The sequence below is a fragment of the Phodopus roborovskii genome, unplaced genomic scaffold, assembly GCF_943737965.1.
Source record: "Phodopus roborovskii unplaced genomic scaffold, PHOROB, whole genome shotgun sequence".
Classification (NCBI taxonomy): Eukaryota; Metazoa; Chordata; class Mammalia; order Rodentia; family Cricetidae; genus Phodopus; species Phodopus roborovskii.
The window spans coordinates 8,596,174-8,668,262 of NW_026126567.1; positions in this window are offsets into that span (position 1 = coordinate 8,596,174).

A 72,089-nucleotide genomic window follows, 5' to 3' on the forward strand; every position below is an offset into this window, starting at 1 on the left:
CTGTCAGTGGCAATGCCTTTTGTCTGGAGGCTATGCTGAGATTCCTCTGCATTCCTGACCCATAGGTGGTGCAAAATTAAGTCACTTAGTTTGGCTGCATTTTCAGTGCTTTAACGCAGGACCCAACACAGGCCATCCTCCCTCCCGTTTGCCTCTTTCCCCCCTTCTTCCTCCCAACCTTTGTTTTCCATCAAGCTTTCTCTCATTCTCCTTACTTTTCAAATCCCACTGCCTCCATGCTACATGGTTGCATTGAGTGCCTGCTTCATATTGGATAGCAGAAAGCTTTGGAAACTCAGCAGACACAGTCCAATTGTCAACGAATGACTTATGTCTTACTAGTACCAACATAACAAGTCATACAGTGGTGCTTTGGAAATTGTATGGGACTGAAGGAAGTAGAAGAGTAAAGGGCAAAGGTCTTGTTCTTTCAGGAGATAGGGTAGCTTTTCAGGGACTGAGGGGGAAATGAATGCAATGAGGGCTTGGGAGTGGGTTTCAAACGTGTAAAAAATCACTAGGCTGAGGAAGAGACCGTACATCTCAGGAGATAAACATTAATTTATTTTTGCTGTCAAATGGGTCATTAACATAGAAATTAAGAATACCAATTTACAACAATAAGCCAGTTATGAATGGTAAAGAGGATGGGAGTGTAAAAGAAACTTAGTGTTAAGGAACTCACAGAAACTTCTGTGAGCCTTGGTTTCTTCATCCATCAAACACAGCATGACTTTTGCAGAGATAGTATAGGAAATCACCTTCTAAGTATCTATCACATGCTAGGTGCACAGAGTCGCCCTTGTTTTAGACCACAATCATTTCTGAGCCCTTGGGTCTCAGATTTTCTCTGTTCACCCCCAGTCATACAGTGCAAAAATATTCATGTGCTTTGTGAGGTAAGATGATAAAACACTGAGACAGTGTTTTTCCCTGTTAGGTGTTGAATTGAGTGTTTGCTCCTTAATGGTTACTAGTTGGATAATTAGGCAGAAAGGCTCTTCATTTTGATGTAGAGGAAAAAATGGCCAGAAGATGGAAGGTAAATAAATGTCCATTTTGAGAAGTCCTGAAACCACAGGTTATACAGCACTTCTATGGCTGAGTAGAGCGGCCCTGGATTCTATGGTATTTTCTTGAGTCCAGGATGCTCATATTGAAAGCATTTCCTCTGGATAGTGATGTCCCTGAGGGAAGTGAGTTCCAGGTCAGCAAATCCCTTTATTGGAATTCACTGAAGTTGATTTGAATTCTATTGTGACTGTCTAGTCCTTTGAATTTCTCAGAGGGGCAAATGCTAGCATCTATTAGGTTTTCTATATGAGACACCTAACTGTGAAGAAGAGTATGTGTACATGTCTCATCTTTACCTCAGATGCAGTTCTCAACTCTTCTTTTCAAGTATTTGCATCTGAATTTTCCAGATCTGTCTTCCCTATCTCCTCTCTGATTAATATTTTAGGTTTTTTTTTTTTTTTTGGTGGGGGGGAGGAGGGATTGGAGCCTTTCAGCTTTATTGAAAAGGAATCTAAAAATGCCATGCATTTCCTAATTTCTTGTGATAAAGTTTTTCTTAGATTGTGTTACTTACCTCTTGTGGTGAGGTGGGCCTATGGGAACTCTCAGCTGAGAATCACATACAAATTTTTGGGACATTGTGGAATGGCATTTATCATCCTGCTCATTACCCATCTTGATTCAGCTGGACGGGTAGCTAGCACAAAGAATTGTTAATGGGAAATGGGGTCATAACTCCTCAGTACTGTGGCAAAGAATTCAAATCAAGAGCTCATAGCCATTTCAAGAGAGAGGCACTATTAATGATAGTTTTGTACAATCTCTTCATTATAAACATAATAAAATGGACACAGAGGAAACTGGACAACCTTGCTCAAAGACTTATATGTAAGACAGTAAAGAGGATACAATTCTACTTTGCAGTGTTCAGTTTATTTAATAATATGATTTGGTAGAAATAATTTATTTTTAAAGAATCAGTCATCTGTCTCTGTGGGTATAGGAGCTTGCAGTAGAGTCTGATGATCTGAGTTTGATTCCATGAACCGCCTGCACATGTGTGCTATTGCTTTTACACACACACACACACACACACACACACACACACACACACACACACATTTAAAAAAGAAACAGATTTTCAGCTAGAAAAATATAAATTTTGAATCCAAGTTTCATTCCCTTTCATTAACTTTGTTAATGTGACCTTGTCTGCAAGGTGTTGCATAGATTGTAGATAATTTATGTGAAATATCTCACACATTATAGACCCTCAATAAAAATGAGTTCAGCCATTGACCAAAGGAACAATGTCAATTGAAGAACTCTGTGAGCTATGCAATACAAAGCTGATAGGAGAGGAATGCTAATCTATTTGGTTAATTGATTATCAGTTATGTTTGTAAGGCTTGTAAATGCTCGTGTGTATTATTACTTACCAAGTAGAAAAGAGTTTGTTGCTTGGTTGCTTGACTATCTCTTTTCTTTTCATTTTAAATTTTATGTGTTTGGATGTTTCACCTATATATGTGTGTGAACCAAAGGCATGCATTACCTGTGGAGGTCAGAAGAACATGTCAGATCACCTGGAACTAGAGTTATAGGCTGTTAAGAGAATTGAATATGGGTCCTCTGAAAGAGCAGCCAGTGCCCTTAATTTCCAAGCCATCTCTTCAGCCCTTATAGTCTTGTAAATTTTTATTTACAAAAATTGATTGATGAGCTAGTGAATGGGTGACAATTGCTTCTAAGCCTGGTGACCTTAGCTTAATTCCCAGAACTCATGTGGAAGGAGATAATCAACTCCTCCAAGTTATACACACACATACCACAGAGTAAACAAGTAAATAAATATATGTAAAAAAATTAAATCAACCAATTTTCAGAAGTGGGATCCTGAAACTTCAATAAGCACCTATGCCTTCTGTTTCTTGAAACAGGAAATGAGACTACAGTCACAAGTCTTTGGGGAAGGGCCCCTGCTTAGGCCCCAAGATCAACCACAATTTTCTCTATAGATATCTTATTATTCTACCACCATAGAGAATGACAGGGAACAAAGTTCCTGTTGATCTGTAACCTATTTAAATAAGACTCAGTCTTTGAATAAGACCTTCTTGTTCAGGAAGCCATTTACTGTTTACAGGCTTGAGTTTGGGTTCTTAACATTATCTCATGCAGAAGAGAAGGGAAAGATGATGCTTTCCTTACTTCACAAATAAGCAAATTTACCACTAGGCATCAGAATCCTCAGAGCAGTCTGCTGACCTTCTAAGTACTCATCAGTGTTGAGTATTGCACTATCATGAGTGAGCCTAAATTTTTTAAGGTGTCTATAACCCCTCTTGCCCATATCACTAGTGTCTCTACTTCACCTTCTCCAGGGCAGCTACAATAACCTTCACCTATCAATACAGCTGGGCTACTGTTGGGATGAAAAGTATTAATATATATGTTAAGATGTTTATTAGCACAGTTAGCAGGCACTAAGCACCGTCTTGTATTATTATTTTTTATAGTCTCTCTTAGAGCATTTTTTTGACTATTCCTTTCCTGAGTAACTCTTATACACCCTTATACAAATCCTTATGCATCTCCATTTCCCCTCAGACAATCCTCGTTTTGTATTCTATGCTTGTATGTTTTTACAATGTTTATCATTGGAACACTCATGTTTGCTGTCTACTGTCTTTCTGTCACCCTCTCTGGATCCTACTAATGGATCTATGCTGCTCAGATGTCTTCTTCATCTTCTTACCCTTGTGACTCATTCCACAGATCATAAGAAATGCGGAACAGAATCTATGCTTTACATTAGAAATCCTTCCTTCAATAACTCCGTTGCAAAAGTGAGCAAGGGAAAAGAATCTATTTTGTCCTCTTTCAATGCCCTACACCTTATCTAGTACAAGGCTTTAAGATACTAGGTACTCACTTGATCATTCTGGTTTTGATGTCCTAAATTCCCTTTCTATTAGAGCAACCCTCAAGATTCAGGAACCCCTCCTTGGACATCTTTGTTCTCAGACAGGTGGCAGTCATAAGCTAGATACCTTGGTGTGTCTGGGTAAGAGGAAGCAGATGCCCCCATTTCACTCTCTGCTGATAGGTAGTGAGTTCACAAGGTCTCCGCTGCCTTCACTGGGAGGAAGGCTATGATGGAGGCTTCTGCTCACAGAGCCCCATAACTTACTTCTCTATCTGCCTAGTATACTTCCCCTCTCTGAAGGAGATTGATTAGCCATGAAGCCAGCTTCTACCTGAGCTCCCTGATTTGGGTTCAGTCATGGTATTTGGGGACTAACAGGAGACAACACAACTGATTTAGAACATATGTGGATTTCTCAGGAAATCCTCTGTAGAAGTCATCAATAATAATAATTAAGAAGCTCTCTGCTTTCAGGCTGACATAAATGTGATTACATGAATGAGTTCAGCATTAAACACGAATGTACTTCCTGTTGGGGATCCCAAAACAATCTGTAAGCCATCCATCTCATTATTCCTTGTAAAAGATGTCAGGAATAATAAAATGCTTCAAACAGATTTGCAAAACATTTGGACTTCAGGACATACAAAGAGTAAATGCATATTTACATATTTTTATGTCCCTAAAATCAATCAAGAGAAACCAGAAATGGCCAAAGGATCAAAAACATTGAAGGAAACATTAACCTGTAGTCTAAACATCGAGCACCTCCAGATCAACTGTGAAGAATGTTTCCAAATAGAGTGTCATTTGAAGCAAACAGGGGAGAAAAGAAAAGTGCCTGTGCTAAACCAATAGGAAAAAAGAGCAAAGCCGAAGTCACAATCACCAGTACTCAGTTTGTTTCTAGAGAGTAGTAGGAGAAGAAATAAAAGGTGTCATAACATTGATAAGGAGAACCGATGTCAAGGATTGGAAAGAAACAAGTGTCATTATTTGAAGGGGAAATGATAATTGCCTTCAGAAAAGAGAGATGCAATTATTTTACAACATTAGGACAGATAACTTGATGAAGAAACTGATGAGTAATTTAGACAAAAGATGTTCCTTTCAACCCTCAGTGACTTAAAAGTGTTTGCATTAAGATATGAATTTAAGAATCTATGATTTCAATATGAACATAGAAGCATATCAGTTGATTTTTTTTCCTATGGAATGGTTTGGGAAAATGAGAATGGATGTCAAAACACAGCTCAAAGGGAACGGAAATAAACTAAGCCCAGTGCATCTTTGGGGCTGCTCCAGGATCATAATGAAACTTTGTTCTCATCCCTGTATGGAGAGACAGCTGCTCAACTGCAGGCAACAGGGAGTCAATAAGAGGCTTATTTCTGTGTGGGAAAATAATATATTTTTCAGGGGAGCCTTTCCAATGGCTGGATAAAATAACCTTTACACAAAGAACATTTAGACAACTAATGAGCCACTTGGTTTAAAGGATTATGTTGTACATGTAGTCAGTTTGTCACTGACACAACACATTTTTAAGAGAAACAAGTTGAAAAAAAAGAAAAAGAAAAGCCGATTTTGCATCATCTAATCGGAGTTTCATTCTATGGTCTCTGGCTGTATTGCTCTGGGCCTGTGCTGAAGCAGTCATTATAGCAGAAAGGTGAGGAGAGCCAAGAGGCTCATTCCATGCCTTCAGGAAACACAAATATGGTCCGTTTTCTTACAGGCTTCTGGATGAAGGAACACATGTTTAAAAGAGGGTCCTTGTGAAGGATATGCACAATAATGGAAAAACAATGCCTTTCTTTGTTACCGTCTTGTATTCTCACTTGTCAACCCTGCTTAGCTAAAACGATGATGCCCGCGGGAGACTTACTTTATTTTGCCTTATCCTTGATGTTTCTTCCCACAGTCCTTTGCTCGTGATTTGCTTTTAACAAAGACAACATAAAGTCTTTCTCTTAATGTGTAATACTGTTACAGGCTTTCTGCCTTTTGCTGATAAAGAACTTAGCAATTTCCTTGGGGACGCCCCAATAATTAAAGGTGAACTCTCCACTTCAGAACTGAATAATTACTGGCTTTACCCCTGTCCACAGCTCTCTAAGGAGGGTTTTGTACTGAGAGGTCATAAGAAAAACAGGAATCCCAAAATCTTTAAAAGTTGTCATATGGTTTGATTGCTTTCTGGCTCCTCTGTTCTTTTCTCTAGTTCCATATATCGCTGTTTATTCTCTTGTATGAAGATTTCATGTTGAAACTAGCTGTCTGTACTAGTTTATTGGGGCAGATTTTTTTCTGTCTTTCCCCCCCCCCCTTCTAGTCAGTACTTCAGGAATTAATACTGCTTATTTACAGACAAAAAAAAACCATGTTCCATTGTGCTTTTAAGCAACAAACGGTAATTAGCTTGATTTTTGGTTTCATTTTTTTAGGAGGCAAGGTTTCCTCTAGCATCAGATTAATGCAAAATCCTCACTATAGAGTAAGACCATCTGGGACAAGTGCTTTCATCTATAGGGTCCTAGACAGGAAAGAGGGAACACAGTCAAAAAAAGTAACTCAACGTGGTTAATATAGAACTCATTTATAAATTATAGGTCAAGAAGCACAAAGTCAAAAGGAAGCTGGCCACTCCCCAAGATTAACACTAGCCAGAGAATCTCATGATGTTGACGGGAGTTAGAGACAGGATGAGGTCTCCTGTGTAGAAAGAGAAGTGTCCATAGAGAAATAAACTGTGACCACAAGGCCAAGGAATGCAGGGATTATCCTCTCTAGGGTCCTGTTGGTTCAAGCCCAACTGGCAACCAAGCAAAACAGAGCATGTGGGAAGGATATTGTCCTCTGTGCCTGGAAGATCTGGTTAAAGGAACAGGATGGAGAATGAGTCCTTCAGGGACAAGTGGATGAACCACATTGTGTCAGTCATGACTCTTTTCCTTAGTTGCTCATCTGTAGTTAGATGGGGTGAGCAAAAAAAGTACTTCTAAAATTTCTGTGAATGTTGAATTAGTTAAAACATGACAAGTACCAAGAACAGAGCTTGATATAGAGAAAATACTGGTTAAAAATTATGAAGAACCATATAGCTGGCATCTGCTTTCCTTACCACACCCTCTTACATTGTTTGAATTCTCTCTTTTCTTCAACCTTGAATTGTCTTGACTCTTGATCTGTGAGGACACCAGTCCCTGGGACTTCTAGAAAGCCTTTGGAGCTTGTTGTTTTATAAGTGCATCACAATCCTTTGACCATTCAAACCACAATTGCATTCCAATATCCATTTTTTTCCCAAATCAAATAACATTTGCTATTTAGTTCTCTGATGTCAGTTATAAATGATCTGGTGAAACATTTCAATATGCAAGCAAACTTATTATCCAGATGTTATTTGCATTCAGCCTTTACCATGAGATGTTTCCCACGGCCACGTAATTGTAAAAATAACCGGTGATCTTAGAGCACAGTATATGTTGTAAAGCTAGCTGCAAAGACATACTTTTCAAACTTCATGAGTATTTTCATGGTGTTTGGCAATTGGGATACAATCACCAACTTTACATGTAAGATGATTGGGGTTCAGGATGGTATAACCAGCTGCTTATTGGAACATAGCCAGTCAGCATCTGGTTGTGAACTAGAATTATATCTCTTGATTCTAGTGAACTTAATGAAATCATGGTTTGAAACTAGAGCAAAGTTCAAAGTCAAGACTTTAGCAATGGTTATATTATATATGTTTTATAGATTTACTGTGTCTTGGGTACTAATCTGTGTACATGCTTATTCTTAATGTTGTTATAGAAACGGCCACTATAAATGAATAGTGGGAGCTCTGGCATTTGATTTGAGGAGAGTTTGTGCTTACATTGTTTAATGCCTAAGTGAGCCTCTTTATGATTCCACAAATATGGTCAGGTTTCTTTCACCACTGCTGGACACCATCGAACATCTCAGGCTCCAAAAGTAACCTTTTGGTTAATTGTCAATGGCATTCAAAGAAATCTGGCTATATGCCTATAACATCTTGAAATGTAAGTAGTACCTTATTCATTTTGAATTATTAAACATCCACAATTAAACACACACATAGTCATTAATTTTTAAAAAGGTAAAAAGGTAATTTGATGAAAAACTATATATATATATATATATATGTATATATATATATATATATATATATAATCTTTCTTCATCCATTTTTGATACTTTCATATATCAACACAGTAAATTTTAATCATGTTGATCTTCCATTCTTGCCTGAAACTCTTCCAGAAGCCAACTCCAACCTTCCCCTTTCTTCTCAAATAAAAGTGAAAATACTGAGTTCATTTCTGATGCTCATATATCTGTGGCTGTGAGTGTATTGAAGAATGCATGGCCAATAATTATCCTCTAAATGCTATCTCTGTCTCAATAGAATCATGTGTCTCTGAGAAATCAGCAAATAAGTGTCTTTGTACAATGGAAGGCAGTTACCACAAAAACACACAACTGGCCAAAGTAAGCAGAACATGGGTTAATTGAGTCTCAGCCATAAATGGGACATCTGTATCAATCCCCTCTTCACAAGGCTCAGGGAACATCATAGAAGAATGTGCAAAAAGTCGGTAAGGTCAGAGAGGCCTGGGGCAATACAGTCTTCTGTACATGAGAGAGCTGATACATTCATAAGCACACAGTAGCTATGGTTACCTGCACAAGGTGAAGCCAGTCAAAATTCTAGCATAGATGGAGAGGATATCACTCAACCCTAGTTGAAGAGCTAATGACAGTTGATGGATGCTACTAGGAGAAAATACATATCTTTAATTGGTACATTTATATCTGTGTATAAAATTCTCCATAATGCATAGCTCATAACAATCTGAGTCTGCCAGCTTGGTTTCGAGTTTCTCTTTCTCAATTGGACATTGCTGGCCTGTCCTTGCTGTCACTTGACATCCCTGCTGTAGATGGAAGTTTCTGTCTCACATGCTTCTGTGGCTATTTCATCCTAAATAAACACACAGAGGCTTATGTTAATTATAAATTGGCTAATTGCACAGGCTTCCCATTGGCTTGCTCTCTCTTAATCTATGAATGGATTTTGGGAGCCTATTCTACATAGAGGAATTAGAGGGATACTTTCTTAGCCTAGACACATGGGAGAGGCCTAGGCCCTGCACCAAATGATGTGACAGACTTTGAAGTTCTCCCATGAAAGGACTCACCCTCCCTGAGGAGCAGATAGGGCATGGGATAGGGGTTGGTGGGGCAGAGCAGGGGAGGAGCGAAGCAAGGGAGGAGGAGGAGGGGAGAGAACTGGGATTGACATGTAAAATACACTTGCTTCAAATTTAAATTGAAAAAATCAAGAAAAGAAAATATACACATTGAGTTTATTCAAACTGAACGCCATATTCAGTCCTTATTTAGATTTAACATTAATACAATTATTTAACTATACTGACAAGAATTACGTCAATGCTGTATTTATTATTTACCTGGAAGTGAGACAAACTATCATCAGTAATATTTTATGAACTTATCATAAATGAATTGATATTTCCGTTCTACAATTGAGGGGAAGTGTCCCATGGATAATTATTTAATATTTATGCATATGTACATCCTGTAGAACAACAAAATAAAATATACTATAAAGGTATAGTATAAATTTACGCACATACATTTATGTTCATATGACTGTATTATATCTAGGTGCATAGCTAGTAAACATATTTATACATATCTATATAACCTTAAATGTGTCTATGATTATTGGTGAAATTTTTCTATATGAAAAAATGAATAAAGTGTCCTTCCTTTATGAGATAAAAGAAATAAAGTCCTATAAACACTATGCAATGCCTAGCAAACCCACTGCTGTGTATATACCCTTGTAAAATGAAAACTTGTATTCATGTTTATAGTGACTTTATTCCTGATCGTCGAATTTGAATACAACCCATAATAGCCAACAGCAAGGGAATAAATGCCAAAATGTGATATACTTGATAATAATAGTGAAATACCACTCACTGCAATATATGTCTCTAATATGTAGCCAGCTCTCTGTCTGTCTGTCTGTCTATCTATCTATCTATCTATCTATCTATCTATCTATCTATCTATCTATCTATCTGATATGACTCTCAAAGTGCAGAATTGTAGGAGCAACAACTGGATTAATGGTTGCCAGAGGGTTGAGGGTGCCAGCAAGAGGGCAATGGACTTCTTCTGTACTTAAATTTTAGAGATATTTGCATGTCTGTGTACATTTGTTTGAATTTTGTGGAACTAGGCTGTTTGCTAAAAACATGGTTTTTACCCTAGAGTTCACCAAGCTGCGCCAAGATTTATTCAAGGCATGGGCTCTATAGTGACGTCAAACCTCTCCAAAACTAAATACATAAATAATGAATAAAATTATAGAACTGTAGAAACCAAAGGTTTTCAGCATGTAACTTAGGTCTCCGTTGTAAAAGACTGTCAAAGGCTAACATGTATGCCGACTGAGGGCCTTTTACAAAAGAAAGGGGCATTTGGATCAGTTGTGGTTTTCTGTAATGATCAGTGTATGTTGCAAAGAGAAGTTTCTTTGATAAAGGGAAAGGACCACACTTTTCTGTGGGTATAAGAACAAATATTTGGAGTCTAGTTAAGAGCTATACTGGCTTAGTAAAGTGGGGGTTGTAGTTATTCCTCACAGATCCCTGACTTCATTAACTCTGGGTGGTTGGATAGGTTTCTCTTTTGTCAAGCAAGTCTTAAGTCCAACTAAAGAGACGTTGGTTACCAGCAATGTGTGCATTCAACAAATGTGTCCTTACTTATATTGAGCCTTGCTGGTTGTTGGTACGTGTCATAGATAGGTAAAAGTTGTTAAATGCTATATTCTACAACCAGTCAATACACAGAATTGTGGAGCCAGGTCCCCAAATGATACATCTACAACACAATTATACCTGACTCAGAAGTTCTTATGGAAGAGGGGACAAAGAGACAGAGTTTACGGAGTTTCCTGTGAGAGTTTTTTGCCGTCTAGATTTGTCAGAACCTACACCTGTAAACTCTCATCAACATGGTTGCCTTAATATGACATGAACAATGATGACATCAACAAACATGCTAATATGTTCCAGGGAAATATCGGGGGGGGGCTCAAACCTAGATAAAAACTACAGGCAACTAAGGAATTCTGAGAGCAGAAGACATAGTCTGCCACAGGAGACAGCATGATAATTTGTTATGAAATACTACATATTCCACCTTAAGAACATGTACATGCAAATAACATTACACAGACAGAGAGGGTCCTATTTATATATTTAGTAACACACACACACACACACACACACACACGCCAACAATTAAAGAATAGGAGGCCTTGAATGTTAAAGAGTAAGGGGGTACTATATATGGGAGGATTTGGTGGGAAAGGGAAGGGAAAATAATGTGATTATAATGTCAAAATTTCTTTAATAATTTTTTTGAAAAGGCAAAAAAAAAAAAAAACCCACAAAGGAAAGCCATGTTTTCCTTATTTGCTACCTTCCTTTTTTTCCCCACAAATACACACACACACTGAACAAAACTTAGCATGCCATTACATGAAACCAATAATCCTTCTGAATACACTAATGGAAAGATAACAGAAAAGGAATCAGTTTCAATTTGAGTCAACCAGGATGCACTCTTAAATTCTTTGAAGGACATGTTTTATGCTTCTAAATTTATCTCATACCTTATGTATGAGGTATGAAAATGGAAATGAAAAGGAAAAGTTGAAAAAGAAGCGTTCAGATAAAATCTGGGACCCTGCTTATTCTAAGCATCTCTTTAAAAGTCTCTTTATTTGGATTCCTCCCTTAAAATCACAGCTACAGTCTGAGTCTGCCAGCTTGGTTTCGAGTTTCTCTTTCTCAATTGGACGTTGCTGGCCTGTCCTTGCTGTCACTTGACATCCCTGCTGTAGATGGACGTTTCTGTCTCGCCTGCTCCTGTGGCTATTTCATCCTAAATAAACACACAGAGGCTGTGTTAATTATAAATTGGCTGATTGCACAGGCTTGCTCTCTCTTAATCTATTTATTTCCCCATAGTCTTGGCTTCAGGGAGAATGACCAGGTGTTCCTATCTTCCCAGTCGCTACATGGCATCTCCCTGGAGACTCACACTCTGCCTCCCTCTTCCCAGAATCCTCCTAGTCTGGTTGCCCCACCTTTACTTTCTGCCTGGCAACATCCTACATATCCATTGGCCCAATGAGCTTTTCATCAAGCATTGAGACCTCCAGACCTCTATGATTAGCTAGTGGCAAGCTCCATCCTCTGACCATCAGACATGCTTTATTTGTACAATCAAGATATCAGCACCTTCTGCACTTTGGGTAATTTTCTTCCAGGTATCCCTAGAGACATTTTCTTAGGACAACATATGTGGATTTTCATAGTCCTTTTTTGTTTAAATTTGAATTTTTATAAGCTTTGAAAGGAATAGATTTCAAAATGACATTTTCCAAATGAAATCTGCTTTTCTTGTTTGCCTCCCTATAGTTTTTCTAGCCCATCTCTTTCCCTTAGCATCAGTAGCCTTCTTTGCATTTCCATGTCCCGTGTGAATTTTTGCCCATACTTGCTTTGGTTTTTGTAACTGACCGTCATCTACATCATTCGAGCAAAGAGTGCTGAGACCATAGAAGTAAAATGTAGAAGAACAGGATATCCTTGGAATTATCCTGGCATCTGCTAAACAAAATATAGGTGCTATGAGTGTATGACCTATCCTCAAGTGTGCCAAATATTTGGATTGGCTTTACTGTTAGACGAATCACATATACTTTTCAAGACACCCAGACCTTTACTGAACTGTCAGATTTGTTGGGTATGAAGAAAGCATACATTCTAATTTATACACCATTGGTAATATAGAATACTGTAAAGGAATCGTAAGTGGGATGTTTTATTAGCTATATACCACTTAATATATTTTTCTTCTTTATTATTATTATTATTTCTTATTTAAATATCCATCTCAATTCCCTCTCCCTCCCATCCTCCCAATGCCCCCCTGAGGCCTCCCCACCCATCCCATTCCCCACACATTCCCCAGGGAGGGTGAGGCCTTCCAGGAGAGATCATCAAAATCTGTCAAGTCATTTGTGGTAGGGCCTAGGCCCTCCCTCGCTTCTCTAGATTAAGGGAGTATCCCTCCATGGGGAATATGTTCCTGAAGTCCTTTCATGCATGAGGAAAACATCCTGGTTCCACAGTCAGAGGTCCCATAGACTGCCCAGGCCTTCTAACTGTGACCCACATTCAGGGGGTCTGAGTCAATCCAATGCTGGTTTCCCAGCTATCAGTCTGGGGTCCATGAGCTCCCCCTTGTTCAGGTTAGCTGTCTCTGTGGGTTTCTGTAGCCTGGTCTGGACCCTTTGCTCATCACTCCTCCCTCTCTGCAACTAAATTATAGGAATGTGGCTCAGTGTTTACCTGTGGGTATCTGCTTCTGTTTCCATCAGCTACCAGATGAAGGCTCTAGGATGACATATAAGTTAGTTATCAATCTCATTATCAGGGAAGGGCATTGAAGGAAGCCTGTCCACTATTGCTCAGATTGTTAATTGGGGAAAAGAGAGATGCCATTATAGGTTTGAAGAGAAAACTGGCACTAGGGAAATGTCCAGAGACCTACAAGGATGACAACTTAATATCTTAAGACCCCCATTTTTCACTATAAGATAAGTATTATGGGATGGGATTGATAAATTAATCACTTAATGCTCTGAGTGTAGTGATTTAATGACTGGCTACTTTATTGTTTTTTTGAGTTATGGATAGAATGATTTTAACATTTGTGGTATAATAAATGTTATTAAAATTCAGCTGAGAAACTGTACCTTGCCACTTACTATCCAAGTGAGTGTGAGCAGTTTAATAATCTTTCTGAGTGTGGTATTTCCCCTACAAAATGGAATGACTAAAATAGCTCAAAAAGCTGTTGTTCATTTTTATTTATTTATTTTTATTTTTGCTGGCTATATCATCTTGTGACAAGACTGGCATCATTTGAAGTTCTAGTGGATCTCAGATGTTTATGGGCAGTTTTTCAGGCCCACTCAAGAATGTGAATTATTTACTGGAGATATCTTTTCTGTTTAGGGTCATGCTGTGTGATCTCTCTACAGGAAGCTAGGGCAGTGTCCAAGTCCTAATTTCCCAAGTAAAAGATGTGTTGGCATTGTGCCCAGACACTGAATGTCAGTAGAAGATCATGTTGAAGCATCTATCTCTTTAATTATGAAATGAGGCCTGTCTATTTTTTCTCTACAAAGATCCTGGGACTACTATGGATGCCCCTGGAGGCTCTTTAATCTCTTAAAGATACTAAACTGAGTCCTTGCATAGATGTTCAATTGAAACCTGAGGTTAGGAGAAAGTACATTTAAAGTTTTAAAGCTCTCTGTGTGGGACCGGACAAAGCTCTTAAACATTTTTATGGACCCCTAGGCAGCTACTTAAAGCAACTGTGGCTCCCAGTGAGCCAGGCACAGCAGTGAGATGTGAAAACACAGCTTGATAGAATCATTTTGCACATAGTTTGCAATGGCCTCATGCAGGTCATTTTGTTCTCGATTTTCCTTTTCTTAGAGCACACTTGTTATTCACTGTTTTGTATATAGTTTTGTATTAAGCCTAAATCTTTTCTTTAGACTAAAAGGGGAATTGTAGTGAGATAGTCCTTCTGTGGCACTGACCACGCCCATTGGGGGTGGAGCCATGGGCGGAAGTGACCTGTGGAGGGAGGTCAGAGAAAAATCAGGGAAAAGCTCTCTTGTTGGTGTGACTCGGACAGGAGAGCATCGGGTGGAATTTCCTGGTGTTCATCTGTCTAGGTTGCAAGTTATTTCTCCCTGAATAAACATCTATTCAGCCTATTTGTTTATCCTGATCCATATTTAACCGCAATAGCCTCATATCTTTTCCTGTGATGGTCTTTATATATTTTACTTGACTTTTCATCACGCTTTACCTTGAATCCCCAGGTAGAGTATAAGGTACCCAAGGTCAGACAGTGACTCCAGTGTAAACCTTGCTCATGGACATATACAAGATGGTAGAGTTTAACACAGAAAAATCTAGTCAATATCAAGCAAATTGATTTTTTTGCTCTTGTTTGTTAATTAAATATATTTGATTATTATTAGATTTTCTGATATTAATGCATGAGATAACTGATGCTCAGAAAAGTTAACTGACTTCCCAGAAAACACTTCCTGACCAAGTTGCATTGCTCTCTAATTTCAAAGCTGAGGCTTAAGCTAAACAGTAAGTCGTCAACTTTGGGGTATGTCAGGAATACCTTTTTCTTTCAATTTGAGTTATTTGTTGTAGTTTATTATAATTTCTAAAAATAGCATGGAACCCATTGCTTGGACTCATCTGTAGGTGTAGGAGAAAATGCAGTCATGCCATAGCACCCAGCCTACTTGGTATAATGCGCTTCTAAATAGGAAGCATGGTACTCCATCTCCCCTAGTCAGAATACTGAATTCTAAAGTATCATGAGCAGCCAGCCAGTGACTGGCCCATGGATGAGTCTGTAGTCTCCATGTCTCCTTTTGTTAAATTTCTTCCTATAATTTCTAAAATCAGTAGCATTTCTTATCCATACATATTTCTAGACGGTATAGGACCCAGATAATGCTAAGGTAACTTTGTGTTCAACTTTTTGTAAAAATCACAAAAGTTGAAAGAACTAGGTTATGAAACTTTGGAAGCTACTGAAATGCTAACATGTCATAAGTGAGATAAATAGATGCCAATTATTAATGGAGGCAGGGGAATTAATATACATCCCCAAAAGACATAGGTGATGTGGTAGAAGGGATATTTTCTTTCATCAGTTAGGCCAGTCTGTTTCTGTTAAGTACTTATAAAGTCTGAGAGAGAAAGAGAGAGAGAGAGAGAGAGAGAGAGAGAGAGAGAGAGAGAGAGAGAGAGAGAGAGTGAGTGAGTTGTGGTATGCTCTGCTACAAGTGGAAAAAAATTTCCATCTGACTTTCACTGCCTGTGTCTCAGCTTTTAGTGTAGTAAGACAGAAGCCTCAAGTTTATCCATTAATGTGTTTAGTTCCATTTTTTAGGGACTTTGGTGGACGTGAGGGATACAGCAATCAGTGCATTTAGGCCTCTGTCTTTAAATCACAATCACCTTGATGTAAAAATCATTTCAGAGTGCTAGGTGTTGGTGCATGCCTTTAATCCCAACACTCAGGAGGCAGAGGCAGAAGGATCTCTGTGAGTTTTAGGCCAGCCTGGTCTACAGAACAAGTTCCAGAACAGGCTCTAAAGCAATACAGAAAAATCTCTGTCTCAAAAAAAAACAAAACAAAACAAACAAACAAACAAAAAAAAAACAAATCACTTTAGAATATGTATATGTATATAAGCAAACAGGCATAAACACATATAATTTTAAATTTCCCTCTATGCAATAATAATGTTGAAGAGATGTTTGTGGCCAATTAAAGTTGTTATCAGTTTGTATAGGTTAACCAGTATAATTAACAAGTTTTGTTTCAGAATGTGAACCCAACACCTCCTCCCTCAATCCAGTGTCATTTCCATCATACTGTACTCTCTATTAGACATTCTGTAAATCTCTGCGGGAAAAGTGAATGGGCTTAAAGCTGTGAAATGCAGAGGCAGAATAAAATGGAAACAGGAGAAATTGGGCTTGTCTAAGCTTTAGAAGTTCAACAATATTGTCCCCGCAACCCAGTGAATGAGGGAGCTACTAGCAATATGTTAGGAAAGTGATGTGGTATTGAAAGTAGATAATAAGCAGAGTTCTTTTCTGTACACAAGTATAATTTTTAATGCTACACTTTAATATATGTCCTAAAATTAATTTTTTAGATAGGAGGACATGCTTTGATTCATTTACATTAATAAGTCTAGGTTTTACACTCTAATCCAAAACAACTAGATTATGAACCTTTCATTGCTCTGGAGATGCAAACAGGAAAAAATGAGAGAAATGGATGGGGGTTTGGGAGACGATCTGATTCATTTTCTTTGTGTTGGGCATGCGCACACTTCCTGAATGAATCCTATGACTCCTGAAAGAAACGAGGCTGGGAAGGATGACTGCATTCAGAGATGTGCCAGTTCTATAGGCATCTATTTTCATCTTGTAAGGAAAAATAGCCTTAGCACCTCACTGAGAATGCAATGCTACTCTTCGAGAAGAAACTGACAGGTCATGGAGGGAAGAACTCTGAAGAGTTGGCCCAGCTTCTGTAGAGCTCAAGCATTTGCAAGGAGGTGGTTGTAAGTTATTCAGCCTCTGTATCCACGGGATAGAAGCAGTCCAGAGACTATGGGGGATAGTTTTGTAGCACTGTATTTTGTACTTGAATTATTTGATACCTTAATCTTTTCACTGACATGAGAAAATAGCATTAAAGACCTTAAAATGACCTTAGCTGTTTTGGATAACTTTTACTTTTATAAACTGAGATGGGATCTAGAAAGGGGAGTGTCCTCAGTTATTCAGTGGTTAGTGATAGAATTAGAACAAGAATGAAGATTTACTTACCTTTGCTCCAAAAAATTATAAATTTACTCCACACATAGGATCAAGACTGACAATACTTTTTACTTTATTTTATATTAAAACTTACCATAGGGTATAGACTACAGTGAACACTGCAGAATAGATTACATAATAGACATACCAACATTAAAATGTTTTCAAGTGAAAAGGACATGTCAGAGATTATTCTGTCCAAATCTCTAAGTTTTTTATGGTAGTATAAATGTTTAAGAAGCATGTGCTATATGTACAAAATTGCATAGTGGAAGACGGGGCTCTGCCTTGTAGCTAGGAAGCAGTGCATTGGTCTTAAAGTAAGTGTTGAGTGATGGAAAATGGTTCCTTTCACCGCAAACCAAATGCTTACATAGGCTGTGTTTATTTTACCATAGTTGTGAGGAAAGAAAATGAGAAGTCAAGTCAAAAAGATTTCCATGGGCCTCTTAAATGGTAACAGCTCTTTCATATCTCTGGAAAATGTCCAGGAAAAGGTTTCCCTTAGTCAATATGGTTCTTCAGCATGAGGAACCCAAGGCATCTTCTAGTCTGCTGCTGAAGGCATAGCAGAAGCATCATAGGCAAAAAGACTTTGGCAGGGGTGTGCAGTAAACATGGTTTCCCAGTTTGCACATGGAGATAGTAGACAAAAAGAAGTATTGTCTATAGAATTATTTTGCCGTGACTAACATTTAAACTATATACAGTGTCAAATTATGTGTATGTATGTGTGCCTGTGTACTGCTTGAATATAGGTGTCTATACTGACCAGAGAGCTTCAGATCTGGAACTGGAGTTACGGGCAATGGTAAGCTGCCTGATGTGGGTGCTAGGAATGAAATCCAAGTCTTCTGTAACAAAAGTGTTCCCTTTTAACTGCTGGGCCATCTCTCTAGACCCTCATAAAAACACTATTAATAATTTTATTTGAGGAGAACCTGACAAAATATACAAAAGAAAATTCCCAGTTGATGCATTTATCTAATTATTGCTTATCAAGAAAAAAACAAAAGTCAGATATCAGGTTAAGAACCTGAATGATGAAAGAAGTGGCACAGAACCCACCAGTGACCTCCTGTCTCTTCTGTTCTTCCACTCAAAAGGACTGAGATCCTCTCTAAGCTCCACCTTACTACTTCCTGTCTCTCCGTCTGTCCTTAGTCCTCCAAAACCTCTATGGTTAATTTTGGCCAATTAGTGGCTAGCTCCACCTTCTGATTCAAAACAGAATGCATCAAAATATTATACAATTCCCAGTGGCACTATGGTAACAAATGTTTTTAAAAAGGAATGGTGCTTGTCTAACCTGGCTGGGAAAACTTCTGTCTGTGTTGATTTTGGGGTAGCTAAGCAGAAAGGCGGTCCAATGTCATCAAAGGCATTGAAGATTTGTCATGGGACTTGGATGGTGTAGGAGATAAACGGAAATCAGGAGAGAAATGACTCCAACCCAAAGCAGGCTTGATGGAAACCCGGAAGAGATAAATCTCAAGGAGAAAAAAGTCATAGTCAGAGACTAAAATTTAAGTATTTTAGCCATGGGGGAAGTTGAGATGTGCAGGAGATCCTGTTGTCTGCAATAGAAACGGTTTCTGTGATTGACATGATGTGAAGCCTGGGAAGGCGGGGAAGAGAAGGCAAGTTAAGATAGTATGATAGATGATTGACAAAACACCAAAGGTGCTCAACATGGAGTCAGATGTGAGAATTGAGATTGACTTTCCAGTGCATGGCAAAAGGCTGAGCTGCACTACATAGAATGTACCTGAGAATGGTAGAAGTAGCTAGAGGTAAGACCAACAGGGCTAGCCAGACACTGAAGCAGTGTAATATATATATATATATATATATATATATATATATATATATATATATATATATATAACCAACCAATGTAATGCTGCCCTTGTTAGCGAATGTATAGCTTATGAGGAAATCTAGATCATAAAGCCAAATATCAATGTAAACCTTCTCTCATGAGAAGACTTATTTATTGTCTTTCAGAAGTCACCAACTCTCAGGCATCTTTGCTTGGGTCATGGATGCTGCAGATGATTAAGCTAGTGGGGGTAATGATAGCAGCTGATCAACTTGACTCAGCTTGTTTTATTCATCAAGGTTCTCCAGGGAGCTTAACCAATGCAACTTTTACAGTGAGATGAGCTTTTGTAGTTACAGAGGCTGAGAGGCTCCATTTCTACTATGAACAAGTTGGAGAACGATATGAAGGAAAGTTGGGCACTCTCCTAGAGGATCTTGGGTGGGTTTCACTTAAGAAAGGTGTTAGAATATTTACTTGCTTGAGTTTAATACTCTATCACATGATAAAGATCAGAAGGATGTAACAGATACTTTAGACTCTAAAGTTTAGAACATGGAGAAAATGTGAAAGGCTTACATGTGTGGCAAGATCTTTGAACATGAGAATGTCTGAAATTCAAGTAAATGAAGGCTGAATGCACTAGAGTATACAATTGGGTTTCTAGTAGCAAACTTTCTTCCATTTCATCTCAGAATATTGAACACAGTGTTGAATGAGGAGTGTTATAACATGTCACAGAAATTGAAGCTTCAAAATACTACAGGAGATAAATATAAGTGATCATGGCCCCTCAGTAGTGTCAGCAGGCATTCAGTTGAAATGTTACTCTCTTCATTATCCTTGACATCTGTCCCATAGTGGCCTGGCATGGTGACTCTTCATCTGGTACACTACACATCTTCTAAACAGTGTCAGTTAGACAGACTGATGTGTAGTGTGTGTCTTTCTTCTAGACATTTATTTTCAAGAGAGCAAGAAAAGATTTCTTATTCATCATGCTTTAAATAAAGTAGATGCCAAAGAAATCTGCCTGTGATTGAGTAAATAAGACTACAAACAACACAAGCATAATACACATCATGTTTTTTTTTATATGTAAGAAAGGCTACTGTTCACATTCATTAACTTATTTACTATTCAACATAATGTTGAATAGATGTTAATTCTGAGAATAATATATGTATACAGTTTATGAGAAGAAATTTTGCTTGAAATAAAGAAGCAGGTCAAGGGGGCTAGAGAAATGGCTCAGTGGTTAAGAGCACTGACTGCTCTTCCAGAAGACCGGGATTCAATACTCAGCACACATTTGTCAGCTCATAACTGTCTGTAATTCCAATTCTAAGGTATCTGACACACATACATATCATACAGGCAGAACACCAATGCACATACAATAAAATACTTTAAAATAGATGCAGGTCAAAAGTAAGAGTTTATACATTTTTTATTTAAATTTTGTGTATGTTTCTATTTCTTACCTCATTATGAGCTTTATAGTATATTTATGAATTTAGGTTGAGAGAAATACACTTTCTAAATGTAGGGAAAGGTGATATAAATATATATATACATATATATATATATATATGTATATATATATTATTTTCTAAGTATTTGAATATAAATTGAGTTTTTGTGTACAATGTATATATGTGTATATTATGCTTGTGTGCACATATGTGTCTGTGAATGAGGCATGTGTTGTGTGTGTGTGGGGTCAAAGTGACAACCTCAAATGTTGGCACTGTTCTTCTACCTTGGTTGAGTCAGTTTCTCTTTATTGTTTTCCTGCTTTGTATATGCCAGACTAGCTGGAGGGTAAGCTCCCAGGGATTTGTCCTGTCTCTGTATCCTATCCCTTTTTTAGCTATCCTAGGATTGCAGGTGCCCGTGCCCCATGTCCAGATATTATGTAGGTTCTTAGAATTTGAACTCAGGTATTCTCATGTATATAGCAAGTGTTATTTATTTTCTGAGCCATCTCCCCAGTTTAAATTTTTATAAGGTCAAGGATGACTCCTGTTATTTAAATAAATTAATTAAATTTAATGAAATGAATTAAAACTGAAAGGGGATAACTGTATTTTAGTCTTCTGATTTCAATGTGTTCTAAAGTAACCTTGAGTAGTTTGGAGAAGTCTTTTTTTGGGGTCCTATTGGAAGAGCCACAGATGGAGACTAGTCTGGGTTTGTCATGTCTATACAAAGGCACAGTTTGGCCGCTTATGATTGGTGCATTGTATGGGTCATGAGAACATAAATCCTCTTATTTATCTTCCATATATCCTTGCTACACTTGCTAAAACAATAGCCTGGTGAAGCCTCAGTTTTCTGCACTAGCCATGCAAAGAATATAATTATTTTAAAAAGCACTGTGTTTTATTTATTATGGACAGAGTTTTTCAAATCTGCTAACCAGGTACTGACTTAATGATGTCAGACGGAGGCAGAGTGTTGAAAAGGAGGTACATAAAGCTCATTTTAAGGTCCATTTATTATCTCGAGTTTTGGAGTCTTTCCTTGTTTGCAAATTTGCTTTCCCCTCTAAAAGTCTCCATCCTTGAGACGTGCTTGAAATGAAAGCCAGTTCTTGCTAGGCTTGCAAAATCACATCCCAGGCAGCAGGGCCCCTGGGAGAGGCCATCTCATCCATCAGAGCCGCTGGCTTTTGAAAGTGAGAGGCCTCTGAATAGTCAAGATGATGAATCCCAGGGGCAGGCTGCATCCGGGTTACATATCCTAGACGATGCCAGTGCAGCCTATGACAACGGTTGGCATTGGTGATGCAGGGATCTCTGAAACCACATACAGTTTGTCTCTGCTTCCTTAGGCACATTCCAGCATCCAAGTGTCAGCAGAAGGGACGTAGGAAATATGGAGCCAACAGAGGAATTGAGTATTTTAAGAAGCAAGATTCTGCCCTAATAACAGTGGTTTGTGCTTGTTTCTGATCTCACCTCTGCTTGTGACCCAGCTCAACTTACTGGTTCAACTGAACAAATTTATTGAATTTGTCCTATATGACAAATGCTGGGTTTGTGGTTGGGGGTAAATGATGAGCATAACAGACATAGTTTTGGCTATTAGAGCTGGAATGAAAATATATATATATATATATATATATATATATATATATATATATATATTTATCTGATTGCTGTGTGATGAGTTCTAGGAGATTCCACAAGTGTGTAGCCAAAGGAATACATGTAGGCCAACACAACTTGCCTGCTTACCAGCTGCAATATTACCTTTAGGTTTTCCTTATTTCTGTTCTATGTTTCATTTTCAGAAATTCCATAAGAATCGACTTCAAACTGTTAACTAAAAAAAAAAAAAAAAGCATTTCTTCTTACATTTATGGAGATTTGAAGTCTCCAGTCAAGATGGTAGCAGGACAGTGGTTCCTGTGAGGAAGTTGAGGTGAAATCTTTCTTCAGTCTCAATTCACTAATCCGTAGCAGGTCTACCACTGTCTTTATGCAGCTTCCTTTGGGTCTCTGTGTGTATTCTTCCCTCCTTTAATAAGAATGACACTCAGTATATCTGAGGTCCACCCTCTCCCATTGTAACCTCAAGACAACTTGGTAACAACTGCACAGACTCGGCTTCCGAATAAGGCCACATTTTTGAGTTTTCCCAGGTTAAGAAGACCACATTCTTCATAGGCTATAGTTCAATGCATTACATACCTAAGATTTATTCATCATTTGCGTGTTGCGTTTTCTCTTTTACCATTACCTTTTTCCAAGGAATGTCTAACCTTTCCAACAGTCTAGTTGGTTGTGTGCTTAACTCCCTCTTTATATTTGGAAGCTGGTTGTCTGTTATTACTGTAGAGACTGTGCTTTGATTAAAAGATTGTGTTTTCCTTAAAGGATGTTTATGCCTTATATGATGCTAATGGCCTGGGCTGTTCTACTTTTGTTCCTGGGTACAGACAGTAACTAAGCTAAGGGAAACTGACCAGTACCACTGGATTTAACACAGAACATAAATTCAGAATTCCCTTGGTGTTTAGAGCCTTTTGGAAGATCTCTGGCTGCAGTCGCCTAAACAGTACTTCTAATGGCCCTAAAGGCCAATAACACATGCCTTCTGAATTCATGTCACAGAATCAGATTCATTTCTTAGTGGTTGTTCCCTCCCACTGGTGAAGATGACAGTGTACTGAATTTAAGAACAACAACAACAACAAAAATCTCTACATGTTATCATGGTAACACAAGAGAAAATATACTTGCCAGATATATCAGAAAGTAGCTTCAATAACATTGTTTTTTTTTTTTTTTTGTAATGAATTTTGATACTAGAACCGTTTAAATTTTCTCCAATCTTTTAGTAAGTATCCAAGAACTTGCAATTCTATTTTCAGATTCTTCCTCAGAAACTGTCCCATTTATCCATAAAATAAGAACTAAGCTAGTTTATAGTGTGGCATTAACTAGAAGAGATCACACCAACAAGCACGTAGAGCTTTCTTCTTGCCCCTGTTTGTATTTCTCTCCTCTCGCTCCGACTTTACTCCTCCATTTCCTTCTCATTATCAGTGTCTTTGTCACTGTTAAAGCACATATACTCTTCATCTCTGAAGCCATAGCATCCAACTTGCCTTCAGTATGTGTGTGTACGAGTATGTGTCTCTGTGTGTGTGTGTGTGTGTGTGTGTTTGTGTATGCACACAACTCTATTATGAGTGTTGGTCAATGTGCATGCTGCTGTATTCATACTTGTGTAGGGTAAAGATGCTCATCTTGGTTGTTATTTGAACAGGTCCATCTACTTTGTTTTTATTTTTCCTTAGGAAAGGGACTCTCATTGGCCCAGAGCTTACTAAATAGGCTGGGAGTCTCAGAGATTGGCCTATTTCTGCTGCCCCAGCACTGTGATTACATACAAGGCCTTTTGTTTTTGCTGTTCTGCTCTGTTGCAAATCTCATTTTGTAACAGGAATACACCACAAGATTTTAAAAACGCACACACATTATTTTTTATCTCATTATTCCACAATGAACATTTTTATTATGATTTTAAGTGCTTGATTTTCAGGCTTTGCCTTTTTCCCTTTACCATCCACTACCACCTTCCCTTTGGAAAATTGTTACTTCTCGTTGAATAAGAAATAGGCCTTTTAAAGGCCTCTCTGTGATTTAGTAGTACTTTGTCAATTTAATGGGTAAATGTTTGGAAAACACTATTGAACCCATTTCTCCTTCAGCAGTTCTGAACTAAGAAAAGCAAAGAAGGAATGAAAAAGTATTTGACTTAAATGATTTTCCTCAATTTGGGCTCAGAAAACTGGTATCCTTGGAGTGTCATCATCAGAAATAAGTAGCTCTGACAGATGGGTTATGCCATGCTATGTGTCGGTGACATCTATATGACCATTCCCACCGTCACAGTAAGAGGTCCTCCTATGAAAGCACAGAGGAAATACTGTCTGATACAGATGGACCAGCAAGACAGTCATTCCAAATTCATAATGCATTTGGAATCATTGAAGGTAGGGGCTTCTAAAGGACACCTGTCAGAACCACACACAGATTCTGACTTGATTGGTCTGAAGACTAGGAGTGGACTTTATCTTCAAACTCTGCAAGTGATCGCCAGTCAGGACACACAGGTATGTGATACAGCAAGACTCAGCTTTCCGTTTATGCTGGACTCTGGCTTTTCTATAAAGAAGAAATAAAATTGCTTCCAAGTCTGGGTTGATATACGGTGTAAACATCTGAAAGGCAGCCAGTGAAGGGTCTATACTGAGAGGCTAAGTAAAGGCTACACCTAGTCTCTGTCATTCATCTCCTTCACCTTCCTAGTCATCCAGCTATTGTTGGGAGAGCAGTTGCTATGGAAATGCAATCCTTTATGAAAATGGATAAAGCGTACCAGAAACTCCCCTGTCTTAGTGGCCATCACTCCATAGACCTGAGAATCTAAACAATAAATCTTACAAATCTGACATCTTTGGTTTAAGTATAAACCTGTATGTTGTTCAGATGCAAACTCCACTGTGAGCAAGTCTCCTTACCTTTGATGATTTGACTTGGTCATCTCTTTCATCCAGAATGCCTTATTTCTTCTGCATGAGAAATCAAAATCATCAAATCCCTTCAAAGTACTGAGAGTGTCATAGGCAGATGCTCAAGGCGTCAGAGTATCTGAGTTGTTGGTGGAGCCAACAAGAAATATTCACCAAGTTAATCTAGAAATGCCACTAAGGCCTGAGGTTTGATTCAGGCAACCCCTTGTAAGCTTTGAGAGGATCTCCAAGCCTGTGGTGTGTTTTCTTGATTGATAACTGATGGAAGAGGGCCCATCTCACTGTGGGTGGTGCCACCTCTGGGACGGTAGCACTGGGTGCTATGAGAAAGCAGGATAATCAAGTTATGGGGAACAAGTGAATAAGCAACATTCCTCAGTGGCCTCTGCATCAGTTCCTGCTTCCAAATTACTTTGCGATCTTGTCCTGGCTGCCTCCTATGATGGACTGTTATCTGGCGTGTAAGCGAAGTAACTGCTTTCCTCCCTGAGCTGCTTTTGGTCATGGTGCTTTATGTAATCAGGAGAAATTCAACAGAGACAATACAATCTAAAAACCTAGTGCATCCTTCCTAAAGTGTATCCATATGAGGATGCTGTGAAAGAGTAATACCATATGAGGAATTTCCATATATATATATTCTGTTACATCCATACATTCATGCAAAATAATCAACAACTGAAGGGAATGTAATGCTGAGCCCAGTTTAAACTTGTGAAGAACAAATGTCTGAGCAGTAACTACACTTTTTGCCATTGCCTGTCAAAACTCTGATTAAAGGCACACATGGTAGGAGAGCAATGTAGGGAAGTAGGCAAATGATGTCTGTGACATTTAAAACTAGCTGCTTCGTGTCTGATGCTTTTGGACTTTAATGTTGCTCACAGTCTCAGTTAACGTCTCTGTCCCCAAACACACACACACACACACACACACACACACACACACACACACCAAACAATAATTAAATATATGAGACCATAACCACAGACTCATTTTTGTTCCATTCCTCCTTTAGGAATAGATTCAGTACAGTTCAGACCTTGAGTTATTACCACACAGACCACATAAACTCTTGACTCTGGGGAAAGGGGCAGAGGGTCTGTTATCCTCTTATTCTTGTCTTCTTGACTAGCTGATGATGCTTCCTAGGACTGAAGCATAGTGTATGATGTGGGTTGTAATGGTGTTCACCATGTGAGAGAGAAGGCACAACAGCTTATTCAGGGGGAAAAATAAAGCTACAGACGTATAGTGCTAGAGTCTTCCTCACCTGCCTCTCTCTCACTAACCACTCCTTCCCTCCTTTGCATTGATATGTAGGCACAATTTGTAATGGATATACATATTCTCATCAGGTATAAGAATTCCTTTGTGTTTCAAAATCCTGCTGCAAACTGTTCTTCTATCAAATCTTCCTTTCTGGCTCTCCAGAGCAGCATCAAACCAGATTCAGCACTTATGCTAAAATGATAACCTTTGATGAGCTTCTGATAATGTTTTATTTATATCTGTCCTTTACTAAATATATAGGAAGCATATTCTAAGTAATTTTTCCAGGAAAGCAATGTGTGTGTGTGTGTGTGTGTGTGTGTGTGTGTGTGTGTGTGTGTGTACATGACACCTTCTCTGAAATAAATACTCACAATTTGACTTTTCACTTCAACACATTGGCATTGTTACCTTTGAAATTATGTGTTCCAGAGAGTTATAATGAAAATAGAGTTGGTTTCCAGGGAGCAGGTGGAATACTACTTTTGGCTTGAGGATAAAGTAAGAAGGAGTTATTGTTTGTTCATTTCAATCATCCAACTACTAATTGAACATCAGTTGCATTTCAGGCACAGACCTAATTGTTAGGTACAAATGGTGAACATGGATGCCCTTGCATTTCATCCTCCAATGGAGGATGGACAGCCCCAGTGTTTCCCAGACTGGCTTGCGAATTCCAGTCACTTAATTACTACTGTTGAAACCCAGGTTGGAGGCTGAGATTGGTGGCTCGGAATTCAGGAGTTTGAGGCAGGAAAAACACAATTTTGAGGCCTGTCCTGGGAAAAAGTAGAAGTTCTGGGCCAGATTGAGCTACATAGGGAAGACTGTCTCAAAAAGACAAGTGTGTGGGAATAGCTTCATAGCAGAATGCTTGTTTAGTGTGCTCAAGGGTTTTGATCCCACACACAGAAAAAACAAGGAAGCAAGCAAGCAAAAAGACAAACAAAACAAACAACCAAAAACATAGATTCCAGATTTCAGAGCCTGTCTCCAGAGACTCTAATTTCCTATGACTAAGGGCAAGGCTTAAGCATTTGCATTTCCTATAGTTTCTATGTGAACAACGGCTGCAACCAAATGAGAAGGTAAGTACAAAATAAATTGCCAGCTCTCAGTTGCTCTTATAAAGCAGAGTGATTGCCGGAAAAGAAACAGAATGGTATGATGTGGTAGATACTGCTATTTTTGGTTGAAGTTCCAGTAGAATGCTGCCACTTGGCAGAAAATTGGATGAAGTGAGAGGTCTCCATAGACCACTACAAGAGGGTGACTGGCTATGCAGAAGTCTTGGCAGGCACCACCTAGCCTGGCTGCAGTACTTCGCCCTCTGTTCTTTGGGGTGCCACATGCCTCTCTCACTTCATTTAACCTAGTGTCTGAGTGGTTTGGCTTGGTGTTTTAATACCTTGTGGCAGAAATGGAGCCATGCTCATATACTAAATCATACAATCCTTGTACTGGTAAAGGGCACATTAAATGAACCAGATTGTATTTGTAGCACTTGATGGCAATGAATTCAAGATCCCGCAGAGAAACCACACAGTATGTCTTGTTACTGCCCTCATTTGATAGACAGAGAGGCGGAAATATAGAGAATTTAAGTAATTTTGCATCTGCTCACACCAATGAGTGCGTGCAGAATCAGGTCCTCAAATTTGGATGGATGGATGGATGGGTGACGGAAGGATGGGTGGATAGATAGGTAGGTAGATAGATAGATAAGTAGATAAATGACTTATAGAATGATTACAGTGGATGGATTGATGGATGGGTGGATGGATGGATAGATAGATAGATGAGTAGATAGATAACTTATGGAATGAATACAATGAATGGATGGATGGAAGGATGATGGAAGGATGGGTGGATGGATAAATGGATGGATGCATGAGGTGTTGAGAGATTCATTTCCACAGTTTTACCAAGTGGCTTCTGCAGTTTCAGAGAGCATTCAGAGCACAATAAGAACTTTTAGGTAGATGAATTCCAAGAAAAGAATATACATAGCATAGTAGAGGAGTTAGGAGGAGAGGAGTGAGTAATCTTGTCCAGGAGGAAGGACATCAGATGCAAAGCACAGCAGTTTGCTAGTCCAGGTACCAGACTCTTCCATATGAAACCTGTCCATGTTATTAGAAGCTGGAGAATAAGAGAATACACAGATCCAGCAAGCCCTTTCCCCTCTATAGAGGCTGATAAGTTGTGCTTTAATCTAATGAATACATTCAGGAAATGGACTGAGAGCAATGTGATTATTTAATTGTTCTGTTCAAAGGGTAAGAAAGCAGGCTATTACTTTGAGGTCTTGACTCTAAGGTTCACTTCAGGTTGTTACCAGGAGGAATGCTCAGGAACAAGAGTGGCTGATTGATTCTTTCCCGCTGTTACCCTCATTAATTTACAGAGGTTCATTGTTGTGGTGCTCGTTCATAGAGTCTGGAATGAAATTTAAAACAGATTGGAGCTGATAAGAATGTTTTGTATGTGCTAGTCAGTCATATTCTTTCGCCTACAAGTTCCCTTTTAAAGATTTTCAGGTACATGGATTTCCAGTCTGATTATAATGAACTCTTTTACCACATGACAAAAAGTATGTCTAATGATTAAATAGCAAGCAGGAAGCTAGACATTTAGCATTTCATTTCCAGTCCAGGATAAACTTGGCTGCCTCCACACCTTCTCTATGGCTAGACTAAGGAGGGTCAGGTCAAGTTTCTTTTCTGGGAAACAAGGGAAATAATAGACAAATCTGAACAGTTTACCCCAATGAAATCTCATCCACTTACCTGTGATAGTGCATATGTGTGCAAATGTGTGTGTGTGTGTGTGTGTGTGTGTGTGTGTGTGTGTGTATTCAGGCATATGTGTATGTTTGATTGTGTGTGAGGAACATAAGTTGACACTGAGTCTCTTCCTTGATTACTCTCTTATTTATTTATTATTTAGTTTTTGTAATGGGTTCTTTCACTACACTAGACTTCTTTGTGATACCAGGAAATAGTTTTTGGTTTTTCCTCTTCTACTGGACAATTACCAGATGCCTTTGTTGCTTTTGACTTGTCATCATTTTTATGAATCCTCTCTGGCTCCCATGGGCTAAGGACTCAACAACCAACTGTGATATCTTGGTTCCTCCATTAGTGCCTAACACATTTTATCATAATTGCCTAACTAAGTGAATATTCTAGTGTAATTATGTATTTATTCTTCATTGGATTGTGAACTTCTGAGGGAAGATAAGCAAACTACATCTTATGGGATCTGAACCAGATTCCTGCTGAAGCTGAATTTATGAGAAAAAAAAGGAAAGAATGGGTGACTAACTTAGCACATAAGAATGTGATGATCAAATAACACAGCAAACAGGGACCAGAGACCCCCTTCAGCTAGATCTGACCTGGAAACCTCTGCTATGAAGATGCCACAAAAGTGTCCAAGGAAGGAAAGCAACCAGCATTTCTACCCAAGTATGATGCCCATGAACTACATCAATGACCTGCCTAAGAACCAGTGGCACACATACTTTGGTAGTAGCCAAAAGCTTTTATTTGACTTAAGACCTACTGCACAAGAGGGAAATCATTCCTGGTTCTGAAACTAGTCAACTACTCAAGGCTAGTGACGTCATGTATCTTAGAGGAGAATCTACAATCACCACTTTACTAAAACCAACATACCTCTCCCCCAACTACTATATTCTAAATATTTTTCTTTACACACACATATAAATATAGTTCTCACCCCTCATCAAGGAAACTTCTCTTTGCAACAGATGGAAACCATTACAGAAAACCACAACCAATTAAAATTCAGAGTTGTGGAGCCCAGTCTCAACTGATATATCTACAATACCACTCCTGTTACATAAGGTTAGAGGGTCACAGTGCAAGAGAGGAAGAAAAATTGTAAGAGCCAGAGAAACAGGGATTTGTTGTGAGACTGTGTCTCCTAGAAATTTCAGAAGCTACACCCCACCTGTGAACTGCCTAAACAACAAGAGCAAGAATAACACCAATAGACATGCTAATGTGCATAGGGTTAGCTACAATCCTAGACAAAGTACTACAGACATCTAAGAAATGCTGAGAGCAGACAAAATAATCTTCCCCATGAAAGAGCGTTCCAATTGGCTATCCAATACCAAATAGTCATCTGTGAAAATACATACATACAAACAACAGACTGAGCAAGAAGTAGATGTGTTATTTAAATGCATATATAAATATATATTTAATTGATATATTGTATATTACAAACATATTGTTATAATATTATTTATAACATATTATAAACATTTTATTTGGGGATTTAAATATTTTTCTTTCTCATTGATGCTAAACCGGATCCCATATAGAATCTTATCTCTTGTCATCAGAGGTAGTTACTTACTCAACGAGCCATTTATTTGTGCAACTGACAAGTTCAGGGACTGAAGGCAGAGAGGAAAAGACCTTTTGCTTCTACTGTGGTTTGAATGTGGAATGCCCTTAACAGGTTCAGATGTTTGAACACTTGGTGTACAGTTGGTGGCACTTCGTGTGAATTGTGGGACATTTAGCAGGTTGAGACTTACATCAGGAAGTATGCCACTTGGGGTGGCACTGGAGTTGAGATGTAATAAGACCAGCATGCTCTTCTCTCTTACCATGCTTTCCCTACCTGTTGTCATACCTACCCACCATGAGAGATTATGCATCTCTGGAACTAAATGTAACCTTACAAACCTCTTTCTTTGTTAAGTTACTTTTGTCAACATGTTTAATAAAAAATAAAGGTGACTGAGGTAGCCCTTTTGGACCGAAGACAAAATTATAAAGGAAACAAGAGTGAGTCCCTTAGTGCATAATCTGGTTAGGTCTTGCCTAAGGTCTTGCACACTTTGGTCCATTGTGCCACTTGAGTGTGTGTCCTGCTCAATGACCATAGGCCATATCCTACCACTTTAGCTATTTGTTCAACATGATACTTTGTTCTTTGCTGGGTTGAACCTTGCAAATGAGCATGTATGTAATAGAATTAAGCTATTTGTAATGGTGTAGGAGGCTCAGTAGTCTGTGCTGTGAACCATTAACTAGATTATAGCTGCCTGGATCTGCAAGGAGAATGCAAATAACAATCATAAAATTTAGTGTGGAATCTCTACCTATGTGTCTAGGAACGTTTGAAGGCCTATAGCCTTTCTTTACTATTCAGTTGCAAAACATCATGGGAATAGAATAAAAGCACTTACATAAAGTAACAGAACTTCTTTTGATAAACTGTGACCATATCCTGCAAAAAGCAGCTGGAGTATAAAGTTTCTCCCTCATCTCTAGTTTCTTACTGGAAAAAGATGCTGCGTTTCTTCATTTACTAAGAACAGGTTTGGATTTCTGTACTCCAAACCATCCAGTCCAGTACCTCAGTCGACTTAAATGTTCTTGGGGCCTCTGGCTGTGACTAGTGGTTTATGGTGATGGTTTTCATGAAAGGCAACCTGTCTTTCATTGCCTCAGTCTGGCCCCTGATCCCCGTTGCCTCGATCTGGAGGTTAGCAGGGAAGGAGGTGGGGAGGGATGAAGGGTCAAATCTGCTACATTTTATAGCGGCGGAGTGAGAATAATTTCCTGTGAAAGCTGAGGACATTCCTTCATTAGTTTTGCTTCCTGTTCTGGGTCTTATATTCTGAATGATTTCTTTTCTTTTGAAGCTTCTATGGGCTAACTTCCTGTGCCAGGGGCTGCTGAGAGATAGAGTTTTACAAGTGTAGCCCACCTACCCAGCACTGAGCTGGAAACAGCCATCAATCAACAACAACAAAAAAAAAGAGCCACCTAAGCCATCCCTGAAGATTTTGAACAAAAGATCAAAGTAGTATCAAAAGGTACCTAGGAAAGGCGGCGACAACCACAGGCTTTTAGGGTAAAAGGAAAACTCAGTGGGGAGAATGTATTCTAAGTCCGTGCTCCTTGTATCTCAGTGCTAGCCATCTCCAAATTCTTCTTTCCCATAATATTCAATGTGTATTTGCTGAGGGTCTGATATGGGATGTATAAGATTATAGAGTGTGAATGGGTCAGGCCATAGACATAACTGCAATAAGCTTCCAGAAATGTAATGTTTTTGTGATGAAGGCAAGTTTCATAATATCTTCAAGAATTTGTCTTTCTATGTACCCCATTATTAAATGCTTTCATTGAATTTATATACATATAAGCATTTTTAACTTAGTATGGTCATAAGTAACTTCAGGCATATGTTCTCTTTATCCTCAACAAAAATGTTCTGTGGTAGTGGTACACACCTGTAATTCCACCACTTAGGAGGCATGTGTATCATGTGTTTAAGACCACGGTCTGCTTCATAGTAAGTTTCAAGTTAGCCTATGCTATATGGAACACTCTCTCAAATCCCCCCCCCCAGATACAGACACACAGACAGACACACAGACAGACAGACAGACAGACACACACACACACACACACACACACACACACACACACACACACATACACACGGGGTGGAGGAGGTTGAAGGAGTTAAAAAAAGGTTTACTCTCTCCCAATGTTTCAGATAAGCCTTAGCCACCTTCTTCATGAACAGGGAATACACCCTGAACCAGTCTACATGGCAGAGAAGGGACAGTTCTGTTTCTGATGCTCACACTCAGGTTACAGAACCTGGAGATGGATTCAGCCTTACCTTTATCACTTGGCCTAAGAGAAGAGCAAGGAAAAAAGCAAGTCTAATTTCCAGGAAAGAAGAGACTAACAATAAGCTAGAATCAACATTTGAAAATGTGTCCATTTCCTCCCTCATGTTCTACTCTCCCCTCGTCTTCTCTCCCTCTCTTTCTCTTTATTCCCTCTTCCCTTCCCCCATGCTCCCAATTTGCTCAGGAGATCTAGTTCCTTTCCCCTTCTGTGGGGGACCGTGTATGTCCCTCTTCGGGTTTACTTGCTTCCTAGCTTCTCTGATGGTGTGTGGATTATAGGCTTGTGATCCTTTGCTCTATGTCTAAAATCCATATATGAGTGAGTACATACCATGTTTGTCTTATTGTGACTGGATTACCTCACTCAAGATGATTTCTTCTAGTTTGATCCATTTGCCTGCAAATTTCAAGATTCCATTGATTTTTCTGCAGAGTAGTATTCCATTGTGTAGCTGTGCCACATCTTCTTTATCCATTCTTCAGTTGAGAGGCATCTAGGTTGCTTCCAGGTTCTTGCTATTACAAATAATGCTGCGATGAACGTAGTTGAACAGATGTCTTTGTTGCATGATGTGGATCATTTGGGTATATGCCTAAGAGCAGAATTGCCGGGTCCTGTGGTAGACTGATTCCCATTTTCCCGAGGAACCATCATAATGATCTCCAAAATGGCTGTACAAGTTTGTACTCCTCACAAAAGGGGAAAGGAACAAGATCTCCTGAGCATATTGGCAGTGGTGGGGTCAGTGAATGGAGAGGGAGTTAGGAGAAAGAGAAGGGGAGGAGAGGAGAACATGTGGGACCAGGAAGATTGAGTCAGGATGAATTTAGACAAGACTGAAAAAAAAAAAGAGATACCACAATAGAAGGAACCATTATAGGTTGGAAGAGAAAACTGACTCTAGAGAACTGTCCAGAGATCTACAAGAATGACCCCAACTAACAATCTGAGCATCAGTGGAGAGGCTACCTTATGTGCCCTTCCCTGATAATGAGATTAATAGCTAAGTTATATGTCATCATAGAGCACTCTTCTAGTAGCTGATGGAAACAGAGGCAGACACCCACAGCTAAACACTGAGATGAACTCCTGGAATCCAGTTGCAGACAAGGGAGGAGTGATAAGCAAAGGCGTCAAGACCAGGCTACACAAACCCATAGAGACAGCTGACCTGAACAAGGGGGAGCTCATGGACCCCAGACTGATACCTTGGAAACCAGCATTGGATTGACTCAGACCCCTTGAACATGGGTCTCAGTTAGAAGGCCTGGGCAATCTAAGGGACTTCTGACAGTGGAACCATAAAAGGACTTTGGGAGCACATTCACCATGGAGGGATATTCCCTTAGTCTAGAGGCAGAGGGAAGGGCCTAGACCCTGCTCCAAATGACCTGACAGATTTTGATGATCCTTCCTGGAAGGCATCACCCCCCCAGGGAGTGGGGCTGGGATGGGAGGGGGTCGGGGGCCTGGGAGAGGGAACTGGCATCAATATATAATAGATAGATAGATAGATAGATATAGATATAGATATATATATAATGCAATTGGATATCATACCTTAGCAATTCTCCAAGCAAGATACTAGTAGGGAGGGGAAGAAAAAGCATGCCAAGGTGATGAAAGTAAAAGATGCCAGATGTCATCCAGCATGTCTGTATCAGTGTCATTATGGTGAAGAACTCCACCACCGACTCTTTATCTTTAGACAGAAAATTTAAAGCCTTGTAAAACATAAAACCTTGGAAGATCTTGTGTATTTGTAAATCTACTGTAAATCTAAGCTTTGGACATTATATGTTTTATTGTTATTGAAAGTATTAGTCTGTACCAAGCAGCAATCTGTTCTACAAAAAAAGAAAAAAAAATTTCCCCAGTGGAATCAGACGTACAAGGTGAGACAAGGAAGATGGTGGTGATGGTAAAGGTACCCTGAGGTCCTTCCTGTACTGTCTCTTCACCTGATGAGGTCAGCTCTTTCTTCTTAATGTACTGCTGGCAGTATCAAACTGATGATAAATTTCATCCCATTTTTCATGTCACAAATATTTGGCTAGGAGAAAAAAGAAGATTTAATCACAGGGCAGCTAAAGTCAAATTTATAAATAGTGATGTTTAAAAGGTGATCCATTCTTACTCCATGCAAATGGCATACCATTGCATTATTCATGTTTTGAGTTGATTTTGTGTGAATGCTTAAACTTTCCTCAGGGTGCGCAAAAAGGAGAGATCTTGTTTAAAAATCAGTTCAGTTTTGTTCACAAGGGAAATCGTCACAGATTCTTCTAGTCATATTTGTAAAGACACTCAATGTGGAAATTGTGTTTCTTTATCTTGCTAGTGGTTATTAGACATGCTGTATATATAAATTTGTGCTTGTCATATTGAAATTACTGGACATAAAGACAGGGAGCTTCGATTTCAACTCTGGGATGATAAAGTTAGGAAAAAGGGAACATGTTGAAAATCATTCAACTCCATAGCTATAATTATGGGTCTAATGTCTACTTTTAAATTCAGGGACTCAGCAGCTTTTGTTGATTTTGGAGGGGGAGGGGAGTCACAAATGTTCAACCTACTAACAACTTTCATTCTCTTCATTCCTGGTTCCCTTAAATGAGTGAAAAAGACAACAATGGAAAACCCACAAATGTGTGGAAACCTGGGGAGATGTGGTGAGGTGATACTTGGCTGTTGGAGAGAAAGAACTACTAAGTGATGGTTAAGTTATATAAGAACAGCTGACAGTGACAGTTCAGTATTTGAGGAAAGGGTGTGGGATGGAGTGACAAAAGATGAGGTAGCTTTATCTGAATGCTAGTATTTACTGGCTTCCTGTTGTATGTCTGAGTTTTAACACATATTTAGCAAAAACACTGGAAGGGAAGATTTTGAACTTTGTCTAACATGATACAATCATGAGCCTAAAGTATCCGTGAACACTATTTAGTGATGCCACTCATAAAAATGTATAAAACTAATTATGATGAATACACCTTTTCCTCTCCATCTTCCTTAATGGTTCTTGAATCATGGCAATGAGATGTGTGATGTAGATATTCCATTTGTTGATGAGCATTCCATAGTCACTTAGTTTTTACACTTTGACCAAAGTGGGAATTTCTGTGTTAAGCACCATCTACTATACAAACTTCTCTGATGAGCCCTGAGAGCTGCAGTAATCTATGGGTATTGAGTACAAATTTAGAGAGTAGTTTGAAACTTTATCAGTTTAACAAAATATCAGTAGTATTGTACTGCCAGATCTCGCTATAGGCTGATGCATGGATTAAGATACAAGGGACTAGGTTTAAAATAAGCTATCATTTTATTTGGGGAGAAGTCACTTACACAAGAAACCAATGACCTCCAAGTTCCCACTCTAAGCATCCACATCCAGTCCTGACCAGAACCATGAGAGAGCACTGGGATCCCGGACCCCAGACCTAACCTCCCTCCAGTGCTAATGTGGTGCTGGTGGGGTGGATATCCCACTACATAGTATGATCATACAAATGTACTTAAAGACAAAAGAAGTCACATTATCATTTCTATAGATAAAGAAAAGGTCTTCAATGGGATACAATATGCATTCATGGTAAAAATCTTAAGAGTATATGTCTAGAGGAAACATTTCTCGCCATAATGATGGGTATGTTTGATGTATCCTCCACCAATATCATTCTAAATAGAAAAAAAATGGCAGAATACCATGGAGGTCATAAATGACTCCACTATCCCAATCTCTTTTCAACACAGTGCTTGAAACACTACCTAGAGCAATAAGAAAAAAGTATAAAATTAAAAGATACATATAGGAAAAGAAGAAGTCAAATTATCCAGTTTTCAGATGATACAAAAAGCTCCCCAAATTTCATGAGAAAAAAATCTAAAAACTGACAAAAAATAAAACTTCACCAAAGTGGCAGGATACAAAATCAACTTACAAAGTCAGTAGTATTTCCATATACTAAAACAAGCATGCTGAGAAACAGATTCTATTCACTATAGTCTCAAAAATAAAATAAAATATCTAATAATAAATTTTACCAAGAAGGTGAAAGACATAAAGAGAAGAATTTGTACATCTGAAGGCACTTATCAGGGAAAATACAGAAAATGGAAAGACCTCCTATGCTCTCCTATTATTAAAGTTAACATTGTGAAAATGATCATACTACCAAGAGAAATTTTCTGGTTCATGTAATTCCAGTCAAAATCTCTACAACATTCTTGACAGAAAAAAGTTCACATAGTAACACAAAAGTACACCAATAGGTAAAGCAATTTAGAGAAAAGAGAACAAAGCTAAGGAATAGCATACAAAATTTCAAGCTATATAACAAAGCTATAATAATATGAACAGCATGATACAGGCAGAAAATCAGAAATTGCATGTATGTATGTATGTATGTCAGTATGTATGTATGTGTATGTCAATGAAACAAAATAGAAGACCCAAACAGTACAGCATGTGACTACATCCATCTGACAATTGTCTAAGGTACCAGAAACACATACTGGAGAAATGATAGCATCTTCAACAAGTTGTAATTGGAAAAACTGTGTTCACATGTTGAAGAATGACATTAGACCCATATGTGTCAGTTTACCCAAAAACCAACTCCAAATGACTAGAAGACCTCAATGTGAAACCTGAAATGTTGAAACTGCTAGAATAAAATATAGGCAAGACATAGGAAAAGACTTTTCTGAATTGGATTCCATTTACCCAGGAATTGAGTTTAACAACTGACAACTAAGACCTCATAATACAAAAAAGCTCTGTAGAACAAATGAAATCAAACAAGTAAAGAGGAAGCTTACAGAATGGGATTGCCAGCTACATATCTGACAGAAAGTTAAGATGTAGAATATATGTAATAAAACATAAAAAACAAATAGCCAAGAGAAAAAAAAGACCCAATTTATTCTCAAAACAAGAAATACAATTGAAAAAGAAATGTCATAAGAAAGGTCCAGGATCCTTAGCAATTAAGAAAATGTACATTAAAGTTACTTTAAGATTTCATCTTACCTAAGTCAGAATGGCTAAGATAAAACAAACAAAAAACCCAAAACTAATCTGATAATGGTGTGGGAATAGGGGGAAACTCTTTAGCTGAGGTTGGTGGAAATAGAAGGTGGTGCAACAATAATTGAAATTAGTATGGAAAAATTGTCAAAAGCTTGAAAGTGGATCTAAACTATGACCCAGCTCTACTCTTTGGCATATGCTCAAAGGACTTAGCATCCAACTCTACAGATTTTTCTCTATTCTATTCTTTGACATTCCAATCCACAATAACTAGGTATGACAATTTGAATGTAATTAGGCCCCATATTCTCATAGGGAGTGGCACTATTTGAAGGTGTGGCTTTGTTCCAATGGTATGGCCTTGTTGAAGGAATTGTGCATTGTGGGGGGTGAGCTTTGAAGTCCAGTGTTGAGGAAACTGCAAAGTGTGTTAGTTGACTTCTTGTTGCCTGAAAGATGTAGGACTCTCCACTCCAGCACCACACCTGCCTACAGGATGTCCTGCTCTCTATCATGATGATAAAGAATGTTTTCTTTATGAGACTTGCCTTGGTCAAAATGTCTTTTTTTCTGCAATAAAGATCCTAACCGAAATACTAGGGAATGGAAAACCCAGGAGTGAATAGATGATGAAAATATAGCACATATACGTAACTGAATCCTATTCAGCGGTAATGACAAACGAAATCATGAAAATTTCAGGTAAATGGATGGAACTAAAAAATATTATACTGATTGAGTTAACATAGACCCATAAATACAAAGACTACATTTTCTCTTATTTTTGGCACCTAAATATTAGTATTTAAATGTGAGTGTATGACTTTGCTAATCATAGAAACCAGGAAGGTAGAATAGGACAATGGGGTGGCAGGGGAGAGTGGAAGGGAATTTAGGGAAGAGAAGGTAAGACTTGGCTGCTATGAAGGGGGAAATAGGAAAATGGGGGGGGGCATTCAAGTTGGAAGGGTGGAGGAAGGGCAATGCAGAGGATGTGGGGCAGAAGTATAAATAACACTAAGAATATTCCACAAAGCCATATGAAAATGTGTTGTTTTATGTTTGCATAAAAACACATATATGACACACCTAAGTGTATTTATACATATACTTATTTTTTCTTGAAGCTATGTCACTTAGAGTAGCAGTACCCCAAAGATGATCCATAGAGTATTTGAGAAAATCCTTAGTGCTAGACAGGACAAACTTCCACTCTCCTTGATGAGGGAAGTTAAAGAGACTCCTGAAACTCTGAGCTGTTGCCATTGCTCATGGTCATCTCTGAGAATTTGTAGATAAGTGCCTATTGCTGAAGACACTTGGGATACAGAACTTGGAAGAACTGATCATTTAAAAAATTATATTAGTCTTTTACAAGCATCTTTGATAGAAATGTTTTAATCTACTCTAGGAATATTTTAAAGTAATTTAATACTGTTTTCTAAAGTACAGTAATTTTCTATTTAAATTAATATCCAGCATAGCATTTTATGAACTTGCACACCGTGCTGTTTTATGTTGAGGTCACATAGTCATATGATAAGAGACTTGATTTGTTCTGTGAAAACATATTTAGTATCTGTACAAGATATCTGCTTCCTCTTTAGAGTGGCCTTTAGAATGCTTCCTTATTCTGTCCTTTTTAATGATTTTTCTTAGCTATGTTCAGGTTTCTGGTATATCCTAATTGGTAATATCTTATTTAAAATGAAGTAATTGAAAAAGCATCCATAATATAACATGAGTTCCATCTGCATCAAACATATGCACATATGCTTATGAGGGGTGTTTCCCTTTATATTCAGACAGGTATACTTTTGTTAGACTATTTCTTTGTGTTAGTTATTTACTATTAAGTTTCAAGTCATTTCATAAAATGAACTCTACTGTCTTAATTATTTTAAGACCTACTCTGCTATGCAATAGAGCAAACAAAACTAAAATAGTAAATAATAATAAATAAAATTAAAATAGTAAAAATTTAAAAAAGAAAGAGCAAATGCACACTATTATTAAATGCAAGAAAATCTAATTTTGGGAGACCCATTTGTATTCAGGGTTCTTTAAACTATTGGCATAAAGACTGGTTATATTGCATAGTTAACCACTCTTTTTTCTCCTTGGTCTAGTTTACATAATGAGGGCAAATTGAGGAATAGTTATAGTTCTAAAGACAGATTTAAGAAATGCACAAATAAAGTCAAGATGACCAGGGAGCACCAACTTCCCTAGTTCTCTTGGATCTTTTCAAAGTAACCTTTTCATATATATCTTGCCATCCCCTTCCATACACATGTTATCTTATAACCTGCCTATTTCACTGCCTTCCACAAAGGCCTCCTTTCAGGATTTTTGTAATGCAATTCCTTTACCTACAAAAATTTACATAACTTCGGTGAATGGCTCTCTATCAGTAATTAGTTCAAAGCTATTTTTCTGAAATATATTTATGTGTGTGTAGGGCTCCAAACTCCTGCAGCATGCTCTCAGTGTCTGTTTAATTTGTGCTTTCAGTCAGAATTTTTGGGGTGATAGACTTCAATGAGCCATAGTTTGAAGGACCACCATGAAGATGTTCGATCTCACTATTATGCCTGGAAAAGCTAAGAGAATCCAGTCACAGAACATAGTAAAATAAAGCCTCCGAGGACAGCTACAAATTGTTAGAAATCCTTTGACAGTCTTAAAGACATAACAGTTTTGCTACAGTACTGTAGTGCCGTATAACAACTGTTTGAACAGTAGTTTCTAGAAATGCTGGCTTGGAGTGCGCTTCAAAGGTATCAATGAACTGAAGTGAAACACTTCTATCATGTAGCACCAACACTGCCAACAGATAACTGTCCTCCAGAAAGTACTTAGTCCCCATCACACCCTTTCAAATGATCATATACTTATTTGTTATATGAATGTTCTAGTAATATATTAGTGATAGATTATGAAAGAACAGGAGATATTAAGATTAGTAGATTAGTTGGTGATCACTAAAAGCTGGGATTGTTCAATATGCTTTTTGGCTTGTTCATTAGGAGACCGGACACTCAAGTTTGTGTGCAGTTATGTGATGGTTTATTTTTTAATAGAATAGAGGCTACATTAATTGTCTTCATTAACTAGTCATTATTCACGATATGTCCTTATGGTTTCCTTTTTTTTTTTTTTTTTCTTAATTGCCCTTAATGCCACATCTGGATATTATCTGCACCTCTGATTCTAAATTTAAAAAAAAAAATGGTGACTTCATTTTTAAAACTTATTTATTATTGTCTTTACTGTGGAGAAACGTGGGCACCAAGCCACAACAGAGAGGCTAGAAAACCGCTTACGGGAGTCCATGCTCTCTTTCAACCATTCGTGTCCTGGGGATCGAACTCAGGTTTTCAGTCTGGGTTGCCTGTGCCGTTCCTAACTGAGACATCTCAGACCATGATGATTCCTTAATATTGCATCATAAGAAGACATTTCCCACGACAGCACAGAGAACAAATAGTTTCTGTCTTTGAGATCATTTAAATACCATGCCTCAGGCTGTCTTACCAGTGACAAGAGTATTTCTGTAAGCATGCCCTATGCCACCATGTATTTTCTCCTCCCTGAGTTTCAGTGCTACCTCTTCTTATGTGCAATGCCAAATACCTAGTGTGTCTTTTGGATAGAGTCCAAATATTATTTCTTCTCTGAAGGAAAAGGGGGATTCATTTTCCCTAAAAATGCTGTTTCCGCTATGAAAACTCTAGCTTGGCCATAGTTAGCTTGTGTTTTCTTTACCCCACTGTAAAATTCCATGGTATATATTACCTGATGCAGAACAAAAGTGAAATGTAGAGAAGGCAAAAATATCTCTTGCTTGGGGAGAGTTGCTGGTCTCTTAACAGCTAGGAACATAGGAAGTAGCATACTCCAGGGAGATTCTATATGTTCCATAATCTCACTGGCATTTTTTTTTTTTATTTTTTTCTGGAAACTTTATTTTGCCTCTACTATCCCCACTATATAGATACAAACATTGGGATACAAACATGAAATGATTTGCCCCAAGTCCTGGGATGTAAGCCGCAGAGAAGCGATATGAACTGAACAATTGGGTCCAGAGTTCTCTACTTTCTCTCAGAGACACACTTGTCTATGTGTCTTAATTTGTCAGCTGTAATTTCATTTTCTCCCACTTTTACTCTAACTTCATTTCCTCCCATTCTTCCAATAGACAAAAAAATAAGAATCCAATACGAACGAAGTTGTTAGTATCTGCTAAGATCATAGCGTCCCCCCCAAAAAGTTTAAAATTAAAAAATGCCTGCAGTTGGAAAGCTTGCTTGTATCTACATCTTTAAATTCTAGAAATAAATTCTCTTGGTCCACTTTACATCATTTTGGAGATAGCATTTCCATTTGGGCACATGTGATTTTCATTGGAATACCAAATATTTAAATATCCACATAGGGCAAACAGGCAGAAATCAGCAAATGCCAAGTGCTCTAGTCAGAGGTCTCTGGCACAGGCCACCATGTAGCTTTCATCTGCTGGAAGCATGTCGCTCATCATGGGAGTCTGTGGAGAACCACAACTAAGGGCCAATGCACATTCCCATAAAATGGTTATCAGATGTGAGCCTACAGTCTCTCAGAGTGCACCCTGCGGTTTCAAATTAGCTGTTCACCACAGAGCTAAAGACAATTCTAGGGGCCTCCTTTTATAGTTCTTCCCAGAAAGAGGAAATTAGTCCAATACAGCTACAGAGATAAATAGTTATCCCCCATGATTGTCAGTGACACTGACATACCAGAACTTTGTTAGAAATTAAGGTAATGTAACATCTTGCGTGAACACATTGGACAATCATATGATGGTCTTGGAAAATGTTTGATTTAAAAAAAATGCATTTGCACAGAAGTGGAAGCAACTTAGAAAGCCTAATAACTACACCCCACTCCATTTACAAATGGGGCTCAGCAAGGAGGCTTACTTTGCTGACATCATGTAGACTTAAAATATGGTCCTTTAACTTTTTATTTGTTTGAGTTTTCAAAAACAGGGTTTCTCTGTGTAGCTTTGGTGCTTGTCCTATTAATCACTCTGTGTACACCAGGCTGGCCTAGAACTCATAGAGATCTGCTTGCCTCTGTCTCTGCCTCCTTAGTGCTGGGATGAAAGACATGTTCCACCACCACCCAGCTGTCCTTTAACTCTTAACCCAATATTCTTTGTGTGCAAACTCAAGTCTGGAAACTTCATGCTTCTTTGCCAATGTGAAAGGACCAGAGGGAGCCCAGAATAGATGTGACCTTGGGGATGTGCCACAGGAATAAACAATATTCTGAAAAGCACTAGATGTGTAACTGTTCTGCTCTATGAAAAATATGGAGAGCTTTGCTGAACCCTTCATAGTGTGATGTCTGGGAGTAGGCATTACTGAGAGAGCCTGAAAAATCATCTGTCCTTTTCAGAACTCTTTTCCAGAATTGCACAGAGATGAACACAAAAGCACTGTTGCAAAGTGAAGTTCAGAATAAAATCCAAAATTGGATTCTGGAAATTCACAGCAGTTATTTGACTGTTAGTACTATTGTGCTTCATTATTTTGTCTAAATGTATCTACTTCTTATCTAATGTCCTTGTCATAGAAATGAGAATCGTCCTCAACTTATCAGGTATTCAATAATGTGCCACACTATGCAAAGTGCATGCCGCTGTTTTACACAAGGGTTTTGTAGATAGTAAGGATTTAGCAATGAATTAAAGTCTCTGGAAACTGTTTCTGTGATGCTGTCCTTAGAGTCAGGAGAAGGAGTATTCTCAAGAAAAATAAAACCAATCCAAGGGACAGGTAATCTTAGAATGACAGGTAGGGAATGCGGGCTCAAATGGGATAGACAGGATGTCTGTGCTGAGATTCTATTCCATTTGCGTAAGAAGATAGGAAGTCGTGTATGTAAATTATAGAGAGGAAGCTTTCAGGAAGAGAAAACAGCAAACTAAAGTATTTTGAGGAGAGAAATATATGAATTGGCATATTTTAGGAGCAGCAAAATACTGAGCCTAAATGCATGATCTCAGCATGAATGATGTGAAGTGAGTTTCTAGCTGAAGACAGTAGATCAATGCAAATTTTATAGGTCACAATAACACACTTCTTTTGTTTTTAGTGTGTATAAAATATAAGCCTTTGGGGGAGAGAGAGAGAGAGAGAGATGGAGAGAGAGAGAGAGAGAGAGAGAGAGAGAGCATATTCATAGGCCAGAAGATAAGTATCATTATGAGGAATGCCTTCCACGGGCAGGTCTCTTTAACCAGAAGTGCATCAATTGAACTAGACTGGATAGCCAGCAAGTCACAGAAATCCTCCTGTCTCCATCTCCCCAGCGGGATTACAAGAATGCAACATCATGCCAACATCCTTGGAGAGTTTTAGAGGTTGAGTTTAGCTGATTTGATTTAGAGCATCAGACTGTGGCAGCACAGAAGCAGAAGGTCAGAGAAATGTGAAGAGGTTCTTGTTGACATGCAATCTGCAGGTCAGAGGTAACACTGGCAAGAAGTCCTGGAAGGATTGGAGAGTCCCACAAATTAAATAGGAGTAAGAAACAATGCAGGAGAAGAATTACAGATTAAATCCATTTATTTCCAAGTAACTTTTTAAAAAGAAAAATGGACCAATAGGTAGAGGTCAAAGAGGACTCAAGCTAGGTTTTCACTTTAATTCAAGAGGCATGTATGAAATCTTGTGGACAAGGACACTGGGCTTTGTAAATTGTAAAGAAACATGCCAAAAGTCAGGAAGCTATGAGGTAGTATGATCTTCCAAGGCAGCTGTTGAGTAAAATGAGTCCAGGACCTAGCAGAGCAAAAGGGACTCACCAATGCTCTTCATGGACACTTATGAAATCAGTTTTAACTTACAGCCAGTTCCTGTGATGTTTTATAAGCCGTACATGGCATTTGGTTGTTATTGCATCCTTTCTTCATTTTATAAATTTCTTCTAGTGTCTTAATGGAAATGGGGAGAGAGAGACAGAGAGAGAGAGAGAGAGGCAGAGAGAGAGAGAGAGAGAGAGAGAGAGAGAGAGAGAGAGAGAATCCCCTAAGCTCACCCAGGCCCAGGAGCTCAGTCACGGAGTTTCAGAACAGAGGCTTGCTTAAGTTTCAAGCATTGACTTGTAGGAGCTCTTAAATGAGATGAAGTCATAGCAGGCAAATTCTCCATGTGCTGGAAAGGAAGTGTGAGGGATTGCTGCTGGCCTATGACAGAAGTAGGCATTTTCTGCTTAGGGGATGTGGTTCATCCCAGAGCTCTTGGATTAATGCTTGTGTACTCTCCAAACCAAAGGAACTTTGCATTAGAGCAAGCAGCTGTTTTCACCTCTCCAGCTGCAAGCCCTCAACTAACTCAGTTGATATGCATGCAGAACACAGGCTCTGATTTTGGAATAATTGCTAGATTAGCTAATAACAGAGGTCCCTCTTTCCTGCTTCTAATGCCCCTTGAATAGCTATTCTGATTGTTACTTCCATTTTCATTCCAAAGACAAGAGCAAATTCTAGCAATTAGCGCACATTTTATAGTTCTTGACCTGTTTATACAAGCATGTTTCTGTTGTACATATTATATGAAAAGTCAATAAGTAGGGCATGCTTCATTAATTGCAGTTGCTTGTATGTGAGCCATTATTTTTTTTTACCACATGTACCAACTTAAAATGCAGTAGCTCAAAAATTAAAGATGTTTGTTATTTATGGATAAAGCTGAATAACTGAAAAAATATTATGAAATGCAGTGTGATACTTTTGATGGAACAAGTTTCTTAGGAAGTCTTTAAAGAAAGACAGTAGTCACAGAGAGTTTTGTATATATTTTCACATGTATCCAATCAATCTTTTCATGGTGTCATTGAAACCATGGTTAAGTGTAATGGCTGAGTCACATTTGTTCCAATGGTTATACATTTTAATACCTTTATGACATGGTATTCATGTCCCATAAAATTCCCTTCTTGTAAGTAAACATTTCAATGATTTTTGTTGCCCTTATCATGTCAGAACATATCCACCAAGACAGCTCTCTTGTACCTTTATATAACAATGCTCTACTCCTTCCCCAAGGCAACACTTGATAATTTTTTGTCTTTATAGAGTTGCCTTTTCTAGAAATTTCATACATGCAGTACTTTTCATCTTTGCCTCATTCACTTAACACAATATTTTTTATCTTTATTTTGCACATGCACCAGCATTTTTTAAATTAATTGTCCTGGTTAGTTTTTAATTGTCAGTTTGATACCTGGAAAGAGAGAACTCCAGTGAAAGAGTTGCCTCTATCAGAATGTTGATGGGCATGTCTGTGAGGCATTTAATTTTTTTTTTTTTTTTTTGATTGCTAGTTGATGTAGAGGTGGGCAGCCCATTTTGGGCAGTACCATCCCTAGACAGATTGGCCTGAGCTGGCTAGAACAGTAGCTGAATGTGAGATTAGCACAAGCCAATAAGCAATTTTCATCTGTAATCTGCCACCAGGTTCATATTTGGAGTTTCTATCCTGGCTTCCCTCACTGATGAACTGTGATGTCTAAGTGTAAGCCAAATAAACCCTCTCTTCTTCTGAGTTGGCTTCGGTAGGCATCTTATCTTAGCAACAGCAAAACAAACTAATTACATTGCCAATGCTGGTTCCCTTGTGTGGAAATGAGTTTTTAGAACTCATTCAGAAGTGAATGGGCATTCGGAGTGTTTTCACTTTGGGGCCACAACCAACAGCGATTCTATGAAGATATGACTTGCTTTTGTAAAATGTGCTTCTCTGTTAATTTTGTTGAGCAGAATGTTCTCTATTTCCACTCTCTTTGAACTCATCCATATGACAAAGCTTTGCGAGCAGGCCAGCAGCAGATAGGATCCAATGGTACTGAGCTTACACAGTGAGCATTTTTTCTTGCTTCTTCGCCATCTCCCCAGCAGTTATCAGACTATGTTGTGCCCCATCAGCCTGGCACTACACATGCAAACATGTAGATGTAAGTCCTGACAATAGAGAAGAAATGCTGAGTAATTTGGATGGTCTTGACTTTCCAGGCCAAGTATTTAATAGTATTGTCACTCTTCTTCTTCAAGTTTTGCGTGCATTTCTTAAGATCTTCTACTTAGAGTAGTGTTCACTTAACTTACCCAATACATCTCCACTGGATTCATATATCAATCTAAATATCTTTAACTCAGAAGAAACATACCGGCCTTTGCCAAGTAAAAGAATGCTTCAGAGTATAATAGTTTAAAATAACCCCATGCCATCACATGAAACTAAGTCAGTGATATAGGCTGGGCCAGTTCTCTGGCTTGATGTCTCATATGACTGGTGCATTTCCAGTTATCCAGAAGATCAGTGGGGTTGGACAGTTTAACATTCATGCTTTCAGCTGACCTACATGTTTCCAGCAAGTTAAGCTGGGCTTCTTCACATTCTTCACATGGGTCCAGCATCCTAGCACTGAGGAAAGTAAAACAAAACTGCAGTGCAGAAATGTCTTTCAAGTGGACACGCCACATCATCAAACCTGGAGTAATAATGAGAGGGGATTCCCTAAAGGCATACATAGAAAGGAATATGTCAATCATAGGCCTGCCACAGGTTTTGTACTTGCCCCAATTATTGACATTTTTCAAAACCTATGAATCCTCTGTTAAGAGCCCTGATAGGTGACTTGGGTATGGTATCAGACACTTAACTATATTTGTCCAGAAACAGATGGAACATCTACTTTAACTATATTCTTATTGATACAGAGATGGGAAAACTAAGACACGTTATCTGTTCCACATTCCTGGCATACAACGCTGAGACTAGAATCGAATGTTGTAATGAGCACTCGATTCAAATGGATAGAAGAGAAGATTCATAAAGATATATAGAAACCATAAAACCCATCCAGGCACTCTTCCCTTAGTTGAGCTCATCGGGACTGCTTCTTTAGACTTCAACTGCTAGTGTGCTTTGTTCTGCTCCTTACACTAATCTAATGTATGCCTTGTACGAATGCCACTTTCTTCAAGAAAATTTAATAGATTTATTTCTTTAGTTGTCTCTTATCCAACAAATAGAGAGTTGCACTCCTTTATAGCTGTCTACGTAGCTTTTCACTCTTTTGAACTTCTTATGCATCACATTACACTCACGGTGTTAGTTCAAATCCACTCCCATGTTTCTTTTGAAAGAGTCTTCTGGAACTACAAATACTCAAGGCTGTTTTTAGATTATGATTCCATTTAAATATGCACTAAAGATTTTTGGAAATAATCTTGCCCTGCTGAGAGGGCCTACCTATCAAGAATACCCTCTACATTTTAGTGATGTTTACCGAGAGTTACATAGTCAAACTCTTATTTTAGTTTTGACTCTGTGACTGTATTTTTTTTTTGCCAAGATTCCCATGGGTCATTAGAAAAATAGAAACTCTAACTTTATTTCTAACTCACAAGATCACAGCTATGTTGTGTTCCCTTTGAGTTCTGCTTACAAAGTGATCATATATAACTGATGGGAATCAATCCACTTCTATCATCTTTCCTAGAAAGCTGTATCTCAAGATGCACAAATACATTAGGGACACTTTCTGTCTTCCAGCTAGCTCACATGGCAGCTTGGAAATACAAATTACTATTATTCAACTTACCACAGTAGTGCCCTTAGCATTTCTTTGGACTATAATTTTGTATTATAAGAAAATGACTGACAATAGTTTACTCAGCACTTTTCCATTAACTATATATGTAGCATTCGCAAAGGCTACAAATTCTATTTTAGCTTTTTGTGTAACATTACACATCTAGATATCTAGGTATAAACCTTTTCTTGGTAACAGTTCACTTCAAAGTATACTGTCTCCTGGTGGGTAGAATGAAGGCTCAGAACCCAAGTGGACCACAGCAGTTTCTAATTGAAACATTTCCCAGTGGGGACTTGGGGGAGGCTCACAAAACTCACAAAAAATTTAATCATCAAAGATGATGAAAATTTAGAAGCCTCAGTAAACAGTTGTTGAGGGGTGGGGGACTCTTCAGTGGAGAGCTGCAATTTGCCCTGTGACCTCCAGTGCTACAGCTTGTGTGAGAGTTATCACTCACAATAGGATGGACTTCTCCTTGATGTGGCTGTCTGATTCATCTTTGCTTCTTAACTAACTCCAGTAACTCATTACATCATCAAGCTGACCTTGGATAGAATTACTGTTGTCCTGTTGGTGTCTTCTATGGAGATGTCTTCTGAGAGCATCTTCCAAGGAAACATGAAACACAAGCTTAGCCCAAATTAATGACCAAAGGGATCAAAGACAAATAACTATGTGACATTCTTCTTGTAGTAGTTATTAAAACAAGAATCAGACAGAATGCACAAAAAACCTTTAAAATATATTATTAAATAAAAATACATTGAAACATATTTTATTATACATGCATCAATAGTTTAAACATATTAAAGCAAAGTACTGTCTGTATTCAGAAGAATTACTAGGACCACACCTCAAAGTCCACCCAGATTACCTGTGTCTAGACTGAGATAGGATGTGGCCTCTTCTATAATATTCTCTGTATCTACTTTCTCTTGAGGAAGCAATTTTTTTTTATGAGGAGGGAAGATAAGAGTTCAGAAAGCTTTCCTGATTGGGATCACAGGTAGGCAAACCCTGTTAGTTGCTCAGCTCCTGTGTGGATCATGGGTATAGACCATAGTAGACTCAAGGATGAGGGCAAGATTGCTATCGTTATACAACAGTGACCACAAACATAGATAGAACCATGCACTTTTCCTCTTTTCCAAAACCCCGCAGAAGTTTAGACTGTGCAATTTAAAACCATTTGCCAGTGCCTGTTGTTGGGTAATATCCTCAGGTCATGAGGAATTATGTCAGGATGTCCTGGACAATAGCCCTTGATCATAAAGAATGGCTTGGTGCCAGCCTGATCCTTCTGCTTCACTAACAGAAATAATATGCCAGCTATCAAAAACAATGCTACCCTGTTTCCACTCATCAACCAAAAATTAGAGGTAACTTCCTGTTAGCTACCTATGTGTACATACCTATCTCCTAGCCACTTCTCCCAAATGCATTCAACCTTTATCCCACAGAAAGAGACCCTCTCACTGTTCCAATAAGGCAGTCTCAAGTTGTTAAGATCAAGGCTTTCTGCCTTTTTGCTTTATTATTCTTAAACCCATGATAGTTCAACACCCACAGTGGCTGGAGTAAATTACAGCAACCAGAAAGCTAGGTGACCTACGAGAATGAGGAAGTGATAGAAAGCCCGAAGCAAACCGACGATGTGACTAAGGCTCATCATTGAGTATTTTTTTCGCATTAATTCACTATTTCACCAATTTATTACTTTCCTTTCTAAAGTCAACTGAGTGCTTATGCCTCTAGTGTATAGGAATGAATGGCTTGGGAGAAATAGTTTATGTCTATAGTATATAGGAAGAATGATGTGGGGAGATAGTACAGCACTTCCCACCATGGCAAGAGACTGGTATGTCCTTCATCCTTTCATCTTCTTATTGTTTTGATTGGACAGCATACTCATTGAGGCACCAATGTATTTTTTATCATTAGACTAAGAATGGAGGACTATCTTTCCATTGGTCTATACATCTGCATTCATGGTACTCTGGTTGTATCTACAGGATACACACTGCTCCTGGAGCACACAGCAACTTTCTGTTCAGATCCAGTGAAACTGGTCTTGTGTAACAGGCATTGAAGGACTCCAGCACTGCCAGCATAGGCTGCTTATCTCAGCTGACTGAGGTTTGCAAATTTGCTAACTACATATACCTTTGAAGTGACAATGTCCACATGTCCTAATGTGCATAATTTGCCAGTTTCTATTCCTTTCACATGAAGATTTATGCTACCATTTTTTAAATTCATATTAATGCACCAGTCTTTGTGGCAATGTATATATGTGCATTTCCATTTTTATGCAACCTTAGTGGTGATATTATTATCCCCATACTACAGATACCTAAATGTAAGGTAAGAGGGGTTGTTGAGACAAACAGATGGAAGATTTTTCATTCATTTGATGTTTTCTGAATACCTTTTGTACTCTAAGCTTCAAGTTGGACCCGTGATTGCAGACAAAGGCATAGGTTCCAGAATCTGGTATTTTTCTCTGTCAGGGCAGTGTTGCTTGCACAAAAGTGCTGTAGGGGCATAAAAGGGGGTAATAGGTCTGGGGCTTGTGGCAAACACATACCCTGGATTCGTCTGTGTGCTGTCCATGCCCCATATCCTCCATCTTTTTTCCCAGCTTCATCTTATACTCTTCCCTCCTCCCCCATGGCATTCAAATCCTCCCCTCTCCCTCCCAGACAATAGTTCTTTCTGGAACATCTCCCTTGGAAGGATAACAACAGTGTTTTCCCTGGCGGCGGCATCATGTGATCAAAGCATAGCTCAGGAAATGGGGTCTTCTGAAAACTGTTTATCTAAAATCTCTGGTTTCACCAGTTGGAGCATTTTAAGAGGACATTCTGCACCTTTTCTCCCAGAGGGCAAATATTTCAGTTACCTGTGTATTAAGAGGCAGGCAGAGGCCACACATACTTCTGCAGCAAAAGAAAACATCCCACTCCACCCCCACTCACCCCTTGTAGGATGACCCCGGCCCCCACTTTGTGCTCCTTTCCCTCCCCACTGCCAGCTCCTCTGGAGGCCAGGAGGAAATCCTGATCTAGTCTCCTACAGGAAGTCTAAGTGACCATAGGCATCAGAGACTTAAAGACAAAGAGCTCTAATTCCAGACTTAGGTGGGAGGGTTTTTTATTACTGACATAAAACAGAGTTCTCTTTCTGGGTTATTCAGATGAACTCAGAGTAAATATTTATCCCTGCAGCTAATAGGTCTGTTTTGAGGAGTTCTGTGGCTCCCAGACAACCAGGCTAATGGATCATTTCTTGCTTCCCCACTTGGAGGAGGCCTGGGCAGAGCTACTTGGCACAAAGAGCCCTTTTCCTGTGGCCTGCCTGTCGCTGCTGTGTATGAGGTATAACACACTTCTTTGTGCCAGAACAGGGTGGGTGTGAGGGAAGGCCTTGCTAGGACCTCCCAGCTCCACTGCTCTGAAATGATTTAATGGTTGTATCGTCAGTATTCCCAGAGCAAACAGCCACCCACCTCCGAGGAGGAGAAAGATGGATGGCTGGATCGGCAACCCCCACCCTCCCCTTGTGTTTCAAAGCAGGACTTTGTTCACTGCAGTTTGCACAGAGTGCAGAATTCATGCCATGGGCACTCCCAGTGTACATAGGCACACGCTTGGAGGGCAATTTACATACATGAATAAATGCAAAGGTTACATATGGACATAATGCACAGAGAGTTTTGAGAACAGAGGCTCTTCCTTATTCGTCTTTGTATTCACACATTGCCTAGCAATGCCTGACACACAGAGAAGATGATTAATACATACTTTTTGAATGAATACATGAATAATTATAATTGCAACCATTTAGTTAGCTTTTAGCAAGTGCCAGCCAGTAAGAGAAGTGCTTCATAAACTATTCTCTTCCTTAACTCACCACAAACCAGTGAGCAAGTGTTGTTAGTCTTCGAGTTTCACAGATGCAAAGAGAGGGCGTCCAAAGGCAAAGCATGCTACTTAAGAGTGAATCCCTCCCTCCCTCCCTCCCTTTTTCCCTCCCACTACCCTCTAATTTTCCTCTGTGATGTATAATAGTGACACAGGGGCCGGCCAGTGGTTCAGTGACCCCAGCATCTCTAGTAGAGGATACCCAATCCAGCTGATCCAGGCCTTCTGAGTTCACTAACTACATAAGCCTTGAAAAATGACCATTTCCATAAGGCCTAGCTTCTGTAATTTGCCGGTTTTCACAGTCCTTTATCAGGATTTGTGCTCACACTTCAGACTCTCATAAAAGCACACTCTCTGCCACAACATAGATGTGCATTTCAACTTTACAATTCCTAGACATAAGTACTGCTAGTCCCCTTCTCTTCTCTCCTCCCTGCTTTCTCACTTACTCTTTGCCTCCTTCTTAGCCACAACTCCTTCCCATCCTCATCCCCCCCCACTCCGTCAGTGTAGTCCAGATTATTCTCAGATTCATGACGCTTCTGTGTCTACTTCCTAGATGTAGGGGTGAGTGGTGTGTATCAACCCATTGCTGCACTAATTTCCTGCCACTCTCAGAATACATTTTCAGGGACACGGCATTTTCAAGTAATGCTCACTTATGTCTTGTGTCTTTGTAGGTCAGAAGTTTCAAGCAGACTCAGTCAGACTCTACTTGGAGACTCATGGGGCCACGTTCTAGGTAAGTACTGATTGGATACTTCTTTGGAGGCTCTGAGAAATCACCTGGTTTTAAGTGCATTCAGGTTGTTGGTAGAATTTAGCTCTTGGTACTAGCAAATGAATGCCTGTTCCCTTGCTGGCTGCTATGATTCAAATATTAGTGTTTCTTTGAAAATTTATGTGGAGACAATCTCCAATGCAAGGGAGCATGAGAAGGTGTGGCTTTGGGAGGTAATCGGGCCACAAAGGTTCTAATCTTACTTTATGGAGGACAGTGGTTAGGTTCCTTCCATGTTACCATCCCTTCAGTGCTTAGGTTTTTCCATGTTACCATCCCATCCCTTCTGACTTATGAGAACATAAGACTCCTCTCTTTGGGGGATGCAGTTCCCAGTGTGACTTCATGGAAGGAGGATTGGTACCTCTAGTTTACTTGTCTTAAAGACCCGTGCGATTAGATTGTGGTCACCTGAATATTCTCCTCTGAAGATTAACTGTGCAATGTAAAACCAGTTAATTGGAGTAATTTACAAGTTCCTGGGTTAGGGTAATGGACCTTGGGTGCCATTCTTAGTAATGTGATTGCCACTAATTAAAATAGAGGGCAAGGATATACGAAAAGTCCAAGGAGATATAAAAGGAATTAACCCATGCACATCTTAGTAGTTGCCCATGGCTTTGAAGAAACTGACAAAGCAGAATGAATGAATTACATCACTACTCAGAAACAAGGCAAACCATTAGGAGAGAGCAAGAAAAATGAGATACATTAAATAGGTTCTTGATTGATGGATCCGAAAACCTACCATTCAAGTACCCTGTGTATTACACGAGGAAGGAAAAGGAAAACCTTCACACAGTCCCTGGTTGCATAAGAACAGTTCACATGTACTGAGGCCTCACTATACATCAAGCATAACTGCAGGTGCATTTCTTGTATTAATTCATATTCTTTTCCAGTGAGTGAATGATATTCAGGTATTATTATCCTCATCTACTGATGATTAATAACTACATTAAGGAACTTGACAAATGTTACATAGCTAGTGGTTGCCTATTTTGTGACACTGTATTCTTAGCTATCATACTACATGTTTTGGGATCATGACCGCTGAGGGGTAAAGTCATGGATGAAAGACTAGGGCAAAAGGCAAAACACAAAGTAAGGGTCTGTGTCTCTGAAATGGAGTGAGGACACTATAGTCAACATGATCTAATAGGCAGAGCCTGGAAGTTAGAGTAAGGTCTGGTGCAGATGAAACAGTGAGGGAATGATTGTGATCTTGCGTAATTCATTTCATTTTTCCACCCTCCTGTTTTCACTGTATTTGAAGATAATACTTGTCTCGTTCTTTAAAGAATTCTCACATTTTTCAGTGGTGTGCAAATACTACTTTGATGGGCTCTATAACTCTATAATATTACTATCTAGTATTAATATTTTACTTATTCTAGATCCCAGAGGCTATGTAGAGCCAAGAAGGCTAGCCTTGTTAGTTAAGTATAGTTTCCATCATTTTGGGTCAAGATTTCTCCTCAACCACAAGTGACCCACCATTCTTTCTCGACCACATTGTACTGGTTAGTTTCTGTCAACTTGAACAATTAGAGTCCCGTTGGAAGAGAGAGCATCTATTGAACAATTGCCTACATCAGTTTGGACTGTAGCAAGTCTATGGGATGTTGTCATGATCAGTGACTGCTGTGGGAGGGCATTGCCACTGTGGGCAGTGCCTGCCTGGATAAGTAGTCCTATGTGGTATCAGACTGTAAGCCGAGTAAGCCATAGGGAGTAGTGCTTCTACACAGCTTCTGCTTCAGTTTCTGACGCCAGGTTCCTGCCTTGGCTTTCCTCGATGATAGATAGATTGTAAGCTCTAAGTGAAAAACACCACTTTTCCCACCATGCCATTTTTGGTCAGAATGTTTTGCCACAGCAATAGAAACAAACTAGGATGTGTAGTCATCATTTGTTTCATTTTACATGTGTGTGAAGACAGTAATAATAGTTCATGTCCTTGAGGAGTTCTATCAGCAATTAACAGAGGGCCATATGATGTAGACTAAGGGAAAGAAGAGAAGAAGTAAGTTGGATCAATGTGTAAGGGAGGCAAAAACAAGACAAATGACTGATGTAAGCTTCCTTGGCTCTTCTGCTGATGGATAAAGGAAAGGGGAGATGAAGGACTAAGAGAAAAGGTGACACTAGAAGGACCTGCTTTAGGAAAAGGAAAGGGAATTTAGTAGAGACACGGTGAAGGGCAATGAAGAAATACTTAGAGCCTGCCTGAGATTGGAAATCATAAATTTGTTATGAAGTCAATTAGCATGATTACACAATTTCCTTCTAATAGGTCACAGCTGGGGAACAGAAGCAAAAACTCCCAAGTGTTCATATGATACTAGAGAAAATTTAGTATCTATTTAGAGAAAATCTAGTATCTATTGGGCTCCACTGATTTATCCACTCACTCATGATAAAGTTATTTATTGAATGCCTACTATGTGACAGGCATGGTTTTAAACACTGTGGATGGGCCATGTTAAAGCAATATGAACGAAGACTGTGATTTATACTTCACTAGCCTTATGTGTAGACATTAGCATATTTGTAGACATGGTACATTTATATGCATATATACATGTGCAAAATTGAATTTCAGTGTTGATTGTGTATGTATGTGTGTGCAATCTTCATTACTGTATCCTGGCACAAATTTGTGAGGCACCATTACTTGTCATTTTGCAAATTAGACTAAAGGGACTACCCATCTTTTTTAAGGTCATATAGATATAAACATCAAAGCTAAGAGCCAGACTCTGCCTCAGTGTTCCTACAAGTGCTCATTTCATGTGGAATCAAGGTTTCCTGTTGAGCTCCCTCAAAATGTGCTGTTAATGACATCGAACAAGAAAGGAAGGGATAAAAGGAGCAAAAGATCATGTAAATAGAAATAAGAAGGTCGTGCTTTGGACAGAAAAAGGAAGAAGTTAAGAATTTAAAATGTTCTTTGAGGAATTCCACACTATTGGGAGGAAATGGTTGTAATCTAGATATATGTAGCCAAGGCCCTGTTTTCTAGATTTTTTTTGGGGGGGTGGGGGTTTGCTGTCAATGCACCCCGAGCTTCTATTTCAGGATAGAGTTGACATTTCCTGAATATGAGGCTTTTCTTTTACTCCTAGTTTGGTTTCTGGAGCTCATCGCAGTAGGCACATGGCTGGTTGGTGCTTCCTACAGAAAATGAAACTGATAGATTCATATTTATACAATGGCCCACCAGAAGATGAGTGCTTAAGAAATGTTTTTGGTGCAGTTTCCTTTTTTCTTCCAATCATGCATATGACTTAAAAATTAAGAAGCCCTGTGGTTCTTGTGACGGAGGTGGCAGGTGATTCAGTTACCTGAGATCCAAGTTGTAAACATTTAGAGAAAATATATTCCTTGTTCGTGATAAAACCCTTGACAACATTTTTGACAAATATTCATTGGGCCACATAGACAACTAAAATCAGTCTCCTAAATTTTCCCTCCTCTGACTTAGGAACGATGTCAGTTCTCTGCCCTCAAAGACCTGGTATAAACATTCCAACACAGTGGCACCTGACTCAGCACGTCATGGCCATGGACTGGGTAGTTTTGGGAACAAACAAAATGGTTTATTTATAGGCTCATTTCCCAACTGCAATCCCAGGAAAATTGCTGATCTCAGAATTGAATAAAGGTCAGGAAGCCTTAGTTCATAGCCAACAGAATATTTAAGGGTGGCTTTTCTATGATGGGCAAGGCTACCACAGTCTGCACTGTTGCCGGATATGTTGGCATGTCATGTTTATGGTGATGGATGAGACAATTATCCTGCCAATGTCATTGCACACATGAGCATATAGGGAAACACCACAATGGGCTCCATAATTTGCACAATTATGGGTGAATTGAAATGTATAGGGGATAAAATTGGGGCTTGTTGGTGGCATGTCCTTACTCCTCAGCAATTCTCACAGCAGTGCCCACTGTTGCAGTGCAATTCTCTTCAGTTGGGCTCTCTGCTTATGAGCTACCTGTGCATCCCTAGCCTATAATACCCCACCCCTGCCCCAGAAGGCAGATGTGTGAGCTTTAGTCACAGTCTGACCATCTCACTTCCTCATTCATAAGCTTTCATAAGCAACATCAAACTGAGGCCTGCCATTCAACAATCTTACTGCATACTAAGTTAATTTCTCATCATCAGTTTGTCTACCTTGTTGAAACTTCTACTCGAACCTATATATGCCTGTTCCAAAGTAGCTGCCAATCATTTACCTGTTTTAGCAAATGCAGCTTTATGATACAGAATTACATTCATATGATGGTAGAAAGGAATCCAAATTTAAAACTCAAGCTTGTCTGATTCCAAAGCTATTTTCTTGACTCAATATGTTATTTTAGCATCTGCAGTAAAGAATGCCAAACAATTCTACTTTTCTATCTACCTCCAGCCTATGTTCAGATCTTAACCATCTTTAATGTGTCATCATACCTACCACCTGTGTAGGGACTGTGCGATAGTTTCTCTTTGTATGCAAGAAACAAATGTACATACATCTCATGTTTTTGATGCAAAAAATTAATGTGGTAAATTTCCAAGTTAAGAGACTTAGCAGTGTGTGTGTGTGTGTGTGTGTGTGTGTGTGTGTGTGTGTGTGTGTGTGTGTGTTCCCTGAAGGGGATTTGGCAAGTGCCTTTTAAATTAAATCATATTAAATTTGATACTAAGTCTTTAATCTTCCAGTTTCTTCCACCAGCTAGAATAAATGGTGATAGTGGTTAGAAAGCAGAGTCCAGTTTGGGGAGGTAGTATGGATCAGAGAATAGGCTGGATGCATTTAAAGGAACAAAATGCTCTATGGCTAGATGGGGACTAAAGTTGAAGAATTCATCTACATCTGGACATCTATAATTTGGGAAACTAAAGCTTCTTGGAAAACAAGGAGCACACATGCCTTCCAAGACCCTAACACAAAAAGGCACACACCCATTTCATGGAATGTCACCACATCTAGATGTGTGAGCAAGAACTCAGTGTAGGGCAGGGCTAGTGGCAGGGGATAAACAGTTGGATCACATCTGTAGATTTTTAACATTTATTTGGTGCTACTGCAGAACAAGGCAGGATGTCCTGGTGTGTTGACTTAGAAGTCATCAAATAGAATCCCAAATGCAAAAACCTGAGAACCCTACCCCCATTGTTCTTTCCTTTCTTTTTGGAGCTGGCAGAGCTGTAAGCTGATATGATTCCAAGGTATTTATAGCTGTGTATATTGATTTTTTTTTTGGTCTGTGGGAACTACTGTATTCCATTATAGCCAAAAAAAAAAAAAAAAAAAAAAAAAAAAAAACCAACAAAAGAGAAAAACCAGTTGCAACAAAATCTTACATAAAGAGTGGCAGAATAATATTAAAATGACAGCCTGCTAGGAAGTAGCTAAACCTACAATGTTTGGATATTCTGGTATTTGGAAAACCTATCTCTTCAATGGCATTGGTCTTAATCATTTCTGTTGATTAAGGACTTTGTGACAGAACTATTACGTCAGTGGCTGTTGTGTGTGATGGCAAAGTATTGAGTAGCCTAAGAGGAGTTGGTCAAGATCAATAACTAACACTAGTAAACCATCAAAAACAGCTGGTCTCTGCTGCAGAGTTCTTCTACCTAGATTTCCAATTTCCATCTAAAGCACTGTTGCAAGTATCAAATGGCTTTGCTGCTCTGGACCTGAGCGGGTCTCAGGTTCAGCTATCCTTCCTAGCTTGGCTGTTTATGTAGAGTGTATGGGAACGCTGACGCCTTCTTGTCTTTTCTTCTGACTAAAGATGGCCACCTGCAGGGAAGCTGTTGGTTACTAACTATATACTTTGCTTTCACTCTATTGCCTTTTGGGGCTGTAGGTGATGCTTTCTTCTTGAGTTCCTGCCTCATCTGGTGAAATAGACTTGCATTGTTTTCATGGAAGATGATTCTGCCCTTCTCTCCACACTACTTTCTTTTCTCCCTGTTCAGAGAGCCCCTGAAACTGGTAAGGTATTGACCAGTATTCTCCCTTCTTCATGGTTTTTGAGTAGCACTGTAATGAAATACACACATTTTAGGTTCCTTGTGTACTTACCTTGACTCTTTGAAGGGACCATGATTCAGTAGCTGTCACTGTACTCCAGGAATTATATTGAAACTATAATTCTAGCAAAAGTTAAAACTATTGTGTCTAACTGCTTTACTGATAGTAATTAGGCAAGTTATATCTTAATTCTGGAGAAATATTTCACTATGAAATCACACTGACTCGTCACATAGCTGCTATAATGCTGTTTTAACTTCTGTATGCGATCTAGAGAGGTTAGAGATGTTCTTCAAGGTCACACAGATGTAATAGGCATAGTCAGGATTTGACTATAGCTGCTTTGCCTAAGTCAGTGCTCATTCTACTGTTTCATAAATATATCCTATTGAACTCATGGGCAGAGTGGTAAAGTAGAAAGAAAAAGATAAAAAAAATAACTGGTATTGATGAGAGTAAACCAGTGAGATTTAATAAAAAGAAGTCAAAGAGCAAAAGGTCAGGAAAGAGAGGGGGACTTCCTTGATAATGGGAGATATTCTTAAGAATTTCAAGAGTGTTAAATGGAGAGGCTAATGGATAAATGGGACTCCAAGCACTCTTCTGTGTTATGCTGAGAATGTGTGGTTGGGCATGTCATAGCAAGTGTCTACTTTTAGATACTATTTCCTTGATGACAAATAATCTATTATTTCTAGTTAAATTTATGTACCTTATCATAGTGGGTACATAATAGAACCCCTACCTTTTATTAGCTAAATATTAATTATTAATCTTTATTAGTTAATTAAGATACGTAAACTCCATCCACAAATGGAAATAACTCCATAAACACAATTCATTGCTGCTGCTATCCATAATCCACTCAGTAGGGCTGTAATACCAAGCAGTAGAATTATTTTTTTTTTATATTTCTCTTGTGGTCTCATTTTGTGTATCAATCCTCTAATTATGCTAATTAGATAAATCTGAGGTTTGAGTTTAAATTAAGAGATACCTTGCATGGGATCCTGGATGGTAAAAATGTCTTGAACTCAGTGAAACACAAATATCTGTTTCCAAAATTAGTATATCTAGGCCTAGAAATAACATAGCTCATATTTACTTTTTAATGTTTTTGAGAAACAAAAGTTGTACATATTTATGACATACTAAATTATATTTAGAAATAAATATTGATAAATGCCTAAATCATGTTAACTGACGTATTCAGTACTCATTTATAATTACATAAATTTCATGGTAAGAACACCCAATATCTACTCAGAATAATTTTTAAGTGTATATAACACAATAACTACAAAAATCATGTTGTTTAATGTATCTCTGAAACTTGTTCCTTCTGTATAATGAAATTTTTTAATCTTTGATGACTCTCTTCTCCATCTTCCACCCCTCATTTCCTGGAATCTATCATCTTATTTTCTTCTTCATGAACTCAACATTATTTAGACTAAAATATAAGTAGGATAGTATTATACTTGTCTTTTCTTATCTTGTTTATTAGTATGTATGTTTAGTCAGCCATGTCGTTGCAAGTAGTAGGATTTCATAATTTTTAATGTTGACTGCTATTCCTGTTACATGTTTCACACATGCTTCTTACATACACCTACTGATGAAATTATACTCTTGCAGCACATGCAGAAATAAACTCAAAAAATGCATTTGTGCCATCCATGTAAGACCTGGAATTACACAAATGTAAAATCGAGGGGCAAAGTTGCAAGGCATTGGCATAGGAAGAGTTTTAGCCTATCACAGGCAGCAGACAAGGAAACAGGCACATGAATTATATCAACTGAAAGGACTTCAGCTCAGTAGAGGAATCACCTGAGCAAAGTGTGGAAATGCCTGCAAAGTACATGTGATAATGGATTAGTAATTACATGTAATCACATGTAATCACATGTAATGATATGTAATCACAAGTAATCACATGTGCAAGGAGCTTGGTGCCATGGCGAGGGAATAAATAACCACATTCAAAACCAGGCAGAACACTTGACTAAATGATCATCAGAAGACACAAAAACAACCAATATGCACACGAGAAAGAAAAGTGCTTAAAACCACTACTCATCAGGTTAATACTACAAATTAAAACGAGAACATAATCCCACCCCACATCCCTTCAAATGGTGTTTTAAAAAAAAAAAGAAAGGATGGAAAGGGTTGTTGAAGATAGCAACAAAAGGTAAACTTTGTACATTGTTGTGGGAATGTAAATTAATATAGCCACTTAAAAAGCCAGTTGTGAAACTCCTCAGAAAATTATAATTAGATCTACCACATGATTCCATGGTCCTATTATGGGTATACAATCAAAGAAAGTGAAATTACTGAGCTGAGAGGTTACCTGCATTTGTTTTTTGAAATCCATTATCATTCACAGTAACCATCTTATAGAATCAGTCCCAGCTTTAAACACCAACCCCCACTGTAACTGGTTAATACTTTTGGTTAGGCTACTGTTTAACATCATGAACTGAGTCCCTTTATGTGTCACTCTGGTCCTGGCTGCCCTAGTTGATGGGGCAGAGATGATGTTTCTGCTTCTAAGATTTGTAACTGGAGTTTTCTTTTCCTTCCATTTCCCACTGCTCTTCAGCACCAAATATGCATACAGATGCTATATTAATTAATAAACTGTTGGCCAATGACAAGAGCTTCTTATTGGCTAGCTCTGTCTTAATTATTAACCCCTTTTTATAAATCTATGTATTTCCATGTGGTCTTGGTTTACCAGAAAGTGCCCGGACCTGTTACTCCTTTCATGACTACATGGCATCTCTGCCTACCTTTCCTAGAATTACCCCCTTCTCCTACTCCTGCCTATCTTCCTGCCTCTATTGGCCAAACAGTGTTTTTTTTTTTCACCAAACAATAAGAGAAACATATATACTGAAGGATATCCCCGATTAAAGATTTGGTAATATGGATGAGGTCATATGACTGGTGATTACCATTAGGGCTCATCAAGTTCTGACTGGCTCCAATGTCCATGTTCTGCAATGCCATATGCCCCTTGTGATGTCTTAATATTGAAGCATAGGTTTTCTTATATGGAAGCTACATGAAGAGAGAAATAACTTGTTGATCAGATTTGTCTCCCAATGTTGTCTAGTACAACACAAGTACTTAGAATTCAGGAAAGATCAGTTATATGAGAAGATCTAAATCTATGCCTTCTTTGGGTGATAACTCAAACCTTCTTCCAAGCCTGTCCATGTGTTTCACTATTGATTCTGCCATTTCCCCATTATTTTGGTACTGTGCCACCTGAGAAAAAGTTGTTGACATCTTATACAGTAGAGAAGCATGGATTTTGAGGGCTGATTCCCTGAGTTTAAATATTCTGTCTTCTCTAATTCTTGTGTTACATTTGGCAGTAACTTGTTTGTTATTGGAAATAAAATGAGGTTTTCTTCAATTGAGTTTATAGGTAAGACTCTGTGTAACATTCAGTATTTCAGCATGTTTGTAAGACTCTAAAGAGAAAATTAATCACATGCATTAATAATATCAAGGTAATACAAGGAACAGTTTTCCTCTGTTTTATTTAATGTTTTTCACTGTCCTAGATATCAAGGATTAGATTTACATAGTCAACTGTGTCACTATTTTTAGAATAATTTCCTATCCATACTGTTGTGCAAATTATCTTGCAGTTATTTTGTACTTGTAACAGAACGGTCTTATAAGTGAGTTGGATTGTAACTTGTTTCTATTTGGACAAGTAAGTGAATATAAAGAATAAATAGTTTGCTTCCCAACTCTCACAGATTGTAGCCCTAATTTCTCCATCAAATGCATCTGTTCTATGCCTTTGGCTTAAAAAACCACTCACTTTGATCTAAACAGCGTGAGCATAAACAATTGAGAGCATTCTCTGCCATCTGTTAACATGCCACCTGTCACATCACGACCTTTGGTCTCGTCTTCCATGATTTGTGCACAAATTCTTAGACCTACCCACCAGGATATTGCCTTGGGAGAGCTCTTATTCTATCCATGCCTAGTACTGTGTCATTCTATGAAGGTAGTGTTTTATTCATACTGATGATATCTAGTTCATATCTGGGGATCTAGAATGAAGAATTCTAGTTTTGCTACTAATTCACTTCAGACTTTCCTGTTTGCAATGGGAGTTCAAGAAAAGTTATAGTGGTAGGGTATATAGAGAGGGTATATAATTATTTTCTAAATCTAGATACCATTTGAAATGAATGGAATGATTGGTTGTTGTCATCCTGAGAAAGTGGGCTATATGTCAACCCTGTGTATATCTAGGGGTATTGAGATGATAGATTACTTTTTTATGACAGAGAGAATTCTGGATGCAGTAGATAGAGGTATAGAGGAAGCAGATTAAGATCATATGTTTATAAAATAAGTTATGGTACCCAAAGCTTTATACCAATGTTATTGTGGTTACCTGTATAAGCCAAACCACCTCATAGGTACAAAGGTCATAGAATTCCTATTTTCATATGTCACCACCTATTGGGGACACTAACTATTCCTATCTTTAGATGGTGGTACCTGATGGAATAGTAAGAAATTATTCTCATTTAATCTAATATCCAGCTTCATTCCTCAGAGATAAATTCACCCTGGTAATTCCTAATTATACACAAAAATGGTGCAGAGATGTATGTGACATGAAGGCAGAAAGGGAAATAATTTATAGAGAGTGAAAAAGACTATCAAGAAAGAAGTAGCAAAATATGTATAAAAATTCCCATTGTGATAACAAATATTTTTTAAGTGAAAAGATTCTGATTATTCTTTTGTTCCCCACAACAGCAAGAAATTTTTCTTCAAAGTATTGGGTCTTATGATAACAACATGGGAAATATAAAATGTATTTTATGTACTTGTTCAAAGTAGTTTTGGCAATAGGTTATAATTTTCTCTCCTGTGATTATGGTAGAACAGAAACCTCTGTCAATGTTACAGTTGTACAGACCTCGAGTTGATGACCAGTTCTCCTATTTGTAGAAATTTTTTCTTAATTGTGAAGTTGAAGATTAAGCCTTGAACATGCTTACCAAGTTTTTACTGAACTACATTTCCAGTTTAGATTCTTTTTGAAACTGGGTATCACTATCCATCCTCAGCTGATCTTGAATTTACCATCCTCCTGTCTCTATCTTCTGAGTTCTGGAACTAATATATGTCACCATGTCTGCCTGTAATGTGAACTCTTGAGCTTAGTCCCTCATTTGGAGCTGTATATTATTGACCAACTATGAACAAGGGATGTATAAATTTTGTTGATACAGTGGTGATCAGTGTTAAATGCCTTGGATGCTAAAATACATTTATCCAGAAGTGATATTGGTTTCTAAAACAATTATGAGGCCTCTTTTGTCTGCTTCTTGCAATCTTTCTTGAATAAGAATTGGAATGCATATATTCCCATAACTGAGAGAGGAAATTATATTCTACTATGTGTATGAAGTTATATCTTCTTAATAAAACTGTTCACAGTGCTGGGATTACCACAATATTACAGAACCTTCTAGCCCTTTCCTTACCTGTTACACACTGGAGAAGTTGTTCAACAGAAACTTTTAATTAATTTTCATATTATTGTTTTAGCAATTCCTCTAGGAAAATGCAGGTATACCAGAGAAGAAGTTATTGCCATGGTGACTAACAGTGATTAAACAGCCCTGTCCATCTCGGGGAGAGAGGAAAAAATCTACTTCAGACCACAGGAAGAAAGCTGTAGGTCACACTGATATCTTAGGAAATCTACCTAGAGTTTTGGGTCTTGCAAGATCAGTGTGTAATGGAAGTTCCAATGCTATATAATGCCTGTAGTTGTGTTCAACAAATAGGAGCTCTCCTTACTGGATGAGCAGAGACCACAGCTTTATAAAATAGTGTGTGAAGGTTTGCCCTGGGCAGGGAACAAAGCAAGCTAGAATGTGTTAGCTTGGATAGATTACTGACTGTCTACTTCCCACCACACAGTCACAAGTTAGCTGATCAATTCATATCCTTTATTTCTGGTTAATATAATCTACAAACAATTTTCCCTTTATTTGTGGGATAAGGATGATCAGAGTCAAATCCTATGTAAATCTTACTTTTTCTATGCATGCTATGCATAGAATTTAACTAATAGATAAGGTACAAAAGATGGACAGCAATATAACAACTACAAAACATAATGTAGTGAGTTTTTAAACCAATGAATTATGTATTTATGCAATACTTTAGCTAACAATTTCCGACATAGTTTACCTTAAGAACAAAGATACCAAGACCAAGTCCATCAATGTGGACTTATTTTGCATATAAACTGAGTCAGCCTTCTTTAGTGCAAATTATAGTTCTTGCTTCTTATTTTTTTTATGATCATAGGTAAGTTAATTTCTCTAGACTTTATTTTCTTCATATGCAAAATATGAAATGATGTTGTTGGTGATAATCTTTCTCAACATTTAAAAACTTATTTAAACATTTAGACACTTTTACTTGTTTATGGGTATTTTTTGTCCATGCGTTCAGGAGTTAAAGAGAGAGAAATAACTATGTAGCTAACTTGTGAAAATGGTGACATAGACATACCATTGGATGAATGTGGTGGTTTGAATAAAATTGGCCACCACAGACTCATAGATTTGAATGCTTGTGTATCAGGGAGTGATAATATTAGGGGGTGGGGCATTGCTGGAGTAGATGTGACTTTGTTGGATGGAGTTAAGTGTCACTGGAGGTGGGCTTTGAGGTTTCAGGTGCTCAAGCTAGTTCCAGTGTCTGTCTCTTCCTGTTGCCCATGAATCCAGATGTAGAACTCTTAGCTCCTCTCCAGTACCAGGGCTGCCTACAAGCTGCCGTGCTCCCCACCATGATGACAATGAACTAATCCTCTGTACTATAAGCCTGCACCAGTTAAATGTTTTCTCTATTAAGAGGTGCCAATGTCATAGTGTCTTTTCACAGCCACAGAAGCCCTAAGACAATGAGTGTTATGGGTTACCATGTGCAAAACTGAGTGAATTAGCAACTGGGCTTTGTTTTGTGAGAAATAACTCTGCTTTTGTAGTTCAAGAATGTAGTAACCACTTTTTTTGGTTCCTTTCTTTGTGCCTAACCACTGCTAATCGAGGTAATGATATCATAAAAAAGGGAGATGCTCTAATTAAGATCAAGTCAGTTGATCTCTGAAAATAAATGATGGTTTGGTAGAAATACAGGTATCATCATCTTCACTGCGATTCTGAGGTCCATGCTGCATTTCCATGACATAAGGCTGTGAATATGGGTAAAGTTAAGAATAGTACATACACATATTAAGTCATGAAGAATACAGAAGGTAGGAAGATACTAGCAATGTCTCCTCACTGAGACCCATTTTGAGCCAACTTTGATCCAGGTGTTCTTTGATGCTAGCTTTAAAAGTAGGTTCAAACATTTCTCTTGGTTCCCATTGCAGTAGAAATGCCACATCTAGGTTAAAAAATGAAGACTACTCAGAGTCAGTAGACATTAAGTGATATAATCAAGTCAATATAGTCACAAAGAAGAAAAGTTAAGGCTGGTCCCTTGACTGATTTTAGTCTAACATTTCCTTTCTCACCCCAAAATAGAAATATGTATATGCAATTACCCCATCTGGCTCATAGTGTGAACTTGTGGGACTCTTATTCATATTATTGATGGATGACCATGTTCTGTGCAGTTGTAGGAATAGCTGGAATTTAGAGACATGTGTATGTCTGTAAATGGCTCTGAAGAGAGTGATGAGATAATCACTAAAACATGGAAGGCTCTCTCAGCTTCAAGACTGACTTCCTCCCTTACTGTTCTTCATGTCTTTATTTGCAATTGATTTTAATCAATAATGTCATTTGACAATGTGTTTTAGATAGTGGACAGAAAGTAGAGGAAGGGAAGCATTCCCACAGGAAGGAAAGGGGTGAAGAACAGAACAGTAAAATTCTGAAATACATCAATGAAAGAAATTTTAGAACTTTTCAGAAGTTTTATCCTTTTTATATGCTAATGAGAAAGTGGGGGCTCAGATAAATGAATTGGTCTGCCTTAAGCAATATGTATTGGGCAAAAAGAAGGAAGAAGTAATTCATTCTATGAACACTGAATGGAACGTCTACATATTTCCATACCATGGATCAGTGACAGGGGACAGAAAAAACAAACAGCAGCAACCACAGAAATGAATATGGCCCTTTATTGTAGGAAGTTGCTAATGTAGGCAAATGATGATGACAACTAAGTGCAGGAGCAGCAAGTACTCGGAGGAAAAGCAGGGGTACTTGAGAAGTGTGCAATAAAATAGAGCTGAGTGTCTCAGTCAAGTAGAACATTAAGTAGCATTTAAGTAGCAAAGTCCACATGCAGCTGTTGAACAATTTAAATATGCCCGGTGTTACTGAGCATGACTTTCCATTCCCACCACTTGTTGAAGATTTTTGACATCTTTGTCAAAAATTATCAATTAGGATAATTGTGTGCAGTTGTATATGGGTCCTGTGTTTTTTTGCATATCAATTTGCATATCAATCCCAAGTCCCTCTCCCTCCATACTTCCCTCTCTCCCTCCCTCCCATAATATATTTTTATTGTTTTTATACTGATGCTTCTATGTAATGAGATATGCACCCTGACACACCTGTAGCACTGACCACACCCAAAGAGGTATGGTCACAGGTATGGACCTGACAGGGTGGGTTTAGCTCTGGGTTTGGGACAGGTGGCTTTTGCTCTTGTTTCTGGTGAGGTCACTGAAAGTAGCCTGGGCGTGGATCCTTGGAGTGGCAAACTCCATCGGTTTCTTGTGTGACTTCTTCCCAAATAATATTATAATAACCTATATTATTAAACCTAGCCCCAAGAATCTTAATAGGCGCATCAATACCTGTCCTGACCCCAGACCTCAACCCACCTCGTCATGTCCATGTCAGCACTTGTGAGCACGCCCAAATGGGCGTGGTCAGTGCCACAGGTGCGGGCATTTGGTATTTTGAACTGAGATCAGGAAATGAGTGAAGGGCCAGTGCATAGGAGCATGCATTGCAGAAGGTGGACTTTAGGGTAGGGGAGAGGCGAAAATAGAGAGGGAAAATACGAGGAGAAGAAAGGTGGAAGCCACTGGGAAATGAGGGAGCAGAGGAAGTGTGTTAACAAAAACGCAGTGTGTATTGAACAAGCTACACGGGAACCTATGCTTTTGTAGCAGGTAAAAATATATGTATATATATATATATATATATATATATATATATAGTAAATAGGAACAGTAGAATATGTGTGGTATGCAAAAACAGGTGCTGCTGAATTACTGGGAGCTAGACGTTTGAGTGACAATGAGGATATGGGGTAGGGAAAATGAGGGCGGGGCTGGGGCTAGCCAAAACTAAGGATGTGTGGAGAAGCCGTATGGAATCATACCAGTTTGTAAACAACTTAAAGCGTTGCAAATGGAGTTTGAACAGAGATATCCCAAGTGGATAGACAGTGCTGCTCCTGGAAGACATGGGTTGTTAAATGAAAATCATAGTGCCAAACATAGGTTACCTCCCTAGAAATAACTGGTTAGAGAGGCTCCCAAGTGTCCAGAACAAGACAGGATATAGCCGTTTCTCTTGGTAGTCCATCATAACTGGATGGTAAGACCTAGATACTGAAGACCCTGCACACTATGGGTTAGAAACAGAGAAATTAACCTTGAACTGACCAGGAGGTGTTCTCTTACTCTCTCTGAGGTTCCTTTTCATATTACTAGGAGGTAATCTTGGGTTGTGGGGGCAGAGAAACACATAAATATTTATAAATATTACACTCTGGCCTCCCATGCAAGACATGCCCATTGGTGCAATATTGGCAAGGTTATTTAATAGAGGGACATCTATCTTAATTGGATTTCAAGTCTGTATCTGAGAAGGGAATTTATTCTTGGTATTATAAACATGATCAAAGCCTACATCTAGCAAAGCCATAGGCCCTTGGGAAGAAACTATTGATTTTGTTTTTCTAAATGGTTTAGTTGTCAATATCCTTCTTAAATATTTAGGCTTATAACCACAGATTTGTGCTGTTCTCAACCTTGGTCAGGGAAGCTTCTTATTACAGAAGGTAATAGTTAATGTAATGACTGTTCAAAATGCTGAGAGAAAGTAGTGTGACTGCTCAAGTAGAGATAGGACATCTAAATCAACTCCTGCCCAGTGGATCTCATCATGAAAGAGGAGGCAGAAAATGTATGAAAGCCAGATGGTAGAGGGAATATGTCTAAATACTGGCTTCAATACATGTATCACTGTTAAAACATGGACTCACAGCAATTGTGCTCACCAGCACAAGACTTCCAGAAGAGTAAGAGTTAAAAACTCCAGCATACAGTTGGTAGAGGCTCCCAAGGCCCCACTCCTATTTGAGAAACTATTGGCAGTTGATGGATACTGAGGGGATATTGTGTGACAGATTTTTACTAGAGGGACACAACACCATAACACATAAGTCTACTCACTCCATGTAAGGAATTCAAAACAGACCCAAGAATGGATACCATCAAATTCCAACTTGGTGAGCCAAAGATAATTAAAGGAATGTAGGTGAGGGGCTACTGACAAGAGCAGAACCGACTCAAAGTCAGTTGCTACACCAAAGCCCAATGAAGCATTGGTAAAAGTTACCAAAAGCTGGGGACCTGAAGCACATTGCCCAACCCACAGACAGCACAGCATGTTAGAGAGTGTCCTTTGCAGAGGACCTGCTTGGCCTAACCGCTTCCATGGAGCCTGGATGGTTTATGCTTCTTCTAGGCTCATGATCTTGCCTCAGAATCTTCTTTGTTGCCTGGCTCATCCGAGAGTGACTCTCAATCTTCTCTATTGTTTATTCTTGGGAGAGAGGAAACTAGTTAACCTGGTCAGTTTTAGAGTCTTCCTGAAGCCATTTTGGGTTGCTTTTCTTTTATTGTAGGGATCTTCCTTTCAGGATGGAATGTTTCCATCTCCAAGGAAACAGCTACAGAATATTTTTTTTCCATATGGAGAAGATGGCAGCATCTAGTAGCTTGCTATTGCTGAGTGAACCTTACATGTATGTGCATATGAGCAGCAGAATTCTTCCCTCTCTTCTTCTTGACCCTGCACACAATGTAACCAACTGCATCAGGCTCTCTTAGTCCTCCTCATTGATAGAGTATACCCCAAAAGCAAGTCTATATAGACCCTCTCCTAAGTTACTAATGTATTTGCTAGATATTTTGTCATAGCAATGTACAAAGTAGTTAATGCAGGTTCTTAAGCTCATGTCCACCTCTAGTACTAACTGTTTGATCTACTATCCCATTAATGTCTATGTTAGACTTGACCATGTCCCCATCCCATTAATGTCCATGTTAGACTTGACTATGTCCCCATCCCATTAATGTCCCATTAATGTGTTAGACATGGCAATATCCCATTCATGACTTTCTTAGCCTTGACTATATCCCAAGTGTGTCCTAGTTGCTAAGACTTTCTTCATTTCCATGACCAATAATAACACAGTTGGATGCATAGATGTCTTCCTAGTTTCCTTGAGGATGAAAATATGGATAAACCCTCTAGACAAATCATACCTGTTTGTGTGAATGAATTATTATAATAAAACACCAAAGATCAAAAGCATAATTTCATGAAATACTTATAATTATCTATTAAATTTAAACACTGTACTAATTGCTAAAGTCATAGTCATTAAACACATGCATGCATTGTACCACTCAGAACTCTTATCCAATAAGATCTAATTAAAAACCTAAACAAAACCAGTAGCTTTCAAGTGACAGAGATTTACAAATGACTTTGCCTCTGTGTTAAAACCACCTATTTGCAACAGTTTATGGACTCTGCTGCATGACCATAACTATGTGAACATAGCATCTCTGAACCCTAATTTCATCTGTGAAGTAGAAACAAGTCTAATTATCACCACAGACATTTGGATTAAAATTGGTAGGTCTTATAAAGGACATGGCTATTACTCAGTTCTCAAGAAACAATTCTTTCTTTGCATTTTCATTATCTTTCCATGGTCTACTCATCTTAGTTGCCTGGGTTTCAGCTACCTCAGTAAATGATGGAACTTCATCGATAAGCAAACACTCCACACTTATTTCATCTTATTTTTACATGTTAGAAATTATTCATAGTTCTACTGATCTATGTTTTCCTAAAGTGAACCAAAAGTTTCTGTATAAATCAAGCCTAACCAAAAGCTAAGTAGAATAAACCAAAAGGAAAGA